The sequence below is a fragment of the Phragmites australis genome, chromosome 9, assembly GCF_958298935.1.
Source record: "Phragmites australis chromosome 9, lpPhrAust1.1, whole genome shotgun sequence".
Classification (NCBI taxonomy): Eukaryota; Viridiplantae; Streptophyta; class Magnoliopsida; order Poales; family Poaceae; genus Phragmites; species Phragmites australis.
Window position 1 is genome coordinate 23,487,706 of NC_084929.1, and position 71,659 is coordinate 23,559,364.

General features: G+C 43.6%; 3 protein-coding genes and 2 pseudogenes across 5 annotated transcripts; 1 reads left to right on the top strand and 4 right to left on the bottom strand.

Annotated features, from left to right (window-relative positions):
• Positions 1-1,579: 1,579 nt before the first annotated feature.
• LOC133928837 (kinesin-like protein KIN-14J) lies at positions 1,580-6,095 on the top strand. The gene is made up of 13 exons (XM_062375334.1): positions 1,580-1,905; positions 1,987-2,121; positions 2,211-2,296; positions 2,547-2,640; positions 2,731-3,060; positions 3,214-3,493; positions 3,570-3,731; positions 3,927-4,142; positions 4,244-4,281; positions 4,433-4,596; positions 4,672-4,785; positions 4,881-4,922; positions 5,010-6,095. Exons 1-13 carry the CDS (start codon positions 1,839-1,841, stop codon positions 5,814-5,816), a joined length of 2,535 nt encoding a protein of 844 aa, XP_062231318.1. The 5' UTR covers positions 1,580-1,838; the 3' UTR covers positions 5,817-6,095.
• Positions 6,096-6,315: 220 nt separating this feature from the next.
• LOC133928838 (cyclin-P3-1-like) lies at positions 6,316-17,717 on the bottom strand (annotated as a pseudogene).
• A 1,082-nt stretch (positions 17,718-18,799) lies between these two features.
• On the bottom strand, positions 18,800-30,898 carry LOC133928839 (ARM REPEAT PROTEIN INTERACTING WITH ABF2-like). Of its 3 annotated transcripts, none has more exons than XM_062375337.1 (19): positions 30,508-30,898; positions 30,255-30,415; positions 29,660-29,832; positions 29,452-29,572; positions 29,256-29,330; positions 28,471-28,565; positions 27,885-27,960; positions 25,448-25,555; positions 24,452-24,580; positions 24,185-24,253; positions 24,052-24,111; positions 23,837-23,960; positions 23,603-23,742; positions 20,282-20,345; positions 20,120-20,199; positions 19,899-19,963; positions 19,633-19,750; positions 19,433-19,557; positions 18,800-19,333 (listed from the first exon to the last, which is right to left on the bottom strand). In XM_062375337.1, exons 1-19 carry the CDS (start codon positions 30,818-30,820, stop codon positions 19,243-19,245), a joined length of 2,187 nt encoding a protein of 728 aa, XP_062231321.1. In that variant the 5' UTR covers positions 30,821-30,898; the 3' UTR covers positions 18,800-19,242. The 3 variants fall into 3 exon arrangements, 2 of the variants coding, with proteins under 2 accessions (XP_062231321.1, XP_062231320.1); XM_062375336.1 differs by having other exon boundaries at positions 30,249-30,415; positions 30,508-30,897; XR_009911532.1 differs by lacking the exons at positions 18,800-19,333; positions 19,433-19,557 and having other exon boundaries at positions 19,698-19,750; positions 20,069-20,199; positions 30,249-30,415.
• Positions 30,899-33,495: 2,597 nt separating this feature from the next.
• On the bottom strand, positions 33,496-36,756 carry LOC133928077 (MADS-box transcription factor 4-like). The gene is made up of 5 exons (XM_062374358.1): positions 36,492-36,756; positions 34,138-34,237; positions 33,987-34,020; positions 33,800-33,844; positions 33,496-33,633 (listed from the first exon to the last, which is right to left on the bottom strand). Exons 1-5 carry the CDS (start codon positions 36,754-36,756, stop codon positions 33,496-33,498), a joined length of 582 nt encoding a protein of 193 aa, XP_062230342.1.
• Positions 36,757-68,387: 31,631 nt separating this feature from the next.
• The window catches only part of LOC133928840 (sugar transport protein MST4-like), a 5,085-nt pseudogene continuing 1,813 nt past the window's right edge, over positions 68,388-71,659 (bottom strand).

A 71,659-nucleotide genomic window follows, 5' to 3' on the forward strand; every position in this document is an offset into this window, starting at 1 on the left:
TGGGCTCCGACAACCACGGCGCTTCGGCCGGGAAGGGCCTTCACCACGAAGACATCGTTGGTGCCGCCGTGCTCGTCTTCGACGCCCCCGGCAGCGCCATTGCTTTTGCTTAGTACCAGGCAGCCATATCGTCATCCTCACGTGTGGGGCAGCCTGCAGACGTTATTGTCATTTCTTATCCTGCTGTAATTACTGAATCGAACATACTAATCACAGCTTGTTTTTCTCTTGGAGATCAATAATATGCTCTAAAATTATGTTTCTTTTAATATGATTTTAACAACCACTCAAATTCTGATCATATCGGATTGCTCTGAGAATATGTGTGTGTGCTCTCGCTAATCTGGTACGTGATCATAGATACAACAAGTGAGACTCGTAAAGCGTGAATGGAAAAACTCATGGTTGTTCACGTTCAAGTTTATCGACGCCCGCAGTCATGCCGTCGTGGTGCAGGGCCTCTCCTGCCAGAGCACCATCGAGGTCAAAGATGGCCCCCGGTGAAGGCTCTTTCTGGCCGGCGTGGCAGTCGGAGACCTCGCCGGACATGGCGTCGTGGAGTGCCATCGTGATCAACAAGGTGCCGGCGTTGTCGTCTTTCCGACGGCCATTTCCATCGGAGTGCCGTCGTGGTCGAAAGGCCAAACCGGCCTCTGGCCATGGTGTCGTAGAGCCCTAGTTGAAGTAGCAGAGCGAAAACAAGAATCCTAGTTGTTAAATTCTGATTTACTCATATGCTTGTTAGTTTCGTAAGTATGGGAATCGGGAGTGGAAGGATTGGTTAATGGAATCCCTGGGTTAATGAGGTGATTAATGGATGAATGCATCAATATTAGTATTGCCACGTGTCACTATTGGAGGGGGTCCATCTTGATGAGGCAGAGACCTGGTCTCACAGGATTTTCTTCCGTGTGCAAGCGCCTGCACTCGCCCGCGCTATGCTCCAGCGTGGCAACAAAATCACGTAACCTCCTCCAGGCGCCTGGCCACGTGGCCACGTACATGCGTTGTGTATGGCCTAATGTTGAACGGAGGAAGCTACTAGTAACTGTTCCCTACCAACCGCAACTCAGTTCATAGGCTGAAACAGTTTCAAACAAACAAAACAAAAAAAATCAAGCCCACCCCAAACTGTTCCTTCCGAGAATTCAAACCAAGCCAATCCATGAGATCAGTCCATTCACACCTAAACAAGAAGAGACTAAAACAAAACCCAAACTATTGCAACCGTTTCATCCTCAGGTTTAGTCCTAGGCGTTTTCTTGATTTGCCTAATTTAAATTGTAAATAGAAGAATTTTCGTTAGGATATAACATAGTCTAATTCAAATGTCAGTTACAGAGAATTGAACGTTAGCTCAGTTGGGTGAGCTATATAGTTAGGAGCTGCCCGGCCGAGGTTAAGTCTCGATTCTCACGTCTTCTCATAAGCTAAGAGTATTTTATTCTCCGTGCTCTATAAATATCAATTACCAACCTAGTTCTTAGTCCTTCGAAATAACAGCAACCAAATCAGGCCACCCCACTCAAAAAAATCCAGGTCGCAGATCGTCAATCCGTTCACCGCAACGTGACATCATTGGCCGCACGCAAACGGGAAAAAAGGGGGCAAAAATAAATAGGCGCGGCCTCTCCTCTCCAACGGTCGTCTACCCGAGAGGCAGACCCCGCAGCGCATCCACCCCCACGGGTCCAATTCAAAAATCGAATCCTCCGCTCCTCCCCCGTCTCATTTCCGAACCCCATTCTCTTCCGCTCGCTCGTCTCCCAAGCCGGCGATTCCCCAAGCTGGGACCCAGCGAGCGAATCCCCGCCTCCCCCGATCCTCAGATCGAGGCTATGGAGGCGGATCCGGCCGCAGCGGGGACCTCCTCGACGCCGCCCTCGCCACCGCGGCAGCCGCAAGGTACGCTTTCTTGATTGTGTGGCGAGCAGTAAGGTTTCTTGGTGGGTGCGGGTGTCTCACGGCCTGGTGTTTGCTTGTCAGGCGAGGGCGAGCGCGGCGCCGTGGAATCCGCGGATCCCGCGACCCCAGGTCGATGCGCGGCGAGGGGAGACCCGAACCCCGCGCCGCCGCCGTCGCCCGCGTCGGCCGCACCGCCGCCACCTCAGGTGCCTCAAGGTTTGGTTTCTTGGTCTTGTAGCGAGTAGCGAGTAGCAGCTGCCTAGTAGGGTTTGTTGGCGTCCGTCTTACGGTGGGGAAATTGCTAGGTGAGGAAGCGGCTGCGAGCAGCGAGGGGGAGCAGGATAATGAGGTGGGGGCAGGAGTAGGGGAGGCTCTCCGAAGCTTCATGGAGGTGAGGAGGATCTTTGGATGCTTATTTGTGGTGACCTAGAATTCTCAAGATTTCTGCTCATGCCTATTCTTGATGCGAAACTGAAATTTGACCACTCGGGGAAATCGAATTAGAAAATCATTACAGGCATGAAACCAAGTGGTAAAATGTCAACTTTCCCCTTCTTGATAGCTAAGTATAGTTGAATTTGGTTCAGGGGCAAAGGTTTCGAGGTTCTTTGCTTCTGATTTCAATGTGTCTTTTCTTACAGGAGTTCGGTGATCAAGGAGAGTACTGCCTTATCCTGTCGCCGCAGCTGAAGGAGATTGCCACTCCTGACCGCCCTGCTGCCCTCCGCTTCCTCGGTACACAAACAAGCATACACATGCCTCGCTTAAGGATTTGAAGCTTTTGTGCTCCTACAATTATGGTGTTTGGTCTTTGTTTGTGTGTAGGGGAAAAGTATAACAGCCTCATGGAGCGGTACAAGAAGCAGTCGGCCAATTGTGCTGAGGAGTGTGCGCCTAGATACGGTGGCCTGAAGAAGAAGTACATGGACGAGTGCGCAGAGCGGCGGCGGCTGTACAACGAGCTTATTGAGCTGAGGGGGAACATTAGGGTGTTCTGTCGGTGCCGGCCTCTGAGCGCCGACGAGGTCAGCCGTGGGTGCTTGTCCGTGGTTGAGATTGACCAGTTACAGGAGACTGAGCTGCAGTTTGTCCCCTCCGAGAAAGAAAGGAAGGCCTTCAAATTTGATCATGTTTTTGGCCCAGAGGATGATCAAGGTATATATGTGAATGATTACTGATTACTGAAACTGTAGCTAGTGGTAGTTGTTTAGCATGCAATCATGTCAATCAAGTGCTTTTGGCAAGCTGCATAAATACGTGTTTAAGGACAATGCATTTGACTGTTTGTATTCCATTGTTTCTCTTCAGAGGCTGTGTTTTCAGAGACGGTGCCTGTTGTGAGGTCTGTAATGGATGGCTTCAACGTATGCATCTTTGCGTATGGACAAACAGGAACTGGGAAAACGTTCACTATGGAAGGGGTTCCAGAAAATCGGGGTGTAAATTACAGGGCTTTGGAAGAATTGTTCAGGATGTCAGAGGAGAGAAATGCGTCTGTTGAGTACACATTTTCAGTGAGCATCTTGGAAGTCTACAACGAAAAGATCCGAGATCTGCTTGATGAGAGCAATGAGCAATCATTGAAAAGGTGCATTTCCTTTCTCATTTATGCTGAGTTGATAGTAGATTTGTTGCTAAAGCATAACATCTTGTTGCATCCCAAGGTTGGACATCAAGCAAAGTGCTGACGGAACCCAAGAGGTGCCTGGTTTGGTTGAGGCTCCAATTTACACCATAGATGGCGTGTGGGAGAAACTGCAATTTGGCGCTAGAAATAGGTCTGTTGGATCAACCAATGCCAATGAACTGAGTAGCCGTTCCCACAGGTGAGTGCCGCAGTGTTTCACCACATATATAGTACTCATTCTAATTCATATAGATCATAATCTAGGATATGCTCCCGTTTTTCATTTTTTCATGATCGATCGTTAGCAACTAGATTCAATTTTGTCTACTTGGCATAGTAATGACATTACTACAGCACTGAGATAATGGTACCTAAACTTGTGTTCTATTTGCAGCTTGGTTAGGGTCACTGTTAGGAGCGAGCATTTGGTGACCGGCCAGAGGAGCAGAAGCCACATGTGGTTGGTTGACCTTGCTGGAAGTGAGAGAGTAGCTAAAACTGGAGTGGATGGAGATAGGCTGAAGGAGTCACAGTTCATCAACAAATCACTCTCTGCCTTGGGTGATGTTATATCTGCCCTTGCCTCAAAAAATTCCCATATCCCATACAGGTCAGTCCTATTCACGTACTGAAGCATCTGCCCTTGCTAAGCTATTTAAAGAAGCATAGATTTGGTCTCACTACCTCCATTTCTTTTGTGCTATCAAATAGGAACTCCAAGTTGACTCATCTGCTCCAAAGCTCATTGGGTAAGTTTGTTTCCTGATATTACTTATGTGGCAACTGAACTGGTTTATAGCTAAATGATGGATTTTCATTCCTTATATTGATTTTCATTCATGTACTAGAATGTCCAAACACAAAAACGAAGATACAAGTTTATTCGTTCAACTTTTACAGGTGGAGATTGCAAGACTATTATGTTCGTGCAGATAAGCCCAAGCTCTACAGATTCAGGAGAAACTCTCTGTTCACTTAATTTTGCTAGTAGAGTTCGGGCTGTAGAACATGGCCCTGCTCGTAAGCAAGTGGATCCAGCTGAAAGTTTGAAGCTCAAGCAGATGGTAATTTAGTTATTTCATCACTGAAAAGTTATGACACGATATAAGCAGCTATATTAACTGAAGAGTTAATTGCAGACTGAGAAACTTCGGCATGAGGAAAAGGAAAATGCACGATTGAGTCAAAGCTTGCAGTTGATGCAGCTCAAATATGCTTCTCGTGAGAATGTCTTCAGGTCACTAAATGAAAAGGTATTGCCCCGAGTTTCATTGTATTGACTTGGATTCTATTGGATACCTTTAGTTATAGAACTAAATGTTAATACAAAAAATATTGTGTGCAACAGGTTAGGGATGCTGAACAAGCATGCAAAGCTTCTCAACAGCGGGTAAGTAGGAGAGTCAGTTCTTTTTAATTCCTGGAAGACTGGTCCTGCGTGTATTCTAATCTGTGCTCATGACATTTTTTTGTACAGATTAGAGAACTGGAACATGAATTAGGTATTGAGAAGAACGCTGCTAGGGATTCTGCTAGATCATCGAGGCCGCCGCTTGTTCCTATGAGGCTGAGGCAACCTCCTCAGGGAAGGAATAGCAACTACTTGCCACCTTCAGGTCCTTCTAGATCGAGGTTCAGTAAAGCACCCACAATTCAGAATAAAGAGAACGTTCCTGTGATGGCGAGCAAAGCACATCCTGGGGCCGATAAAGATAAGGCTGTCGGTAAAGCACGGCGTGTATCCCTGACACCAGTGATCCGACAAATCCCTATCCAACCCAAAAGGCGATCCTCGATGGCGATACTGCCATCTCTGAGCGAGCAGCTGTCTGTGCTTAATGAAAAGAGAGCAGTGTCTCGACTGTCTCATGTGCACATGCCAAGAAGATCAGTTGCTGCGTTTGGTTCAGTTCCAGGAACACCGCTAGCACTAGTTGACGCAACCCCAGATGGCAGAGGAGGAAAGCTCAGGAGGATCGAGTTCGGCAGCAGTAGCAAGTTCACGAGCCCTCCGATGCTGGCCATGTGGAAGTCAAGGAACAATATGGCAACACCACAGCAGAAGCAGAAGCTGGGAGTGGCATCAGGGTCTGGAAACCCAAGCAAGCTATGCTTCAGTATCCAGAAACGAGTGACTCTTGGCTCACCTGTTCGATCGAAAGCTGGTGTCCTCTCTGGTGCTGGGATCTTCAACCCGGCTCTGCGCGAGAAGACGGTAGTGGGGAGAACAGGCAATGCGCTGCGGGTGCTCAACACCAAGAGGAGACAGTCTGGTTTCATCTAACTTGAACTCTGGAAATGAGAGTATAAGATACAGTGGATGTTTGGATGTTCAAACACTGCTACAGAGCTGGACTGCTGATAATGGTGATAATGCTCATGCCTGGGAGTGAGCGTGTTCATAAGGAAACCGTGCTAGGATTGAAACTTCTGTTCTTCTTTTCATCTTCTTTCTGAGGATTCTGCTTAGTTATTAGTTGATAAGAAAACCGTGTTAACATTGTTCATTGAAATCATTGGTTGTATGCATTCGTTACTCGGATTCGTGCTTGCTCGAATTTTTGATTTTTGTCTGTTCGTCTCACGAAATATTACCAATTTGTCTCACGAAATATTACCAATTTAATTCATGTGAGGACATCATTCATGGGATGGCATACCCTGAGATCGCAGGTTAGCAATCAGGCCTGACGATTTCCAATTAAACTACAAGATTGGATTGCATCAGTGAACTGAATGTGCCCAGACTCAAGAATTGTCATTTTGAAACTCATTGGGGAAAAAATTCGATAGCGTAGTTCACTAGAATTAGTGTTGTAGAAAAGTAAATAACAACCGTACTGACCAATAGACTCAGAATAATTTGAAGTAACCTGAACGCACAAATGCCCAGACTCCATAAATGTCATTTTCAAACACATTGGCCAAAGCTAGAAACAGTGTAGTTCACAAGAATTACAGTGTTGTAAAAAAGTAAATAACAACCCAACTAACAAATTGCCTCAGAACAATTTGAAGTAATCTGAGCGCTCAAATGTCAACTAAAAGAATATCAGTACTTAGACCCCCACCCTTTTCAAAACTGCCGGCCCTGAATCAGATACTTCAGCTACATCCTTGGAGAGCCTGAGTGCTGAATCTTTCAGCACTAGCTCGTACTTGCAAGTCTCATCAACACTGCTGTTACAACCCAAGTGTCTAGTCCTGTTGGAGGCTTGGACATGAATCGGTCTCTCTAGAACAAGAGCTAGCGTTTCCTTTTCCAACTGCAAGCAGTAGCTATGGAACGATCTAAATTCACTTTGAGCCTGAAGTCCAGACTGAATAAAAAATCTAGTTCAAGTCTTCATCTCTCTTGTGCTAATGCCTCCAATCTTTCGTAGTATGCATTGTTCAAAAACCTGCAAAAAAATATATTACAAAAGGTTATTGGAAAACATGTACATATTGTTAGGAATAGCCTTTTGTATTCTATAGAAGTCATATGCTAGTATGTATATATATACATATGAGCAATATGCAAAGAGACCCTTATAGCATGAGGATATTACACAGGTACAATAAATCACAATATATCTCTTTGTCGGTGGAAGGATGCATAGGCTCCATTGGAAGAACTAGGGAAGGTGGACAAAGAATGTCGCCGGCCAGAGAAAACACCCTAAAGACAAAGCCCACGCATGCGAATGTGCATGCTGCAAGAAATCCCAGTAGTTGATACCATAAAAAATCACCAAGCACTGAGGAACTGAAATGGTTGTAGCGAAAATGACCCTATTAGGCTATGATTGTGATTTTAATGATTAGTGACAATATAATTAATGAGACTAACATGTCTATCAAGTGTATGTTTTAGTAGATCTCATGAATACAATATATAAAGAAGTCACCGTAGCTAGGACAAAGTTTGGTTGAATTGGAGAAGTTCCAGGATCAATATATTCATCAGATGGTCCGGTGCTGAAAGAATTGTATGCACTAGAGCTTTATATCCAGAGGTAGTTATACCTCACCAAATGGATCGGTGTCAAATAGGCAGAAGCAACGGAGCATTGTTGATAAAGAGGAGAATGCAGATGGCTTCACTGGATTGTCTGTTGATCATCGGAGGATCACGCCGGACTAATTTTTGCAGAGAATAATCCAAGCACGGAAGAACGAAGATCAACTCACCGGAAGGTCTGGTGCCTTTGTTGTACACACCGGATACCTCACACCGGAGTATTTCCTGCAGAAACATTTCCAAGAGTTGAAGATCGAAGAATACATCACTGAATGATCCGGTAATAGATGTTGTGTACATCAGAGGCTTACACCAGAGCAATTTACACAGAAAGGCTACATAGGCTAGGATGGCTCAAATGTACTCAACGGATAGTCCGGTGATGGAGATACACCGGAGTGTCCGGTATTCACAGAGGCTTTGAATAGAAGTCCAATGGTTAGTTTCTGAAGATGTACTCACCGGATGATCCGGTGTTAGTACTACTGTTTTCATCAGATCATATGGTGTTAACAGCTTTTCTGAGCCTTTGAATTAACGCCTAGTGCGCGAGTTTGAGGCTATAAATACCACTCCACTCAGTCTTTAATGTGTGGCATACTGCTGAAGTTTAGAGGAAGCTCATACACACTTGAAAAGACATTCAAGTCAACAAAATGCTTAAAATGATCATCTAAGGCAATTAAGCACAAGATTAGAGAGTACTTAGTGCTTATAGGCCTAGAGTGAGTTGTAGCTAGATGTTGTAGCTTAAAGAAGGGATCAAGGAGTGATCTTAGTTTGTACCAAGCAGTATGCCGACGTCTTGGAGTCTTAGTGACTCGTCGGCAATTTGAGCCGGAGTTGTTCAAGCTTGTTGACCCTTCGACTTGGTGTGGAGCAGCGATAAGACGTGTATGGGAATGCGAAGACCTTTGACTTGGTGGCTCAAGCTCCAAAGTGATCACGGTGGCAAGCGACCGGGAGAGAGGCTAGTGGTGAGGCCTTGTCTTGGTGGCTTAACGGCTCATCTGGCTTGAGGCCTTGCTGAAAGTGCCTAGAGGGGGGTGAATAGGCTTTTCTGAAAATTAAAACTGAAACAGTGGATTAAATCGGCCGGATACTCCGGTGAAGGTCGGATACTCCGGTCTGGTCCGGAGTCTCCGGTCTATACAGGAAATCTAGAACAACTACGAATTAAAGTAAGTAGCTAGAATCTATAGTTGAAGCTAGGTCTACTGGATATCACAGAGCTAAAATATCAATTACCACTAGCTAGATGATCACTAGGGCAATTTGTATGAAGAATCACAAATTCACACGATTAAGCAAATTGCACAAATAAGAACACGAGAGGTTATCCCGGAGTTCGGCCACCTCACAAAGAAGTGCCTACGTCTCCGTTGAGGAGCTCACAAAGAGCCAGGTCTTTTCCAACCCTATCCTCTTCTAGCGACCACAAAGATCAAGCTAGAATTTCCTTACTCAATTCGAAGATGATTACAAACTTCCCGTGGCACTCCACAAAGTTTGGGTGCTCTACGGGCGACGCCTTGCCATCTAGAAGCACGAAGCTTCAAGAGTAATGATCACAACGAATGCTCGAGGAAGAACTCAATGCTCAAGTGGCTTAAACCCTCTCCAAACACAAACTCACTAAATTTTGCAAACTTTGCACTAGAGGTGGTTGGAGGGTCTTTGAATGCTCTTAAAGTGCTCAATGAGTCTAGAGTTCACAAGCAACAGCAAGCTTTAAATGCCATGGGGTGTGGGAGTATTTATAGCCCTCTCTAAAAAACTAGCCGTTACTGTTCTGTCAGACCTGACTGGAGTATCCGGTGAACACCGGAGTATCCGGCCCCAAATCCAAAAACAGCGTCAGAACGGTCACAGAATGTTTCAGAACTAGCCGTTACAATTCTGTTAAGTTACCGGAGTCTCCGGTCCTGACAGGGCTTTCAAAAAGACTAAGTCCGGAGACTAGCCGGACCCTCCAGCCTCTCCAGGTACCGGAGTATCCGATCAACACCGGAGACTCTGGTCTTTTTATCAAAAAGATTAAATGCTAACCGAGACACCCCTGCCGGAATCTCTCTCGGAAACTCCGGTTAAAACTTATCCTCCTACCGGAGTATCCGGTGAACACCGGAGACTCCGGTCTTTTTCAATTAAAATAAAGACTTAACCGAGACTCTCTGGCGAAGTTTCCCTCGGAGACTCCAGTCTTTTTCCAATAATAAATCGGAACCGAGACTCTCTGCCGGAGTCTACCTCGGAGACTCCGAACTAAACATTGAGTACCGAAGTATCCGGTGAACACCAGAGTATCCGGACTCAGTGAACTTTTGCAGAACTAACTCGGTGTCCGTGGGTGAGTGTGTCTCTCAACTTGTTGGTTCTAAAGTATATTTTGAGCATTGAGACACTAACCAAGCAATTAAATGCAACTCTCTTAATAGAGCGACTATCCTAGACTCAATTTCAAAAATAAAAGAATTTAAATCCTATTGAGTACTCTTAGTTGCTTCTCCTTTCGTTTCGACGGGCGTCAAACGTCATATATCTTCTCAACAAATACTTAAACCTGTTCATAACTTAGATAAATATATTAGTTCCTTAATCGTTTTGTCATCAATAAGCCAAAATCCACTTAGGGGGTCTAGATGCACTTTCACTTGCCTTGGTGGCTTAAGAGTTATGGTTGGGTGCCAACCAAGAGTATATTTTTGATGGAGCTCCAACGTGAACTAGGGGTAGTATTCATACCATCGATACCATAGGATAAAAATCCCTTGTGCCGAGTTTGCTCTCTTTGCCTTATTTACGCTTTTGTATTTAAATTCTTGCAATTTACCTTCCTAGATAGGTTTCAATCTCTTTTGAATGGTAGAGTAGACACACTAGATAAATCTAGAGCACATTTAGATAGAAATTGAGATAGGTTTATCTTATAAATATTTTAGAGACAATTTGGTTAGGTTTCTAAGTGTCCTAATTCACCCCGCTTAGGACGTCACCGATTCCTACAACGGTGTCTGACTACATCCTGAAGAAGTGGTGATGGCAAAAGCACAAAGGAGTAGCGACGAGCGATAGCAAGAGCCCAAAAGAGTAGTGACAAGAGCGCAAAGAAAAACGGCATATGCTATTTTTTTTTTTTTTACTCTAGAGTCACGGCTCGAGAGATGGGTCAAGTCCCAACTCTAACCAAACAGATCCCAATTGAGGTGACTCCGTGCAGCCAGCGGCCAGATTCCGATTGGATCCAAGGAAGACAGCGGCGGTGCTTGGCGCAACGCACTAGAGGCAGAGCCTGGTGAAGAGACGGACGAATCCAACGGGCAGGGGTACAGCTTAGTGGGGAGGCGGGCTGCGTGGCGTGATGTCGCCTGAATCCGGCGGGAGGGGGCTGGATCCGGCAAAATAGGGGCGCGACATGGACAATTATGACTGGGACGAAGGCGGATCCGGCCGGAGATGAAACCAGCAACGACAAGACGACCGTGTAGAAGGAAGAAGGAGAAATCGGTAGGGAGAGAAATCGACGGGCGGGTGGGCTAAGATTGGGACGAGTTGCTGCATCCCTAAAGAAATCCTAGCTCTAATAACATGTTAGGAATAATAACTTGTATTCCATAGAGGTCATAGGCCAGTATATATACATGTCCATGTGAGCAATATGCAAAGAGCCCATTATAGCATGGAGATATTACACAGGCAAAATAAATCACAATATATCTCTAACACATATGTTTGTCTTCCTTTTGGGATTAACAAAAACATCATTAATAAAAGTTGTAGTTGCTGTGGTGCTTATTAACTCTTAAGGAACTGTTTTTATAATAGAATGTTGTTATTTTCCTATGACTAGAGTGGGATTCATTAACTGGTTTGATGTTCATCGGCCATAAAACCGATTAAGAGTCATCCATCTTTATGCCTTTTATCTTTCTCCTTCCCTCACTAATGAGGAACCCTAATTAACTCTCAGACCCCACCACATCCAAGGTAATGCCCCATAATAACATTTTAGTGGATGATATAGCTGAAACTATCCTGTTATTTTCTGTAGCAACGCTAGGTTAACTGGTACTTTACTAAAAAGTACCTAGGACTAACAACCCTTCCGAAGTACAAGGTTGTTCAATGCAATGTAAAATGGTTCTACGCAGTACAAGATCCAGGTATCATATTCTAGACATAACCTAGTTCACATATATCCTGAGTCCTGACTTGTCAACATCTCACTGACCAAACAAAACAAGGTGTATAGAAGACCTAATAGCAATCAAAGGATCAAATCAAAATATACTTCAATGCAAACTAGATATGTGAATAGTGTAACTGAATTAGCAGCTGCAGTGGGTTCTTAGTACTTACGAGTCATCTGTGAATTTGGCAGCAACCACAACACTTGTAATTAGCAAGCGATGAACACTAAATGACATCATGTAAATGTTTGTTTGCTGTAGATATGTCTCCATGTAGATAAGTCCCGCAAGATGGGCTGCACTGTGCATACTTGAAAATGCATTCTGCGTCGAGCTTTATACCAAGTTCTGGCACCCTCTGACCATGGAAGATAGTGGATGAGTCTTTTATCTTATTGGAACCTAGTAACTCTTCATTCCTCTAAACTGCCTTGTCAAGATACACTGAAAGAAGAAACAGAACCTTTGGAAATGCAGCATCTTCTTCCTTTGACTGTGGTACTGTCAAACCCAATGACAAGTAGCTCTCCAGTTCATCACTAGCATCAGTTGTAGATGACCCCATTGCCATAGGCAGACATTAGTACTGTAAACATAAAGCAATTTGCACTCAACAAACATTCGGTCCAGCAGATACTATGAAAGGGGAAACACAAGTACAGAACTCAGATACCAAGACATAAATTATATCTACAAATTAGGGGAAACTCAACAAACGCTAGTTTGTTCTCGTTTATACGAGATCTCCTTGGAATGCAATTCTCAACACCAGTCATTCTCCTAAGAACGACCGAAAAACTATACAGCCAACTAACAGCACGAGGTTTTACTTCACATTAAATGAGCACTGCCAAGTATCAACTATATTTGGCAAAGGAAAATATCACGTAACATAATTTAAGCATAGCACGCATGGGCATGGTTCTGTAACGCGGTGAATTGAACAAGGTTTTTTATTCCCTCATTTGGAACTAGACAAAAGAACAGAGAAACGGGTTCCAAAAATACCACAACAAAATAAACATCGAATAAACCCTATTCATGTTTGGGCAATACCGATTACTTTTGCCATCCTAAGTGTTAAACGAGATAGAGTATCTGAACGTTTTCAGTTATCTGTTGCGACACTGTATCAGTGTCATGCAACTCGTTTATCTCCCTCTATCTCTAATTCTGTTGTAATCTAAACCCCTTGTACAAGCAACATATGAGTATATAAAGAGATGAGAACCCTGCGATGGTTCCTTGCGAAAAATACTCATCTAGTTTTTTATGGTATCAGGGCCATAGCAAGATTCACTGCCATGACTACCGAATCTGCATCCACGAACAACACCGCTCCAGCCATTCCATCCAATTCGTTTTCATCCATCCCAGTTTCCACACCATCCTTTAGCCAATTCACCACCGTCAAGCTTAACCAAGACAACTTCCTGCTCCGAAGGGCGTAGATTGTTGCCTATCTGCAGAGCCAGCAGCTGCTCGGTTATGCCGATGGCACGGTGACGAAGCCCGCTTGGCTTGTCGCTGTCAGCACTCAAGATGGGGCAGCACAAGTGCCAAATCCGGAGTACGCCAAGTGGTTCCGGCATTATCAGTTGGTCCTCAGCGCCATCCTTTCGTCTTTAACGGAGGAAATCCTTAGCCAAGTGGTTTCCAAGACCACGGCCTCTGAGGTTTAGGCAGCGTTGGAGAGCAAGTTTGCCTCACGCTCCCGGTCACGGGTCATTCAGATCCGGTTCCAACTCCCCAACCTGAAGAAGGGCATGACAACATCGGAGTATTTTCACAAGATGAAGAAACTCACCATGGCCTCGATTGGTCGCCCAATGTAGGAAGATGAAGTCCTCTCCTGCATTCTCACATGACTTGGAGAAGATTATGACTCCTTCATCATGTCCATGACGACACGTGCAGAGCCCGTATCTCTAACGGATATGTACGACCACCTTATTAGTTATGAGATGAGGAAGGAGCAGTCCAACACCGAGAACCAGATCATGTCCTCTACCAACAACGCGACCCGAAACAATGGTGGTCGCGGTGGTGGGCGTGGCAGAGGGCGTGGTCGTGGCAATGGCAGTGACAATAACCATAGCAGTGGTGTGCCACGCTAGAACCATGGAGGAAGCAAAGCCAACTTCAACTCAGGGAAGCCCACGTGTCAGGCATGTGGGAAATATGGTCATGATGCATTGAGGTGCTACTACCGCTTTGATCACTCTTATCAGGCTGAAGATCACAAGGTCACTGTTGCTGCTCAAGCTGGGCCCTATGTTGTCGACAACAACTGGTATGCTGATTCGGGTGCCACGGATCACATAACCAGCGATTTGGACAAGCTTACTGTTTGTAAGCGCTACACCGGCAATGACCAAGTACAAGTTGCAAACGGAACAGGTTTGCCGATTTCCCATATTGGCCATGCTAGAGTGTCTTCCGAAACTTAGCAAGCACTTAGTGTCTGTTCATAAGTTTTCTTATCCGACAATAATGCTTACTTTGAATTTCATCCAAATCATTTTTGCATAAAGGATCGAGTCACAAAGGAAACTCTGCTTCACGGACAGTAAGCTTGTCCACTCTCATCGGCACAACTAGCGCTCGCTCATGCATCTCTAATCTCCACCAAAATTTCTCAAGAACTCTGGCATCAGCGTCTTGGTCACACTGCCACTCCAATCGTTCAAGCTACTCTTCAGTCGAATAATCTTCAGTCAGCGTCCAATAATGTAGACTCTGTGTGCAATGCTTGTCAACAAGGAAAGATACACAAGTTTCCTTATAGTGTGTCTAGTCGTGTTACTCCATTTCCTCTTGAACTTATACATTCAGATGTACAGGGTCGGCTATCTCTTCTATAAATGGCTATCAATATTACGTCAGTTTTCTTGATGACTTTTCCAAGTACACATGGATATATCTCCTTAAACATAAATATGATGTTGAGGCTGCATTCTATCAGTTTCAAAATCATGTTGAACGCTTGGTAGGACATAAGATCTGTGCCATTCAAACGGACTGGGGAGGAGAGTATCACCGATTACACAAATATTTCACTAGAACTGGTATTGCTCATTGCATATTAATAGAACGGTGTAGTAAAAAGAAAGCATAGACACATAGTAGAAACTGATCTTGCTCTTATGTCTTAAGCCCATCTTCCAGTTCAGTTCTGGGATGAGGCCTTCTTGACGGCTACTTTTCTCATAAACCGGTTGCCAAGCTGCACCATTGAAAATGCTACACCTATTGCTAAGCTCTTGAACATCACACCAGATTATTCGATGATGCACACATTTGGTTGTGCATGTTGGCCCAACTTGGGACCATACAATACTCAAAAATTATCTTTTCGTTATCAACGGTGTGTGTTCATTGGTTATAGCAGTCATCACAAAGGGTACAAATACCTTCAGCCTTCATCGTGCATATGTGTCGTGTTTGATGAGTGGTCTTTCCCTTTGCATCTGATGCTATTCCTGCTCCAAACAGTGCCTCAAATCCAAACGCTATCACTTTGCCAAATCTCTCTATTCAGTCCTTGTTGCGTACTTCCACTCAACCACCTGCACCTAGTTCAGCATTGGGTAATCACAATACTTTGTCTCTTGATGCAACTAACATTGATAGTGCAGATGATAGTAATGCAGAAACATCAGCTGAGAGTGCTCAAATGAGGGAGGAACTATCCATACCACCTGAACAAGCAGCACCAGCTCGGCGCACTAGAGCTCAAGATGGCATCCATAAGCCTAAGGTTTATACTGATGGCACAGTGCGTTAGTTTTGGAGCTGCTGTTGCTGCAGGCCAAGCTGAACCGGAATCTGTTGAACAAGCACTTGATCATCCAAGGTGGAGAGAGGCTATGGACAGTGAGTTTGAGGCATTGGGCAGAAACAAGACATGGATCTTAGTGCCACCACAGCGTGGCAGAAATATCATAGATTGCAAATGGGTTTTTAAGATCAAATAGAAGACAGATGGCACTATTGATCATTACAAGGTGCGCTTGGTTGCAAAGGGGTTCAAACAACACTATAGAATTGATTATGGTGACACGTTTAGCCCGGTTGTCAAACCAGCCACAGTGAGATTGGTCTTGTCTCTCGTGGATGGAGCCTTAAGCAAATAATGTGCAGAATGCTTTTCTACATGGGAAGCTACAAGAAGAAGTATACATGCGTCAGCCACCTGGATATGAAGATCCAAAACAGCTAAATTTTGTGTGAAAGCTTGAGAAGGCGTTATATGGGCTCAAACAAGCTCCTAGAGCTTGGTTCTTCATATTGAGTGAGAAGTTACAGGAGTTGGGCTTTCATCCATCAAGAACAGATGCGTCACTGTTCACCTGCAACAAATCTGGTGTGGTCATATATATGCTAGTTTATGTTGATGACATTATTATTGCGAGCGTCAGAACAAGCAACTGAAGCTCTCATTCAGAAACTTAAGCAAGCCTTTGTAATCAAGAACCTTGTCAATCTCAGTTATTTCTTGGGCATAGAAGCTACTCATACAAAATCTGGTATGACTCTTACTCAAAAGAAATATACATCAGAGTTGTTATTGAAGACAAATATGCATAAGTCAAAACCAGCCTCAACACCTATGTGCACAACCGAGAAGTTGTCAAAGGATGTTGGTCAGCCCTCTCTGAAGCAGAAAATTTTGCATACAGAAGCATAGTAGGAGCATTGCAGTACTTAACTCTAAGAAGACCTGATATTTCCTATTGTGTTAACAAGGTTTGTCAGTTTCTACAGGCTCCTACCGATGGTCATTGGTCGGCGATAAAGTGTATCTTGCGTTATGTCAAAGGCACCGCAGATATGGGACTGGTCATCAAGAAGTCAAGTTCGAGTTTGTTGAGTGCCTTCACGAATGCGGACTGGGCACGTAACCCAGATGATAGGCGTTCAACCAATGGCTTCGCAGTTTACTTCGGACCAATCTTGTAGCCTGGAGCTCTAGGAAACAAGCTACAGTTTCCAGATCAAGCACTGAAGCGGAGTACAAGGGACTAGCTAATGCCACCAGAGAGTTGATTTGGGTTCAGTCCTTGCTCAAGGAACTTGAAGTTTATCAGTCAAAGCACCTGTTTTGTGGTGTGATAATTTAGGTGCTACATACTTGACAGCGAATCCCATTTTTTCATGCGGGGACAAAACATATAGAGGTGGATTTTCACTTCGTCAGGGAATGAGTAGCGTCCAAGGCACTTGATGTCAGGTTTATATCTTCGGCTGATCAAGTTGCAGATGTTTTCACCAAACCCTTGTTGAAGGTTGCGCTGGATCAAGTTGTGTGCAATCTCAACTTAGCTTCCACCAACTGTGATTGAGGGAGGCTGTTAAACCAGATAAGAGTATCTGAACGTTTTTAGTTATATGTTGCGATACTGTATCACGTCATGCAACTTGTTTATCTCCCTCTATCTCTAATTTTGTTGTAATCTAAACCCCTTGTACGGGCAACATATGAGTATATAAAGAGATGAGAACCCTGCCATGGTTCCTTGCGGCAAATACTCATCTAGTTTTTCAGTGAGGAATGTTTTGCCTCCTTTATAAATCTAATCATTCATGGAAAAAATATAGAAAAAGGATAAGGATTTGGGGAGTAACTCCACAATGCAGCTGTGCAGCCCAAATGGCCAAATCTACACAACTCCCCGCAGATCACGAGGACAAGTGAATCCCGCTTCATTTTACGCACCTAAATTTGGTCCAAATCGACGGCAACTGCAAGAACAGAGCTTACAGTTCTTAACCTAAATGCAGCTTGCTGGAAGTTAGGGGAACAAAATCAGAGCCAGTGCCAGAACAGTATCTTAATCCAAATGCCGCACCATTTGAGCAAGTTCTGTAACTAGGGATCTAAGCTTGAAGAGAGAGAGAGAGAGAGATTCCTACATCTTGCTCCAGCTCTGACAGCTCTGGTTCGGGAGGGGGGCTCCAGGCTTGAGCTCACTCGCTAGTCTCCTCTCCCTGCAGATCCGGATTCTCTAACATCAACGTCGTAATGATTTCGTCGCTGACATGTGGATCTGACCTCACGCATCAGCGACAACGTGCGATATGCGCATGGGTCCAACCCCACACGTTAGCGACGGCGCGCGCGTAAAGATATCCTCGTCCCTACCCTTGAGGAGCAGGTGAACAGCTTACTCTTCGGATGTGGCTCAAACAAAGACGCAGAACGCTAGAGACCCTAGAGAGAGATAGACACTCACTGCTCCCTAAAGAAGAGCGGATATGATATGTGACATGCCATTATCACATGACAACAATAATGTGGCCTCAGCTTGTCTCTTAAGACTAACGCATGCCATAATCATTACTTATTAGATAATGATAATAATTAAATAGGCCAATGAGAACTTGGAGAAAAAAAGGAAATCAAGTGGCGGTCCATGTGACGAGTCACGCACACCTTCAGGCTCCAGCGCGGTCACTTTCGTTCGCTTCTTCCTCCTTAATCCGGAGCCGCAAAATGTTGGTGTCAGTGCGACGAACCGGGGATCAGGAGAGACAAGGCCAAGGCAAGCTTATCTAGGCGACGACCAGCACGAGAAGCTGGAATCGGAAGCGGGTGCGTTCGCTGATTTGCACCGAGCTTCGTAGTACTAGTTGCCCATGAGGACAGAAGATTGGTTGCCGGAGACCGGCAGCCGGGGCTCGCATCGACAACGCCTTCGATCCGGACACGCTTAATGTGATACTACTATGTCTACTTAAATAATTTATAAACAAATCTTAAAAAACTGACATGTCAGTGAATAAATACCCCTACCCCGTAAATCAAGCCATCCCGACATGCTTTTGAACCAACCTGTCCCGGCCTACTCCCATCTTTGTCCTTGTCCTTGCCTACTACCCATCTTTGATCCTCCCCGGCTCCATACATTCATCATTCATCCATCCATCCATCGAGCCATGCCTTGCTGGAGCTTGGAACAAGATGCTAACCCGGCTAGAACATCCGCACATCTATGCTCCACACGCATTCTTACCCTCAATCGTGTCAGATAACATCTAACAGGCAGAATGTGACAAATGAAAAAAAAACGGTTTAACAACACAAGAACTGCATTATCTAAAAAACAACACAAAGAACAGCAACGATCACTATTACACCGTTGCTCATGCTTTTACTTTCCACAGACGGGCACACTCTCAACTGTAAACTGGAAACGACCATAAACTCGGAAACAAAGCCGAGTCCGACAAATTTGGTCAGGACTCGGGACCGTTCAATCGAACCTATCCCAGCGTAAGCTGGTTAACAGATGACTAACCACCAGTTCCCCTTAGCCATACTCTTACCATAACCCATAACCTCCGTTAAGTGGAAAGGGAATAAACGATGTTACATGGTTCATGTTACTTAAGGACCCAGCCACCGTGTACCTGCAATAGATACCATCGATCTAACGTCCAACGCCAGAAACTTTAGCTGTACAATATTCTCCAGCAGGATCCTGATGGTGATGGCATCAACGAATGTGGACTCATCATGTCTGCGTGTTCTTCTGGCTTGGACTTAGCGCATTGGTGAGAAAATTGCGGAGCTCCGGAATAACACGCTGAATCAGCTGAGCGAAGCTGCATGACGAAATGGCATGATAAGATTTACATTATTTGAAATGCATTAGATGATGCGTATGCTGGTCCCAGATCAAGGTTATTAGTGAGAGAACATACCCTGGTCTGGTGCAGATCTTGTCAAACTGCTCCAGAATAAACAAGATGCATGTATGTCTCAGTGACACGGCATGAAAGGCTTCGGACAAGTCATACATGTCAGAGATGTTATCTAGATTCACATCCTGCAAGACAGGATATATTCAACTTAGATCTAATCAGTGGACTAAACACAGAACTGGAGTAGCTTTCCTAATCACCTTTGCAATAGTATATTCACAGAGGCGTTTGAGCCCTTCTAAGAGATACTGATCGGCGGCTCTAAGAAGATCCTGAGCAATTTCATTGGCTACCTGCACTGAACCTGTATAGATAAATCTGCATAAACCGAATAGGATTATTTCAGACTTTAATCGAACAGGCACTGACCCATAAAAGAAAACAAAAAATTGCAGATTCATCGACAGAAAAACATATCCATATTCCCTCAAAATAAAACATGAAGGGAGTTCCATGACTCACTAACCTCATCATGAGTTCAAAAACGTCCCATCTGATATTGGGAATTTCAATGTCTCTTGCATCCTTTTCCTGGTTAAGAAAACAACTTTTGAATTAGACATATATCGAAATTGAAAGTTTCAAGACAACAGACTATTTACAGTAGCAATAGTTCAGCTAGGAAAAGATACCCACAGCTTCCAACTAGCAAAAGTACATCATGATATGCCAAGCCTCAAAACTCACCCTATACCCACCATCAAACATTGCACGAAATGCATCTGACGAAGCAAGCAAAGCAATTCGGTGTGCATAAAAGCGCTTTCCTGAACAAAAAAGGAATAAGATTATGAGGGGCGCCATAAAAAATAGGATTATTTGACATCAGGGTCCTGAAATAGTACCAACCTTCCACCAAGAAGGTAACATCTGAAAGTGTTGAACTGTTCACATATTGCTCGCCAAGATAAACCTGCAATGGAATATATGTTCAGTAACAGCAGTCCACGCCTCAGGGTTACCAGAAGTCCAGAACTATGGACAGAACAATCCCTCATCGTCATGGTGTTTTTTATCCAGTATTGCAAAAACAGTGAGTATTTGGAAATCTTGTTTAAAAATGCCAAGGACAGGACAAGCTACATTCTAACCACAATTTCGAACAGACTGCCAAGGAGTAAAAAACAGTCGACATAATTATTTGTCACTAGCAGGTTGTACAAGCTATCCTATGTCCCTGGCCAGGAATGGACTACAAGAGAAACTCTTTTGGGCCCTTATATACCTTTCCCACATTGATCATCCAAATTAAAATCTATGTGCACCCAAGAAACACCGTGTCAATGTGATGCTATTTTAAATCACACAACATTCAGCTCATAAAGGGTGTGTTTAGTTGCCTGTATCTGGGACAACCTGTCTCTACCCGTACGTATATTCCCACGGAGAAGGTCGTTTGGTTGCCTGCATGCACTGTTCCTCTCTATATCCGTGGATGCAATTATACGGTTAGAGCGTGGTCCGGTGGATATGCCCGAATCGAGCGTCTCTCTAGAGCCTGGTCTAGTGGATGCATTGCATCTGCTACAGTGCTGCAACGGCCCCACTTGTTAGTCTCAGGTGTAGGGTCATTGCATGCGCTCATGCAGGTAACCAAACATCACATGATCATTGCATCCACAGATACAGACAACCAAACACTCTTCTTTTCAAAATCACTGCATCTGCTTAGCCGGCTTCTACTCATTCAGGATGTACGCTGCAACTCTACGAAAACTCATGTGAGCAATTAAACACACCCAAAGTCACTGCTACTCAATTAGTGTATATTCCCTCTGTTCTTTTTTGTTTGTTGTTTTAGCCTTGTGCATAGCTATTAAGAAAAGGTAGCATATCTTCCTATTACCCTACTAAAGTGGTCTCTTTTACCACCTCATTAAATTACATTGTCTGCTCAACCACCCATGCTAACCAATCAACAAAGCAATCAAGCATTGGAAAATGAAGCAAGCACTAAGGGCTTGTTTGTTTTTTATTATGATTACGGATTCTAGCTTTTAAAATCAGAATTGAAAACAAACAAACCGATTCTACAATCCATAATTCACAATCTAGGACCAGATTATGATATAATCCATAATCCAGGAAAATGTTGCTTCTATCAGATTATGGCATATACTTACTCACCATTGCCATTACAAACATAATGCTTCGCTTCTTTCTTTCTCCCTTTGCTCCTTTGCTTCTTTCTCCATCGAAGCATGGAACGCGAGTTTGACAACTTCTAAACGCAAGTCCGACGAGTTCACCCTGTGGCAGGTCGCAGCCTCAGGCACACAGCGCGCAGTGATCTCGTGCCAGATGGTCAACGCCCTTGTGGGCGTGTCGGCCACCGGTCTTGACATCAAGGTTTAGCACGCCATGCGACTCACATCCCTGCACAACGTGATGTGGTCGGTGTTCGGCCGCCATTACGATCTAGAGCTAGATCCCGGCAAGGAAAGCAAAGGAATATACACTAAGGAGCTTGGTTGACGAAGGCTACGACCTGCTGGGCCAGCTCAAATGGTCTGACCACCTCCCCTGGCTTCGTCGGCGGCAACGTGTGCTGCTGCGGCGAGGTGGGAGCGAATGGATGGTGTTGACGGCGCACTTCTCCCCGAAGCAGAGAGACTCTGGGAGGGAGAGAGCGAGTCTTAGGGGAGAAGGGAGAGGGGAGAGATTCTAATAATTTGATATTGTTTGTTTTAGATTGTACAATCTAGATTCTAGATTGTGAAAAATCAAAATCTAGATTGTTAGAATCAGAATAAAAAACAAACATACCCTAAATGGAATAGTAGAATGTAGCTATGTTTCACATCAAAATCCTATAACGACAAGTTGACAAACAAACAACAATAACAACTTTTGTCCAAGCAAGTTGGGATAGGCTAAAGATGAAACCCACAAGATCCAACTAAAAAGATAATGAGAAAACAATAATGATAATAAATGTACTAGTAATAGTAAAAAAGTAAAAGTAATAATAGTACAAGGAGACTTATGCATAAGTTATGGTTCTGATATGTAGATTGCTAACTTCTACACGCTTCTATCAGTGGATAGTTCTTTGAGGATATTTCATTCCTAAGTCTTTCTTTACAGACTCCTTCCATGTTAGGTTTGATCGACCCCTGTCTCTCTTCACATTATCAGCATACATCAGTATCCTGCTATGCACAGGTGACTCTAGACGCCTCCGTTTGATATGTCCAAACCATCTCAACCGATGTTGGACAAGCTTGTCTTCCATTGGCGTTACCCATACCATATTTCATATATCATTATTTCGGATCCGATCCTTTCTTGTATGGCCACAAATCCATTACAACATACGCATCGCTGTTACACTTAACTGTTGGACATGACACCTTTGAGGTATCCAACATTCGGCGCCATACAACATCACGGGTCAAATCACCATATCACGGGTCAAATCACCATCCTATAGAGCATACTTTTCAGCTTTTGTGCCACCCTCTTGTTACAGAGGAAGTCATAAGCTTGGCGCCATTTCATCCATCCAGCTTTGATTCTAGAGTAAATTTCACAAAACAACTATTTGCACATAACTATCACAAAACTACAATTTCTGAAACGAGTTTCACAAAACTACAAATATTTTGTGCCTCTAGTATTTATGCCTCTAGTAACACAAAACTACAACTATTTTGCGCAAAATAGTTTTAGCTTTCTGAATCGCAAAAAATGTAGTTTTGTAAAAAAAAATGTAGTTTTGTGTTATTAAGAGCATAAGTACTTGTGGTTTTATGAAACTCGTTCTAAAAATTGTAGCTTTGTGATAGTTAAATGTAAATAGTTGTAGTTTTATGAAATTTACTATTGATTCTATGACTAACATCTTCATCGATATCACCATCCCTCTATAGCATCGATCCCAAATATCGAAATGTATCCTTCTTCGAACCACCTTTCCACCGAGACTAACATCTTCTCATTCATGCCTAGTAGCACCAAAATCGCACTTCATATACTTGGTTTTGCTCCAAGTCTAAAACCTTTCGATTCTAAAATATATCTCCACAACTCAAAAAAAAAGAACGGAGAGAGTACAAGACAAGTTGGCAAACAAAAAAAACAATTTTCACAAGCTAAAACGACAAACATAAAAGAATGGAGGGAGTACCAGACAAAGTAAAATTGAATTAAAATCACACTTTCCCCTACCTGTGGTGTTGGGGATGGAGGGGCAGCATCCATGGGAGAAAGTGCTGCAGCTTTGTTGGCCAATTTGTATAGTGCTGCTGAACCATCTTGTTGATGTTTTGAGCTCATGGAAATTAGAAGATCAAGAAGCAGGTCGAGACCTGGATTAACCCAGAATTTAATCCATGAAGAACAACACACAGTGGAATGAAAATAGAAACGTACAGTTTTTGGTGGATGCAAAATTGTTTATACCATTATTATCAATAAAAATTGTTCTTTGATCTTCAGGGGCACAAAGGTGAGCCAGAGCAAGAGCAACACGTCTCTGCACAGATTTCTCTCCTACTCGCATCAAATAAAGCAAGTGTTTCAACACCTGTCAACCATCACAAGGGAACCAGCTGCATAAATACTACAGTCAAGCACATTGCAAATAAATAAATATAAACCTCTAGAGCAAAGCTTACTCGTCCATTTATCTTCTCTTCTAACCTCTTCAATGTTTTGGCTACACAGTCCTTTGTTGCCTGAAAATAACAATGACTTCATCAAACTCAGTCACAACGAAGTGACAATTTTGTGCTACGATGGTCACCGTACCTGGACAATGAATTCCCCATCTTGCAACTTTTGGACACCTCCTACTTTAATAAAGTCAGAGACATAGTCCTATAAGAAGAAAGAATAGTAATTTACTTCAGAGACAATGAAGTAAAATAAGAAACCTAAGAGAAACAATGAAATAAAAACATGTATTAATCCCCCTTTCAAGGGGACATTAAATCAGGAATTATTAAACAACAGTGCAAACCAAGCTTTTCAGAAATACGGTCACCCTTCTTTTGAAAAAAAAAAATCATGAATTACCTCATTGTCTGCAACTCCGTAAAGGGCAAATGCAGCATTATGTTGCAGAGAGCCATTTTTTGAGTCAAGAAGCTTTAACAAAGGCACCAAACCACCATTATATGAAATACCTGCTTGGTTATGTGTGTCCTGAAACAAATGTTTAGATCAGATTACAAGTTACAACTAAGCTAAAAAATAAACGAACAACTCCACTACCCCATAAGGAATGGTGTATGGGGATCATCTCTTATATTATATGAAACTAGTCAAACAATCTTGCAAGGAAACTGTACTATGAGGTTTGGTTGGTGCCAATGTCATCGTATTTGCATGCTGACTTCAACATGCATGTAAACAGTGCACATATTATCACTCTGCTAGAATCTGCCACTGGCAAATTGGGTCTTCCCCAGTGTTCCCCAAGGCGCTAGGCAGGTGGCATACCAGCGCCTAGCACCTAATCGAAGGTGAGCCTGGGCAGGATAATTCGCCTTAGCACCTAGGCAGATGCCTAGGGGAACAGTGGTCTTCCCCTCCAAACCACATTTAGGACTTGTGAAGGTTCAAGAGTTTTGCTAAGATAGGCAGGGCTAGTGGTCACAGCATAGGGTGGAGCAAAGACCAATAGACAGCATTCTGCACAACCAACATTTGAAAGGCTCAGTTCTCAAAACTTTGCCTATATGGAGAAGAGCTGCATAACTTCAGTTATTCATGGTGCACTATACCTAAACCTTGGTCAAACTCATGTTGATTCTTTCAAGAATGAACACTCACTGTAAATTTTGTCCTAAACATATTATGATCTTTGCATCCCCACACATGGTTGCCATCAACACAGAGAAGTACCGAAGGAACAAATTTGACGAAGTGATATATCATGTGATTTTTATAAAAGAGCAACAAAATTTTGTGCATTGTTTTTCTTTCACTGCTACGCAGATTCTCTATAATAGATAACAGTAAAATAGCTGTCAAACATAAAAATCATGTCAGATTAGAAGAAAATTAAACCTGGGCAAGCCTCCCAAGTGCAAAAGCGGACATCTCTCGGAGTTGGACATCAGCCGACTGTAGCATTTCAATTAGTGGTCGGATTGCACCCCTTTGCACAATATGGACCTGTAAAACAAACATGTCTAGAAAGTTCAGAAAAGAATAGCTGAAAAAACAATCCTACACTTCTTTTTTTCTTGCCATTCCTTGAGTTTTATAATTCAAGCTTTCCTTAAATGACAAGTGGTCCCAATAGGTGCCCTCCCTCCCACCCAGGGCCAGGGGTGGAGCTTCATTGAGGCCAAAGGTGCCCCCCCCCCCCCCTTGCAGAAAATTTCTATAGAAAACACTAATTTTTATCACATTTACATTAACAAGAAAACTAAATTGACTAAATATTTGGGTGTGTATCTTAGATTGGCCCCCTCAACTTTTCCTTTCAAGCTCCGCCACTGCTCCCACCTCCCCTAGAAAACCTGAGATAGAATAGAAAGAAAGGATACAGTGGTGTGTAGGGTCTTTCAAATCAATCAGGAGCAAATCAATCCAGGGGAGCTTTGCTCTGTGTCTTCTTTAGTGCCTGTCATTTGCGACAGACAAGGCAAGGCACTCGGTTAAGCCTGGAAATCCTCTTTACTTTCCATGAGGCTAAAGAGCGAAACCTTTCGCCAACAAGGAAAGAATAACAAAAAAAAAACACCTCTGCAACAGCAGCAAAATTAACTTCTACAAACATCTTAATTTATTCCCAAAGATATCCTTATAAGGCAGGGCTGAGGGTTTGGAGTAGGCCAGGAGTGGTGGCACAATGATGCATGTGGCGGCGGAGCTAGGTTGGGCATAGCACCAGACCCTAAGGGCACGGTGTTGGCGAGCATACAGGCAGAGCTGAGGGCTTGGCACACGCAGAGACCGGCAACAACAGCTCAATGTATTGGGGTAATATATCATTTCTGAGTAAATTTCGCAAAACTACAAATACTTTGACAAAATTATTGCAAAACTACATATTTAAGCAATACTTTCACAAAACTACAGAGTTTGTGTCAATTTTATCGCAAAACTACAGATTTAAGCAATAGTTTCACAAAACTACAGAGTTAGTACCGATTTTATCGTAAAACTACAGATTTAAGCAATAGTTTCACAAAACTATAGAGTTAGTACCGATTTTATCGCAAAACTACAGATACTTTGATAAAATCATCGCAAAACTACAGATATTTTGGTAAAATTATCGCAAAACTACAACTTTAAGCAACAATTTCACAAAACTACAAATTCTAGAGGAGCAGTTCCTAGCCCCGTTACCATGACGACCGAACCCCGCTTGCAGTCTCACAACAGTTGCCAAGTCTACAATAGAATATATAGATCTATGATAAAATCGGCACTAATTTGTAGTTTTGTAAAACTGTTGCTTAAATTTGTAATTTTGTGATTTGCGATAATTTTGCCAAAGTATCTGTAGTTCCATGAGCTCCTGGACAATCTGTTTCATGAGTTGTTAGCTGCTGTGAGACTGCAAGCAGTAATGGGGTTGGGAACAACTCCTCTAGAATTTGTAGTTTTGCGATAAAATCGGCGGTAAATCTGTAGTTTTATGAAATTGTTGCTTAAATCTTTAGTTTGTGATAATTTTACCAAAGTATCTGTAGTTATACGATGAAATCAGCACTAAATCTGTAGTTTTGTGAAACTATTGCTTAAATCTGTAGTTTTGCGATAATTTTGTCAAAGTATCTATAGTTTTGCAACAAAATTGGCACTAAATCTATAGTTTTGTGAAACTATTGCTTAAATCTGTAGTTTTGTGATAATTTAGTCAAAGCATTTGTAGTTCTGCGAAATTTATTCATCATTTTTTGTATCCATTGCGATGCACAAGTATTAAATTAGTATCTGATAAATAATATTGCAGAGGCTGCCAGGCCTATTTCAACTCATGATTGCGGCAAGTGGTGCCGGACCAAGGACAGGTCGGTTGCAGAGGCTGCCAGGCCTATTTCAACTCATGATTGCGGCAACCATATCAGCCCGAGAATAAGAGAGGCGCAGACAGAAAAGAGCAACGGGGAAAGAGAGAGATGGTGTGTGATCTTGCTCTGGCCAGTGGCAGGATAAATCCTACAACTCATCATGTTGAAAGACGGTCCCAGCTGTCAGATAACATCACAACCGGTGGGATTGACCAGAAATGGGTTCTACTGAAAATTTAATTTCCATCACAAACTGCAGTTCACAGAAAATAACTTAAATATGTAAACTGCCCATAGTTTTGACAAACTACCAGTAATTTTGCACTGAAATTTGTATTCCACCTCAATTTGCAGCTCACACATCACAAAAAAGAAAACACAGATATGTAAACTGCTAATAGTCCTGAGTAACTACCAGTAGTTTTGCAAATTTTACTTAAGACTTGTAAACAATGAGTGTAGCATTTGTCACACACCTTGCAATCAGAGTCGGCCGAAGCAAATTGCCCTAGCAACAAAGCAGCCTCTCTTTGGCTTTCTGTACAACAAGAACTGAAAAAAAAATGCTTCATACATCAGTCAGATAGTCTTGAGATGACTTTGGAGTGCATATATTCAGAGCTATAGCAAGCTCTAGTATACCCTTCTAAGACTGAAAGGACAATGGGAAAAAAAATTCTCATTTGAATAAGGTGGGTTGGAATACAAATGATATGGATCTGGAATAGAAGACTAGGAATAGCCAAGCTTAAATTCAAAAGTCAACAAAAATCATAAGATAATAATTAACATATTTTCTGTTGGCTTAAATTAGTAGAGTTAATCAGTATTCGGAAAGAAGAAAAAAAACATGTCCACTGGTGTCCTCACAGTAATCGAGCATTTGTATGGCATGTTCAACAGAATGTGCGGTATATATAAAATAATAATTCAAAAGTTCCCAAGCACAACAAAAAATATATATATATTTTTAGTTGTTAGTAGTATTGGAGCAGAATCCAACAAATATATACAATTATAAATGCTTTATGCATGCCATAAAACTGCATATGATGACCATACCTTAATAACCCAATCACAGGTTGCAGGGCCCCTGCATTAAGAACCTCCTTCTTGATATTTGGTGACGAATGAACCAAATTTCCAATGACACCAACCTAACATGTCAATGGAGAGTATTTCTTTGAGTGCATCGCAATAAAGATTAAAGAGATCGTGAAAAGACTAGTTCTAAGAGTAGGGTGATATTCCATGTGAGATTGTCAGCCATACATGTTGGATCACTAAAAAGCTTAATACAGATAGGTAACCTTGCACTACACAGAAGTATGTTTACAGATGAATGAGCATAAACAGCATGTTTGAAATATATAAGCAAGTCTCAGACCAGTTTCCATGCAATTTGTTTGTTTTACATAAGCTCCAAAGATTAAGTTATTCTATTACTTAGTAAGCATGCTCCAAGTAGCTGTGCAGATTGGTTCTTCTAAATATTTCAGGAAAGAAGTAGCAACTATGTATAGCCTCACCCTCTAGTTATATCTCACTGCTCGCCAAAAATTAAATGCGCAAAACTGAAGAAAGCACAAGACAAAAGCATATGACCATTTCTCTGTAAAAACCTTAACCTCATAATAAATAGATAGATGACACCCCCGCCTATGTTGTCTCAACATAGCCGGTCCCAAGCCCGGGTAAAGGAGGAGGGTTGTGATAGGCTTTGCGAGCCAATGTAAAAACCCAGCCACTTTTATGGAGATGAAACCCAATGACATGTCAGCAGCATAAAAAGGACTCTGTCAGAGAAGTGGAGTTGATAATAAAAAACAGAGTACTAGGAGCCTTACCGCCTCATAGTGAATTGCAGCATCCTCTGATCGGAGCATTAAGATCAATGTTGGCAAAGCATTGCATTGAACAATCTGCATTACAGGGATAATTCACCATGTAGAAGCAAGAAAAGTGTATATGTGTGAAAGCATATGCAAGTTTAGATGTCAAAATCTAACACGAATGTTGGCTTCATTTATTTTGATATCTCACCTGACTTTTGTTTTCATCATTTTTAAAAGCTAGAGTCCTCAGAGCCCCTGCAGCTGCTCTCTGCACCTTAAGATCCTGCGATTCTAGCAATTCAACAAGAGGTGGGATTCCACCTTCCATTCTGCAGTAAAAAAAAAACCATCAGCGAGAAGTGAGAACTTCCCAAGGAAAATAAGCATCAAATGATCAATGAGGCATAGAAAAAAACCTGACGCTAGTTTTGATGTTGCTATTTTCATGAGCAAGATTGGTAATTGCATCAGCTGCTCTCTTGATAACACTGTTAACCACCCTCGAATTCGTAGTATTTTTCTGCCTTTTCAATAGATTCACCAGCGGAGGTAGCGCACCAGCATCAACTATAAGTTGTTGATGTTCAGGCTGTAACAGCAAGACACCAAATAAACAACTACATTTCTCGAAGTAACTTGACCAAAAATGAAACAATGAAGCATCAATGCTCAAAGCACAACTATTCAAGGGCACCTAAAGGGTACTAGGGAAGATTAGAAGAAATTATATTGATTAAAAAACACTTGAATTTCCTAAGTTTTCCTAATAAAAAGGCATGGGATGTTACAATTTTATAAGAAATGCAGACATATGAAGGATGTGGATTATGGGGTTCGGGATTACTGTATAACGGGATATTTGAAGCTCAAGTGCCACAGGAAACTTGAACTTCAACTCATAGTCCTATATAGAACATAAGTACATTCAACAATAATCCCAAGCAATTGCAGTGATATGGAAGCAGAAGATCGACTGCAACTAAAACAGGAAATCAATTAAGGAACCTTTACAGCTAGGAGGCCCAGAGCGAAGGCGGCGCCCTTCTCGACCTCATGCTCTAACGGACGCGGCAGCTGCTGCTCCTGAGCCGCCGCCACAGCCGCAGGCTCTTCCAGGTGGTGCACCAACGCCGGCACGGCCCCGCCTTCTACGATCACGTTGACAACCTCCTCTGCGCAGGAAACAACCACCAGATCCGTCTCAGTAAGGGCGCCGGCGCACGGATCGGTGCGGGCAGCGGGCGATTGGGTGAGGGGAGGTTACCGTTTTTGGCGAGCTCGGCGAGGACGTGGGTGGCGCGCTTGGCGGCGGCGCGGTCGGCGTGGCGCCAGGAGGAGCAGCGGAGGAGAACGTCGACCTGCGTGCGGACCTCACGGGCGAGCGCCGCGTGGGAGTGGCGGTAGCAGATCTCGGCACCCGCGGAGCCGTCGTCCTCGTCGTTGTCGTCGTCGACGCCCGCGCTGCCCAGCAAAGACGCGGCAGCCGCAGCGGCGACGGCCGCCGCCGCTTCGTCCTCCAACTTTCGCTTCTGCCCCTTGCGGCGCGGGCGCTGCGGCTGCTGCTGTTCCGCCTCCATTCGAGGGGACGCCGGCGGCGGGGAGAGCGTGTCGGAGGTTGAGGAGGAGGAAAAGGCGGAAGCAAGAGAGTATGCGCCCGGTGCGATAGGGATTTATTTCGTGTTCGGTAAAAAATAAAAACACTTGAGCCGTGAAAACGGTACGCTTTTCTCACCGTTGTATTTTACTTTGATTGTGTACATATATTGATGTTTGGATTAAACGGGAGGCATCGTTACAAATATAGTATGATTTTTTAGAACTTTAGAATTTTTAACATAGAGCAGTACTACTAGAATTTCATTTTTCTTTGCGAGATACTAAAATTTTCTTTGATAAAACGAAATACCACTGCAGTCGAGCAATTTTCACCAAGAGTCCCAATGTTAAGAATTTACTCTCCGTCTAATTTCATTGTGGGCCTTTCTTATTCCTAGCGATCGACTGAGAAAAGGAAGTGACACGAATAACCCAATAATCACCATATATCACTGGATGATTACCTAACCTTCATTTGTTCGAGTAACACAATAATATTTCATCCATGCATCCTCACATCGAGCTATAAAGATATCCTGATCCAAGTGGTCGCAAGACCTCTCACCACATTTTGTGGCTTGTGAAAACAAAGTTGAGATACAACAAATATGAAGAATACCCTTGAAAACAAAGATACAACAAATGTGAAGAATAGCCTCATTATGTCCTACAGTGTCACATTTGACAAGTAATATGCAGCATGTGTCACAATGATACCGTACTTTTACACATGTTGCAATTTTTTCCGTCGCACTAATGTCATGCTAAGAATTTATTAAGATATGTATGGACGATTATGAATAGTAAAATGGACAACAGGGCTCCTGGTTCTTTTTATCTCATAAGAGTTTCTCATATCCTAAAATATCCGTTAGATTAAAAAAGTGAAAAGTTAGTAGAGTTTATTATGAATTACTCACTTTGATTCCAAATATAAATTCATTAGACTTGAATACAAGAATTAAAGTGAGGGATATTATAACACTATTACCTATCAACTATTGCTAGAGTTAAGTTGAATGATAAGTTTACTATATTGATTATGGATCATTTAGGTAATGATGGATATGAAAGAATGAGATAAAAATGTGTATTAGAGTTACGATGCACTTATATTTGGGATTGAAAGTAGTAATTAATCATATATTTTCTACACTACATGACTACCAAATTTCATTTTTTTTTTTTGCACAGTGACTCACACTTTTGCGATTCATAGTGGACGACTAAGAGCTTAGCATGAGTTGGTTGCGTCCCTCCCCTCCCACCCTCTCCCCGTTACCATCTAATCTAATAAAAATCGCAAAAAAGCATGTGCCCACCAAAAAAACCACATTGTGCAAAACCACCCGAACCGGTGGGCAAGGGCAGCCCCCCCTCCAACCAACCATTCCTCTCACTCCTCCCCACCTCCTCCGCCACCTAGATGCCACTGCCTCCACCTCCCCACATCCAAGCTGCTGCAAACGCCTCCACTTCCTTCGCGCCAAGCCCCTCATCCTCTACCACTGCCTCCTTCCCGCACTCACATCAGTGCCCGATCCACGGGCCAAGTGTGCCCTTCGTGCCTTCGGCCTCGGCTCCATGCCGCCACCTCGTGTCCTCCCCGTCCTCACTGCCACTAACACCACCCCGATCTGTCGACCTTGAGTAATGTCTTCGGCCCCACGCCACCCACTCCTGCCTACACCACCGATGTAGTGAGGGAGCCGGAGCCTGTGCCCCTCGAGGTGGTCGCTGTCGAGGAGGATGAAGAGGAGAGGAGGGGTGAGGAGGTGTGGGGTAGCATGGTGGTGAGAAAGGTGCTGCTGTGAGGATGCTGAAGAGGGACATGGACATACCGGAGCTGCTTGATCGGCCTCTGCCATACGGGCACAACCTCATGTTTAGCGAAGCCAGGAGCAACTTCAGTTCTTCACCAGCGGTAAGTGGCCTGTTCATGGACAATGGGGACATACTCAGTGATAAATTGGGCAAAATTTTGTTGATGGATTCATATAATAGAAAAAAAAAACTTGCTACGAACTAGAGGGATGTAGTACTTCTATGGGTGCTGAGTAAAAAAAAACTTAACCTAAGGGAAGAGATATCCTGAAAGTATTGCATTAAGGTCGAGAAAAAACCCAAAAGTCAGCTACAACCCACACGCTATCGCTAGTGACCGCGCCACGACCACAAGAAACACATAAGAAGGGCCTTTTTTTTTTTCGAAAAGCAGGATTCGAATCTTAGTTGATAGCCTCACACCTGGAGGTCTTACCACCGTGCTATTCATACGTTCTCATGGGTGCTGAGTTAGGTTTCCATGTTTCTTGATTGACATTCATTTGTACAATGTATTCAATTGATGAAAGAAACAGATTTCTCAATAAACATTGTTACTTATGGTTTTTAATGAGCATCACCATGACAGAGTGTTCACAATCTATCAACAAGAACAGATAGATATTAAACAAGCATGGTTAATTATTCATTTCAGTTCTAACGCGACGCGCACGGCCACAGCGAAACTATTGATACTGATAGACAGCATGTTCATCCAGATTTGACATGAAAAGAAAGATACACAACTAGCAACAGTGCATGAGGCAATTGCAAGCTAGAAGCTGCAGGTGAGTAGCTTCAGTTCAGAACCACACTAAGTTCAGCATCCTAGCTACTCGTTTTCTTGCAGGTTGGGATGGCTGGGCTGCACCCGGAAGGTGAACGGCATCTGCGAAGTGAACTCCCTGTCGTGATGGTACCCGATCTCCAGCTCCCTCATGCCGCCGCTCAGCTCCACATCCTGTTGGTGCTGGGAACGGAAGGGAAAACTTCAGTAAGTTCTCAGCTTTCAGGTTTTCTTCAGTTAGCTCAGAACATCGAATTTGTTCAGAATTTTGGGTGGAAATTCCAAGGGAAAGTAGAAAACAAGGAACGGTAAAGAAAATGTTCAACTGCAATTCAGAAGGGAGAATAACCATCCTAAAAGCCAGAAGCTTGTGCTCGTCCTCCAGCATCTTCCCCTGCAAGCAATCACGAAAGGCAATAGATGATCAGAAGCTGTAAAAAATGTTCTCGCCCAAGAAAATGGTCCATGATTTCCTTCAAAAAATAGTCCATGATCTACAGGGTAACAAAGCACAAGAAACAAGTTAGAGCTCGTACATTCCTCCTGTGCATCCTCCAGTGGTCCATCTGCAGCAATAATGAAATGGAACCAACATCAGAAACAAAAACCAGGTCCAGAAAAATTGCAGCACTTGCAAACTGCAAGCAAATATGAAGCTCTGGAACCAATGAATGAATGGTTTCCTTCTTGTCGCGCAGGTTGGTCTGCCCGTTCTGGAGCGCCTCCTCAATCGCGATCAGCTCCCTGGGCTGCAGGGAGTTCAGCAGCCTTTCAGACGCCTGCAGTCCTGCACCATCACAAGGCACAGGCTACCACAATCAAAACATGATACACGAACAGTGAAGTGCATATGCAGCAAGAAATAGAAAGGAAATTACATCGAAATCTCATTCGGTTGGTGGTTCTTGTTTTGCAGGCCAAATATAAATTAGTTTCATTTATGTGCTCGATTGCCACTGACCGAGTTAGCTGTAATATGTAGCTCAGAACGAAATAAAACTTCAGGATCCGTCTAATTGCAATGTATCAATGTGCTATAATATTTATTGAGAACCTTTACAATACACCATGATACTAGATAGTAGAGAGTATCATTGTTGTGATCCAATCATCTATTTTAATAGGTATTATTGTAATTATCTTGATACACTTAGGGGTAAATACGTCATTAACTGACCAAACTTCGGACCTTCACTACTCATTATCGACCGACCGACGGAGGGTGGAAACCCTAATAAATGAAATGAACAGAATAAGTGAAAGCTTATGCGAAGAATAAACTAATATTTTGACATTCCCTAATTAAACATATAATTTACAAGTTTATCATAATTTTTTTTCCAATCCTACCCTTATGATACCTATAATACTCTTTAATAATACCCATGATACTGATGGGCGATAGAGTATCATTGGATCAATCTAAACCACCGGATGAAGAAAATGGACGGTATGCACTCATTTAGGTGTACTGTAAAAGTCCTTTATTTATTTCATTACCTCCAAATTGCAGTCGGACTTGCCTTTCATGCTGCTCTAAGAGGAAAAATACAACTAATAGAATGCGAATTAGATCTCTTCATATTCATTAGCCATTGCTTTATGTAATGACATAAAGTGGTACTGTTGTCAAATTTCACCTGATACTATGTTTCATGCAGCCATGGCTGGCAATAGCATTTCTTGAGAATCTATATTATTATGCACCGTGAAGTTTGTTCATATTTTACTCTTCCATTAAGCTTTCTCTGGACGATCAGCTGCTAAGGAAGGACAAGGTGTAGGTGTTGCTGTGGTAGCAAGGTATTGCTGTACAGTAACATTTTTAATTGGAAAGCACCATTGCCACTCAAACATTGTAGTAATGATTTAGCAGCTTTACTTTTTAGCGTTCTCACCATGTTTAGTAATAGAATGCTGCAAACACGTTTGATTGGCTAGCTAAAAAAATATCCTGGCTGGTTGCGCTACAAATTCGGTGTTTTGAGTAAGGTCAGATTAGTGTTCTTTGCTTGCAGCAATGGCTGAGTAGGTTCAACTTAATGTTATTATTGGTAACGTGGTTATATAAAGCTGGTTATATAAAGTGGTAACATGTTTCAACTTAATGTTTATTACAGGACATCCTTGTTTTGAAAAAAGCTTTATCAAGTGAAACAACCATCTTGTCAGAGGTGGAACTATTGTGTAAATTTATCGAATATATTGAAAAAGGTACACTATTAGAATGAGCTCTTTTGTTGCCCGTGCGTTATTAGTCATGGTTATGTCTTATTTTTTCTGGTTATTTTCTTATTTTAATTTAATTAATTTTTGTCATGCAGAGATTTTAAGAGAAAGGAGACAACTCAGAAAATAGAAGGGGAGACACAACAATTTCATATTTTGTTTGTAATTATATTTATGGTAAAATAATTGAGAATATCATTATATGTTGTATGTTATCTTTGACTAAGATATATTTGAACATCGCATTCTTTTTTTTTTGAGTGATATGCTATCCTAATATTAGGATATATGTTCAAAACATTTGCATTGTATTAGTAGTATTGTGTACGGGAGTCATCAATGGAACCTCGCTGCTCATTTGTATGCAAAAACAAGCTAGCTTTACTTTCCTAGCTAGGTTGTGTGTGGTTAAACCAGTTGCCACACTTTTATCTCTACTTGCATACAATGAGATTGTGCTCATGCTGGTTAACGAAGGAGCAAAATTTTATTTTCCATTGCAAATGTTTCTAATCCAGAATGTACCTCGGCCAATCCAGTATATATCATTCATGTTGCAAACCTTACTCTTATTTACCATCGCCGTCAACACCGTTAGATTTTTTTTGTTAAAATATTTTTCATGCTGCCCAAACTACCCTCGTCTTCTACCTCCAGTTCATGCCCCTTCATTAGCTGAGATCGGCGGTGGGCAGGGCCCTCATTTTCCTCTCTCTATATCCAACACCGCACGACCACCTCTCCGCTCTCCTCTGGACTCCGCAAATCCAATCCACCGGAGAGGAGGAATCCCACCACCAAAAGCAACGCACCCTTTGCAGCAGAGCGCCGAGGCGTCGTCCTGGAGATGTCGGCGTCGGTCACGAACGGGAGCTCCGGCATCTTTGATACTATGTGCGGCAAGCAGCGCAGCTTCTTCTCTCCTGCACCCGCGGTGGCGGTGGCGGCCGCGCAGCTCTGCACGGCGATGTCACGCTTCTGCGGGGTCGGGTGAACCCTCATGGCGAGCGGCGAAGTCACCCGACCGCCGCCATCCCTTGCACGCCCAACCAGCTTGCTGGCGAGGCACAACGGCATCAGACCATGCTAAGAGTGGCTGGATTTCAGGATCCCCCCATTGGTGCCTTAGATTGCACGCAAGAAGGAAGCGCAACAATGGAACATGAACATATAACGGAAAGAAAAAAGAGGAGCAAGACAAAGGCAAAAAAATCTTTCCACATAACCACCAGGGCTTGACCTGTCATGGCAAATAATGATAAGGTTTATATACGGGATTAGTCCTACGTGAGTATAGATTTTCGATCTCGTTTAGATGTGTTATAGGCAGGAGTGAAAACAGATTAGCTATGGACGCAGATCTACAAACAACAAAAGAGAGAGCATGTGGAGCACGAAGATTCCAAAAACGCATACCATATTTTTTTTATTTCATTCTGAACAAATATAAATAACTTCGAATATTAATACGGATAGTCTCAAATACAAATACGGATCAAAAGGAATATGGTTATGGATATTTCTTGGAACAAGAAAATCTCTTAAATTGTTCATCGACAAAAATATCCAAATAGAAAATACTTAAATTTAAAAATTCAACAATACTTAGATATTTAAAAGTACAAATGTAAGTGCCCAAGCAGAGAGCGAGCACATGCATGGAGTTGTTTGCTGCCGATGCCACGGTTGGCATTGTGAATTTCAGACTTACACTGTACACATTTAAACAAAGTGTATTCCTGCACAATTAACCTCGCTAGACATTTTAATATGTCTATATTAATTATGGAAGTTTCAAAAGTCCGATTTTATGTATGTTCGTAATGACATGTTTTCATGAATGAAATGAGTATATACTAACTAGTTTGAAAATGGCATGACAATGGCCCATGCAAGGGAGTAATATTTGTTAATTTGACAGAGTACAATATATATAATTGTTTTGCTAGTTTGATTTGATCCAAACAGAGAAGGAATACATATGTAGAAATATATGCTGGTTTGGTTTGATCCAAACAGAGAAGGTATTCATATATGGAAATATGCATAACCAAATATACAACATCATATAAGATCTTTTGGAACTAATTGGTTATCCGCATAGGAGGATCCTAGCCAAATAGATACGTATAATCTCAGAAAGAAGTATGTTTGTATGCACTATTCTAAACTAACTTGATAGATGTAAATATACATCTGCAGCCTGGCCCGAAAGAGGGGCTCGAATCGAGTTCCGTCCACCGCCTGGCACGACTGCTCATGCAGACAAATCTACTTATCAGTGTCACAAAATCACCTTCGTACGAGCAATCAATTATAATCTCATTTCTTGTATCCACTTATATGACCTCAGATTCGGTCAACCACACAAAAACTCAGCTCAGTCTATCCAATCAGATATAACCAACCAAACACTTATCTTTTCAATAAATATAACTCTACTCAGTATACTTCTCCTCAGCCTGAATATACAATCCATGTAAGCAAGATCCCATTGAAACTCTATTTCCCAACCTAACCTAGAAAGAAATAACTTTGCTCCCTTATCTCTCCCACGCCCAGCATGTCATATTCGTCTTCTTGCTTCGCTTCCATCTTCGTTTCTTTCTCCTGCCGCCGGCCAAATCCAGTGCCACAAGGCATCTTCTCCTCAAGCAGCTCAAACCGGCAGCTATCCGCCCCCTCTATCAGATCCACTAGCTTGGTTAGTCACAGCTTCCTCCGTGCGCTAGATCGAGGAGGTGCTCTCTGTCACGGTCCTCATCCACTGGACTACGGCATGGGCCTTGGGCCAATTGGATCGAGCCTATGGCCCAAGCTAACCGAACAGGAGAGCTACGGAAGGGAGAAAGCATCAGAACGACGAAGGGGGATGGACGAATAGAACACGGCAATGGCTGCCTCTTCCTTCCCCGTGCTATCTCCTCCCCAAATCTGATTCTTCTAATCCCAATCCCTGTTTCTTCCCATACTAGATTGCTACTCCTAGTCTATGCTTCCCATCGTCTGAATTGTATCCCAAAATGCTTGTAGCCGGTGTTTGAAGTAGAATATACTGCTACGTTTGTAGTGCTTTTGGTGGAATCCGATCGGATTTGTGACAAAGTGGCATCAGAGCCTTCAATCCATGGAGCTTGTGGTGTGGAGATGACAAGGGTGATTGCGGGTGGCGGAAGGAACAACCAGAACCACAGTGGTGGTGTTCATGGAGGAGGCACACGCCAGGTGTTCGGTGAAATGCCGGGCTAGGTGGAGAGCTCTGTGGGCACTGGACTTCGTGTCTTCATGAGGCACGTGTTCTACCCGGTGATCACGGAGGTGCTGCACAAAGTCTATAACATCTACGTGGCAACGACTGTGCAGGTGCTCGCAACGACGAATGCTTGGCATGTCGAGGTCCTCGTCTGGTTCCGGACGGGCCATGACGCTAAACAAGCTTGGCATGCCACCCACGAGCGCAGCATCTACGACGGTTGCTACTTGTTGGACATCCAGCACGTGAAACCCCTTCCCTGCGCTGGCGTTGATGCAACGACCACGAAGTGCTCGACACTAGGACCGAGTCACGACGATAGCATGACGATAGCAGCAGCTACCCTGACAGCAGCAACGCTCGTGCCACCGACCGTCTCGGCGACGCCCACGACTACCCGAGCCACGATGACACATATGCAGGTTGCTGCGCCTCTGGCTCAGGATGCCGATGATGATATGGGCGAAGCTTCGGAGGAGCCGAAGGAGATGGTTTAGGAGTTGTGTGGGAAGGTGCTCGCCATGTTGAACCGAATGCTCGAGGGCAGTCGCAACACCATCCCCGATGCCACCTTCCCCATCGCGGGTGTGGACCTCATTGTGGCTGCGGCGTCTCCCTACTCCAGGCCACTATCTGCTCCATGCAGACAGCATCCACCATAGCAACGGCTACTCCACCCGCAGAGGACGACTCCACCGCTGACTCCCCCACCACGTGTTCGACACCGAGTCTCCGCCATGACACTGTTGCGCTGACCATGGCTACGGATGTCTCCTGCACCACGCCTATCGTTGCTGACGCCCTCACCATCACAGATCATGCTATGGTCTCCCTGACGTCCATGGACATCTCTGCTGCTCCCATGGTGCTTGACGTTGACCATGACTCCACCAAGCTTTTGGTGCTTGTCGTGAGGCTGGCACCTGCCCTGGCAACCTTCACGGAGCCTGGGTTTGGCCCGGATGCAACTCCTGCTACAAGCATCGCATCTATAGACCTCACCAAGCAGGTGTTTGCGATAATTTGGTCTAGCTTGCAGGGTACGCTTTGGAAACCACCAGTGAAATGTTTGGAGCGGAAACCAAGGCCACCTCCTCCCAAAGACAAGGGTGTGGTTACTGGGACTGAACTGCGTCTGACACCTTGGCCATCGTTTGGATGCAGTCATGGACATGGTAGGGTGCTCAGGTTAGTCGGCAAAGAGGCTAGTTACGAACATGGCAGTCGGCCTTTGTTGTAACTGGGATAGATTGCTTACCATCAATTGATTGTGATGAGTTGAGTTGTTTCTGCTATGAGCTGATTACCAATAGAGTACCCTGCAAGCAATTGCAATACATGCAGTCCGAATTCCCTTGGTTGTCACCTGCTCATCTAGCTAGTAATGCTTGCTACAAGTTACAGCTTATTCCAGTGAACGCAATGAAGGAAAATCTAAATATAGCAGAGGGTGCATCGCCACTATATATGATTGAGAAAGTGTTGTTCCAGCAGAGAAGGGGTGAATGCAAGCTAGACCAAATATTGATGCTAATATCATTAGAGTCAGAGGAAAAGGCAGTGGGATATGATGTAATTCACTGTTCAACTTGTGGAGTTTGTGAGCTACTTTCTTGCACAGTGCTCTTAGGTTTGGAGTCCTGGTTGATCTTCAGAGGTTGGCAACTCTTTCTAAGTGATGTTAAATGGGTTCTACAAACAGACACCACTGATGGGTGGTTTGATTCTCCAACTTATCTTTTGCACCGGCTCACCATCATATTTTCAATGAGGGATTCAATACTTGTGCACAAGCTAGCTATTGTCTTTTTTGCTAGCAGTGTACGCAGTGAGAAGATTGCAATGCTCCCGCATACAAATTTGTGGTTATCTTGTCTAAGAAATGCGGGCTCATCTATGTACAACAACTGTATGTTTTGGAACATTATTACTGCAGGGGAAATTCTTGTTATAGATGAATTGCTGAAAATAGTGAAACAGGGGAGAGGCATAAGGGGTGATGGGATTCCTAGCATGCAACATCTCATTTCTGAGCTGGAAGTGCACAGACCATGGGATCCGGGTGATCTGGTTAAGCACTCAACTCACTTGTTCTTGATGTATGACTGGGATATTTTTATCGTCAAGGCAAATGCAAGATTGCGATTCCAGATGGTTGACTCCGCATATTGATATTGCTCAGCTGTTCAACTGAGGTACCATGGTGTTACCAGAGGTATATCAATTTCTTGTGTGTATGTCATGCTCACTTGCATATTAGGGAAGGAAGGACCTGCAATGGTGACCAGCAGGATTCACATAAAATTGATTAATGCAAGCATCTACTTCTGGTGTCATTATGAGATGCTTTGCAAATGGGGAAAGTTGGTGAGTAACAGTTTACCCATGAAGGGTCGATCTTACTTTTGCATTACTGGACGTGCCGAGCTTATCAAGGTTGTTTGGCTGGCTCATGAAGATACGTTGGGCAGAAATACACAACTTTTACTGATAGCTTTGGGGTTTTCTGACTGTGAGGATACTCCAGTTCGACGGATAAATCCTAAGCTAAGCCAAGAGCACTGGAACTGTGGCAGTGATTCTCTCATAATGTTAATGGAGCAAGGCTTGGTTCAATGGTGGGTTTCTTCAACTGATCTACTTGGAGTGATTTATTCTCAAGGCTGCAACCGTGAGCTGCTTTTGACACATTGTTGGAGAATCGTACGCCATTGGCGATGGCAGGCTTAAAGTATGCATCAAAGATTTACATGTGCCTTGGGATCCAGGTGGTCTGAGTTTTTAGGGGCGGGGCCCAAGTTTGGATATCCAAATAAAAATTAGGTCTATTATTAATCGGTTGCAAAACATTATTCTGAATTCATACCTGAATCCAAAAATTTATCTAAATTTGAATATGATCCGACAATATCCGAGAAATTATCCAAACCGAGGCTATCCGAATCCAAAAAAAATCTGAAATTTTTCAATAGTATCCGATCCGATTTTCACCCCTAGTTCTAGGACACCCAATGGGCGTGTGTACACGTGCGTGTGGTGTGACTGCGTGTGTGTCCGATTTGTACTCGAAAAAATACACAATATTGACTAATTTGCAATGGCAAATATCGGATTATAGACATTTGCAGTGGCAAATAAAAAAAGTCCCATTAATGAATTAAAGCTCCAGGTCTAAAAAATAATAATAGGAAGAAAGAACTTCCACAAGGTTCTCCGTAGACCTCACATAGGTGTGTATAGGCGGGTATGTATATGCATCTACCTTGTACTTAAAAGATAGGATTAACTGGTTTTTTATGACAAATTTCGGATTATATACATTTACCGTGACAAATAAAAAAAGTCCCATTAATGAATCAAATCTCTAGGTTAAAATAGTAATAATAAAAAAGAACACCCACAAGGTTCTCAAGGACTCATCTGCCGAAGCAGTACTTGTCTCACATTGTCCCATGAATGACACGTAGGGTTCTAGTACGTGTCCGGTACTCTGGATTTTCGGTGTTGATAGGCTGGGACGATGTGTGGTCTGAGTAATGTATACAGTACGTACTTGCTAGCAGTAACTATATATATCAAGCGCCATTTACTTCTCTATAACCTTCCTAATTCCTACGCAGATCTACCAAGCTACGCTTGCTCAAAGGATGGATGTACGCCGCTATTTATGGAACATTTCCTGTACAACTTTCATACTTTGAGTACGTGCCATTGCGTAGCACCCACCAAACACGGGTTTAGTCGGAGCATGATGCATGTCTCGCCTTTAATTAGCTCTTGCAAACACTCTGTTAAGGATGTGCCAAGTATTCACGAAGCTCGTTGCATGGCCGGCCGGTCGCCTCCCTCGTCTCCGACGTAATTGTCACGGTCTCTATGGGCCGTGAGAACAAGCAAGGTGCTATTGGGCCGTAGGCGTCACGGGCTGGTTGTCCTTTCTATCGCGTATGTCGAGCTAGTGTCTCTGTAGCTCTCCCGACAAATGTCATGTTATAAGCCGTGAACTGAGCTCTGTATGGTTATCGATGAACTGAACAGAGAACCCAAGACTGGAATGGTCCTCGTGGTAGCTACCTTCCTCACAGCTCTTTTCTCCCTGACTTGCTTCCCTTCCCCTTAGATATGATGAGGTTCATTACAATTTGGCAGCAGAGCCTCATCCACCACCTGATCGAAACCTTTCTCCACCGGCGCTTTGATTTGGTGACCTCTAAGCAGCTGAATGAGAACTCGTACACCAAACCTCACTATGTATCTCAACAAAAACAACAGATCATGATGGCGGAGAACCAATTCACCAAATTCCTCAAGCTATATACTAAAGATCGACAGAAGAGCGAGGCGGATCAGCTTGAACAACGACAGATGCTGGAGAAACTGCAGAGATCCATGGAGGCTTGCAAACCACTAGAAGATCGCTCCGAGGAGCTTCACCGAGCCGTAGGAGATCTGTAGCAACATGTAAAACAGATCCAGTGGCAACCACATCTCTCAACCACGATGTCATCGCACACAAGCTAGGAAGATGCAGTCGTCACCGGAGATCCCTTATCGACTGCTCTGCCAAAGCTGTGTACACCAACTCTCCGCCATGGGCCTGATGGCCATCATGTGGATGATGAACACCGGGGAATGGCACACGGGTTAGTGTTGATCCTGTTGTTCACCCCGGTCACAAGTAACCGATCTGATCATTTCACCACCCCATACTTGTCAGCACCACTTCATTCTTCCTCACGCTTTAGCTACTCCACTAACTCCAGTAACCCCATGTTCAAACTGGATTTCCCATGCTTTGACGGTGAGGCCTCACAATTTTAGAGGCTGTGATGTGAGGATTACTTCGGTGTGTACGCCATCCCACCGTACTTGTGGGTGAAGCTGTCCATATATCACTTCTCCGGCCAAGCAGTTCTCTGGTTACAAGCTCAGAAGGGGTTTTCATCATGGTCTAATCTTTGCTCGAGGCTGGTGGATCGCTTTTGCTGCGACCAGTACCAAGATCTCATACGCCAACTATTTGCTCTGAAGCAAATAGGCTCTGTATCAAAGTACATGGACAAGTTTGAACCATTGATGTACCATATTTTAGCTCACAATTTCTCGTATGATCCGGTTTTCTTCACAACATGGTTCATTGATAGATTGAGGGATGACATCAGTGCCATGATCGTCTTACACTGCCCTAAGGACCTCGAAACCACTTATTCTCTGGCCTCTATCCAGGAAGGTGTTCATCATGTTTTAGACTGGAGCGGGCAGAACTCAGTAACAACGCAAGAACTAGCAGCATACTCTCTGGCATTTCACACACTATTGTAGCTCCGGCACGATCAGTGGTGGAAAACACGGCAGCATACCGCCGTGGTGTAGAAAGCGCTAGAGCACCAAAACATTGTGTCTGATGACTTCTTGTCGACGTTGAAGGCTTACAGACGAGCTCAAGGTCTATGCTACAAGCGTGAAGAATGATGGGGAAATGGTTATCGTTGTGCCCCAACTGGGCAACTGTATGTGGTTGAAGAGCTTCTAGATTTGCTGTATGGTCAGGAACTATCACTTGCAGACATACCAAATGAGGACTCTGAAGAAGACACTCCTATGTCTATTTCAAAAACTGCAATATGTCGACGATTGGTGAACCACTGATCTTACGAACTTATAGAAATAGTAAGGGATGCTTCGAGTAGACGAATCACACAACACACACGATTTTATACATGTTTAGGCCTTCCTTAGGATAATATCCCTACGTCTTATTGGTCTTGTATTAATCTTTAGGACTGTTTACAAGGGGATGCTTGGCTAGTCTAGATGGATCTAAACCTAGTCGGAGACCTTCCTTGTGAGTAGTCGGGAAAAGATGCTAATACAGATCTAAGTTGCAGAAGGCTCGAGGGTTTAGCACTCTTGCAGGCTTGAATGACGTCAATGGCGTTGTGGTGACTTCTATTGGCTTGCTCCTTTGCAGGATCTCCTGGCTCCGTATATATAGGGGGTTAATCGTATGGTTTCTAAAGTATTTCCTTATCATTCTTGGAGAGAAACTTCCTTATTTACGAGATATTATGGGCATCTGCGAACAGTTTTCATACGTCTAGGAATTCCCTTCACAGGGATAGAGATGTGCCCTCAGAATGTGAGAAACCCTAGGGTATCTGGATATAGTAGTTTTATACTACCTATTGTCACAATGGTTGGAGTTGAAGGCCCTAGAACTATCAGACTTTGGGGGATGATAGAGATTCAAGAAATTCTAATCCTGGTTGATTCAGGAAGCTCTCACAGCTTCATCAGTGCAAACACTGCTGCCACTTTGAAAAGACAACCTACTAGTATAATTCCTTCTACTGTTTGAGCAACTGATGGTGGCTTGTTACATTGTGACCACCAATTTCCCCCTTGTGACTGGTGGGTTTAGGGCTATACTTTTTAGACTGGTATGAGAATCCTTCACCTGAGGTGTTATGATATTGTGCTAGGTATAGATTGATTGGAGTTACATAGTTCAATGGTGCATAAATGGGACAAGAAAAGGATATCCTTCCATTACAAAGGTCAGGTCATATCTTTGCAAGGAGTGTCACCTAAACTAGATGCCTTTACACTGATCTCTCCTACTGAACTGAAAAGAATGATACATAGGAACGCAACACAACATATTGTTCACCTTTGTGCTCAATATGGCCAAGTCACCAATGAAATTCCACAACCAATTCAACAGCTTATTCAAGACTACTCAGTGATATTTGAAGAACCAAAAACACTACCACCTCATAGATCATGGGATCACCATATTCCATTCATGTCTGGCACATTACCAGTATATATCAGACTTATAGGCACACCCTAGATCAGAAAAATGAGATTGAAAAATAAGTCAAAGATATGCTCCAATCTGGATTGATCAAACCCAATGTCAACCCCTTTTCCTCACCTGTGCTACTTGTCAAGAAGAAAGATGGGGCTTGGTACTTTTATGTGGATTACAAACATTTGAATGCAATCATAGTGAATAACATGTATCCCCTACCAATCATAGATGAATTTCTAGATGAATTGGCAGGAGTAGCTTGGTTTACTAAATTGGATTTTAGGTTTGGATATCACCAATTCAGGTTGAAGGAGGAGGGTGAACCAAAGACTGCTTTTCAAACTCATCATGGCCACTTTGAGTTTAGGTTAATGCCCTATGGATTGTGTAATGCTCCATCCACCTTTCAATGTGCCATGAATTAGATATTGGGAACATTGTTGAGAATTTGTGTTCTAGTGTTTATTGATGACATATTGATTTACAACTCCACACTAGTTGAACATGAAGAACATGTGACAAAGGTCTTTGACATCCTCAAGAGTCACTACCTCAAGGTTAAATTCTCCAAATGTGTCTTTGCAAAAACTCAAGTCTCATATCTGAGTCATCAAATCTTAGCTGCTGGGGTATCACCTACGAATAAGATAACTGAAGTTCAATCATGGCCTACACCCTTGAATACCAAAGAGCTTATATGCTTTCTGGGCTTAGCTGGGTACTACAAGAAGTTTGTCAAGGATTATGGAACAATTAGCAAACCCTTGATAGATCTATTGAAGAAACATGCTTGTTTTGTGTGGACACCATTGACTGAACAAGCTTTCCAGCAAATTAAGCTGAAATTGACATATGCCCCAATCTTAGCTTTGCCTAATTTTGTTAAACAATTTGTCATTGAAACTTATGCTAGTGACAAGGGAATATGAGCAGTTCTAATGCAGGAGGACACCCAATAGCATTTCTGAGAAAATCCTTATGCCCAAGGAATCAAGGTCTTGTAGCATATGAGAAGGAATGCCTTGCCATACTTCTAGCAATAGACCATTGGAGGCCATATCTTCAGCACTCTGAATTTCTGATAAGAATATATCACAAGAGTCTCATCCATTTAGCTAAAAACAGAGTTCATACTCCGATCCAACAAAGAGCTTTGACCAAATTGATGGGACTCAATTTTTAGATTCAATACAAACAAGCTATTTCAACAAGATACCAGATGCTCTCTCAAGGAAACCTGTAACTCCAAGTACTGATCTCATGGCCATATCAATTTGCAAACCATCATGGCTGGAAACCATTGTACAAGGCTATCACAAAGATGAATTCTCCATAAACATGGTCACTTCTTTATCTATTCTTAGTAATACTCATCCTGATTTCACTTTAACAGATAAGGTGCTTAGATTTAAGGGCAGAATATGGGTTGGGGAAAATACTCAAATTCAACAGCACATAATTCATGCTTTACATGCTAGTGTCTTAGGTGGCCATTCTGGATTTTTTGCAACATATTAATCCTGTATCCTGCAATGCATTGTTTGCCAACAGGCCAAAACTGAACATGTAGCTTTGTCAGACCTGCTGCAACCTCTGAATATCCCAGATCAAGCTTGGTTAGTAGTTAGTTTAGACTTTATTGAAGGTCTTCCAAAATCAGCCCAATTTGACACCATTTTGGTAGTGGTAGACAAGTTCTCCAAATATGCACATTTCCTTCCACTAGCACACCCTTTCACTTCTCTGTCTGTTGCCAAGATATATATGAACCAAGTCTTCAAGCTCCATGGCTTGCCTCTAGCCTTAATATCTTACAGAGATAGAATATATACAAGCACCTTGTGGCAAGAATTATTCAAATTGACTCATACTCAGTTAAGAATGAGTTCATCTTACCACCCTCAAACCGATGTGCAAACAGAGCATGTGGATCAATGTGTTGAGGCATATCTTAGATGCTCAGTCCATTTTTGCCTCAAGAATTGGTCCCATTGGCTATCTCCTGCAGAGTATTGATATAACACAAATTATCATACTGCACTGGGTACTACACCTTTTGAAGTTATATATGGTCATCAACCATGTGATTGTTATCCAATTGTCGGATTGCTCTATGTTGGACTTGACAACATGGCTAAAAGAAAGGGAATTAATGTAGTATCTGCTTAAACATCAATTGACTAGAGCTCAACACCGAATGAAACAGCAAGCTAACAAGCATAAATTAGAGCACAATTTTGAGGTGGGAGAGAAAGTATATCTGAAGTTGCAACCATGCATACAAACTTTAGTGGCCAATTGTTCAAATCAGAAGTTGGCTTTTCATTATTATGGGCCATACCAAATTCTGCCCAAGGTGAGATCTATGGCATACAAACTCCAATTGCCACCCAACAGCTAGATACACCTGGTGGTGCATGTCTCTCATCTCAAAAGAGCGATCAGTCCTTCTACTATTGTCAACAACACTCTTCCTCCTTCTATTTCTATTTTGCAGGCAACAAGATCACCAGAGAATTTCCTGGACCACAAGATGATCAAGCGAGGCAACTCCTGGTCACCTGGGAGGACCAAGGGGAACTATAGCAGTTGTTTCCTTCTTCACCGGCTTGGGGTCAAGACGATCTTCTAGGTGGGAGGTGTCACGGTCTCTACAAGCGTGGGCCGCGAGAACAAGCAAGGCGTTGTTGGGCCGTATGTGTCACGGGCTGGTTGTACTTTCTATTGCATATGTCGGCCTGATGGCCTTGTAGCGCTCCCAGAAAATGGTGTGTTATAAGCCGCGAACTGAACTCTGTATGGTTATCGATGAATTGAATAGAGAATCTGAGTCCAGAATGGTCCTCGGGTAGCTACCTTTCTCACGACTCCTTCCTCCCCGATTTGCTTCTCTTCCCCCTCAGATCCAATTAGGTTTGTTACATTTATCCTCTCATCCACCTCTTCCACTTGGAGTGTCAAACTTTGCCACGATCCTCATACATGTTGTTCAATGCCAAACTCATCTGAAATCCCAACATATCGCAGCAAGCGCTCATGTTCTGGCTCAAATTTCAACCCAATGGAGGCGGATACCAATCCAGGTCGTCCCGTGCATAGTGTACTTGCTACGAACCTATATAAAATTCCCACCTGGCCACTTGTGTTTTTCCCTGCAAACAAATGAAGCTCACAAGATCCGGAGATAGTAGCCGCATGCCGCACCACTGCAGTTAGGCCGCCGCATGTGAGTTCTCGGCCCCTTCAGTGCCTTGCCTGCCCCGCATTTTCCATCGGTTGACTTGCAACTTGCCCTGGTTTATTCACCCATCGTGTCACAAAGTCTGCATTGTAAATGCCATTGCATGACGTAATATGGTCGCATCTAATGTCAGAAGATGATCCTCTCAGTTTTACCTAGAAGTTTTGGCATTGGGCACGCATACCTTTGTTGTGCGGTCCATTTCGACGACAACGGAAGAACCGTCCGAAAACGCGATCATTGTCAGCGGCCATCGTTGCTGTTGGGATCGTGATCACAACACAATGAACAATACTCGTAACAGTGAGTGTAGTAATTGTTCCCTTCTTGTCCTTACATCTGTCAAGTGGGGAGCATTTATAGTCATACCTCAATCACCCCAATCATTATTACACTTGTGCCCCTTATCCACAGGAATATTCCTTTTAACACTACGGAATATCCAAGATATTCCTAGGGCATTATTGTCATTGTACACTTATGGTGCCTTACACTACCTAACCCCGACACGTGTCCTAATGGGGCCTACATCGGGTCATCCTTCGGGGCTACCGGCGAGTTCCCTTTGGTCATCTTCTGGCTGGATTTTGGATAACCCATAGGTTCCTTCTTGAATAGGCCTTCGTTCTCTTATGAAAGGTCCTTGCATCACCTCCCTTCGTCCTCAGAGCTTTGTTTTACCCTTAATCCTCCGGGCTTCGTCGTACCTGCAGGAAACATGCCCTTAGGGAGATTGTAGCATTTACTTTAGAACATGTATGTGATTTTGGTGATTAATGATAATATAGTCAATAGGACTAACATGTGTGTCAAGTATATGCTTAGTAGGTCTCATAGATGCAATACATGAAGAAGCCACCGAAGCTAGGACAAAGTTTGGTTGAATTGGAGAAGCCCCAGAGAAAATGACCTCACCGGATGGTCCGGCGCTGTACAAGTTTGTACACACCGAAGCTTTATATCCAGATGTAGTTGACCTCACCGGATAGTCCGGTGTTAAGAAAGTTCAACACACCAGACAATGAACAGTGCAAAGAGAAAGCAGAAGACCCCACCGGATGGTCCAGTGCTTAGGAAGTGTGCTCACTGGAGCATTTCTGACAGTGGGTGAGGATCACCTCACCGGATGGTCCGGTGCTCAATGTGTAGTACATACCAGAGCATTTCCAAAGGAAGGAAGAGAAGAAGCCATACGCCGGATGTTCCTATGTGAAGAAGTGTGAACACCGGAGGCCTACACCAGAGTATTTCCTGCAGAGGTATTTCCAGAGTTGAAGAGTGAAGATCAAGGCACCGGATGGTCCGATGATCAATGTTGTGTGCACCGGAGGCTTACGCTGGAGCATTTTATGCAGAGAGAGTTCAAGTGGCTCGGTTGGCTCAAGACAACTCACCGGATAGTCCGGTGATGTATGTTGTGTACACCGGAGTATTTTACACAGAGAAGCATGAAGTGGCTCGATCAGGCTCAAGACAACACGCTGGATGGTCCAGTGATGGAGTTGAAGGTACACCATAATGTTCGGTAGAGGCTTTGAGTGGAGTTTCAACGGCTAGTTTCTGAGGTTGTACTCACCAGATGATCCGGTGTTAGTACTACTGTTGTCACCGGATCATCCGGTGTTAACAGCTTTTCTGAGCCGTTGGGAAAACGGCTAATTGGCGGGTTTGAGGCTATAAATACCCCTCCACTCGATCATTTGAGGTTGCTGGAGTCTAGAGGAAACTCATACACACTTGAGAAGACATCCAGGCCACCAGTGTGCTTAAAGTGTTCATCAAAGGCGATTAAGCACACCATTAAAGAGTTATTAGTGCTTAGTGGCCTATAAAGAAGTGTTGCTAGGTGCTGCAACCTAGAGAGTGGATCAAGGAGTGATCCAACCGTATACCGAGAGGTACACCGGCACCTTGGAGTCTTGGTGACTCGTCAGTAACTTGTTGACCTTTCGACTTGGTGTGTAGCGGCGGCAAGAAGATTATACAGGGACGCGGAGGCCCTTGTCTTTGTGACTAAAGCTTCGAAGTGAAGACAACGTACAAGTGATCAAAAGAGAGCTCAAGAGCCGTGACCGGAAGAGACTTGGAGACCGGGAACATATCCTTTGTGGAGCTCCAACATGGATTAGGGGTGGTATTCATGCCATCGATACCACGGGATAAAAATCCTTGTGCTGAGTTTGCTCTCTCTACCTTATTTACATTTTCGTATTTACATACTTGTAATTTACCTTCCCAGATAGGTTACAAGCTCTTTTGATCAGTAGAGTAGACACACTAGATAGACCTAGAGCACATTTAGATAGAATTTGATATAGGTTCATCTTGTGTAGTTTTTGGAGCTATTAGTTTTTAAGTGTCCTAATTCACCCCCTCTTAGGACGTCACCGATCCCTATAGTACCCCCTCGTCCTTTGGTCCTCGCGTGCAGGCTATGCCCCTTGGGTTTCGCTACCACTTCCATCCTTCGGTATTCCTTTCTTCACGTGCTCCCTTTGGGATCATCACTTGTACCCTCGGACCTCCAGTCCTTTGTTGTACATTAATGGGCCTAACCCCTGCAGTGCATAAGGGAAAATATCTCTGTCTTGACATTAGCCTTGCTACTTTGCCTTTGGGGTTGACTATTACGGTCGAAGTCAACAAGGGGGGGGGGCAACGTGGTACCATTCCCTCAGCGGGGGCCCCTTCGTGGCTTTGGTATTGACTTTGGAGGGCCGAAGCCGAGAATCTTTCGACAGTAGGGTGGTACCCTTCTCTCAGTCCCCTGTTCGGGCGGCCGAAGTCAACCTCCAAAAACGGCAAAGTTAACTTGTATTTCAGAAGACAAAGATGTATATAATAAACCAGAATATGCCCATCTGTCATCATGTGGTAAGAACAAAATACATCATTCGCATGATAGTACTATCTATTCGGTTATCAATGGATAGTGCCAAAATATGCCCTTCGCTTTACCTATACATGATATCTACTCGCGACATGTATACTAAACTATCACCCCCTCTTGCTAGGTGTCCTACTTGAGGCTTGGAACGAACCAAGTGCCCAGTTCCCACTGAGATGCTATGGCAACACCCTTGACAATCTTGGGGCGTTCGCTGCAATGTCCCATCTCCACATGTAGTACTCAACCCCACCGTGGTGGTCGTGCCAGCTGAGGAAGTGGATACAGTCTTGCGAAGGCCTACGAAGTCTTTATCTCCTGGGATCACATACCATGTGTCATCCCAACTCTGCAGAATGATCTTGCCATGGAGCTCCAAGGCTTGGTGCCAGCCCACACATGTTGCGAAGTTCCAATACCCATCGTAAAGTATGTAATGGACCGCAAAGCTGTATGGTGCTTGTGGAGGCGGGACCCATCGGGTGTTCTCGGGAGGTGGAACCCATAGCTTGTCGTGGCGAAGGAGGAGGAGCACATGGCCCCTAGCTTGAATGATGTGCGCGGCTTCTCCTTCTTCGGGCCATACCTTCGCTTAAAATTCCTTTACTGGTTCGAAGACCTAGCCATCTGTGATGCCAATGCACCACCATGATGCTTCCATGAAGTGCTCTCCCGTCTTATGGAAGCGGTTCTGGTATGTGTGGATGACGATGATGGTGCTTGGCTCAGTCTCTGCCCTCGGGTGAACAAAGAAACCCTTTAGGTACTTGCTCCAAGCCCACTCCTGGAGTCATGGTAGCATGAAGGTTTCCCCCGTCAACGGGTTTGTGACCACCGTGGAGTCGTTGCAGCGGTTGAATCCTTTGAGGTAACTTCCCTCAAAGGTTGTGACCCTCGATCTTCATCCCGCAAACGCTGGGACATGCATTGTAACACCCTAAATTTTCATTTTTCGCAATAGTTTAAAATTTTGCTAGAATTAAATAGGAGTTATAATTTTTGTTCAAATAGAAAGAAATTAATTTCTAAATTTAAATGACCATAGGTTATACTTGTATTTGATGCATTCATGATGCAATAGTTGCACTAGGATTTTATGCTGCAATAGCTCCCCTTCCTCCTCCTCTCTCTGTCGATTCCGCCCCAAAATCCAGCCGGGGATTCAAAATTCGATCGCCTCCCCGAGCCGTTTCTCGCGAATCAATGCCGCGCCCGCGATCCTCGCCTCTCCATTACGTGTCTCATGAAACCGCCCAGATCCCCCTCCCTTCTTTCCTTCTCTTTTTCTCCGAATAATGGCATGCGGCCACAAGTTTGGAAATGGCTCCGGCCGTGCCGCACTTCCTCCCCGAGCTCCCTTCTCCCTATTTAAGCCCATCCAGAGCACCGTGCACCCGTTCTTCACCTCATCCGACTGCTATTGCCCTCTCTCCCTTGCTTTTGTGCTGTCACCATGCTTCTTCGTCCTCGCCTCTGGTGAGAGCTCTGCCATCGTGTTCTTCTTGGCAACCAAGCTATCTTTGACCCCGTTTCTCCCCTCTGTTGCATCGCATGGTCGCCGGAGGGTCATCCCGCTGCTCCTCGACATCGCCCGAGCCCCGGAGCACTGTCTTCGCCGAGCGGCGTCGACCTCTGCATCCGTTCTCTATTGCCTGCCGTCCCCAAGTGCTTCCCAGCCATCGATACCCCTTGGTAAAGACCCCCGTGCTTTCGTCTTCCTTTTGCCATAGATCCTGTCGAGTTTCGTGGCCGGACGCACTTGTTCGTATGTCTCCAGCGTGCTTCCGGCGAGGTCCGTGGTGGCCCTGCCGTCCCAAGCCGTCGGTGATGGATAGAAGACCGTGAAGCTCTAGTAGCCGTCCGATCTTGATCGTGTGGCTCAGATCGCATACCCATTCACCCACGTGTGTAATCGGTCCACCGTGGACCATGGATCGGCCCTCAAGGCGTGGTCCATGGGTCCATGGACCTTTTCCTTAATTTTTCAATAGAAAAATAATTGCTTTATTGCTTTATGACATCATCTTGCACAATAATCAAGATTTTCAGTATAAAAATTAATAGGTTTATTCTTTGAAATTAAGTAAAATTTGCAGTAAAGCCCCTAGAACTTCAAATGCTCACAACTTTTTGCTCGTAGCTCTGATTTGGGCGATTTTCGCTCTCAAATTCTCGTAGCAGCATGTAGAATCTTTTTATAGGGGTTTTGCCTAGTTTTATTACTATTTGATGTACTTTTCTTAGTAGTTTCCCTTGTTTACTTTTTTGGTGTGCCGATTAGGAGGTGAGCAGTCGTGAACCTGCAAGACCAAGTTTTTGAAGACTTCGAGCAACCCTCAGCTGAAGGAAAGTGTCCTTGAACATCTTGCTCCTATTTTAGGATTTATATGTAGTTGTTTATCCTTTGTTGCATGCTTGTCTAAAATGAAAGCCTATGATTAGCGTTTACTAGATTTTGTATGATTATCCTTGTCGCCGTTTATGAGTCATGGGAATTGAAGGGTAGACATGCTAGTTGCTGTCATGGTTGGGGTGAATGTTAAACTTGACTAATGATTATACAACAAGAATCGGGTATGGTAATTTTGTTGCAACATGGTATAGGGATCCTAGCAGAATGGATGTGTGATGATGGTGCGGGAATGCATGTGTGCGGGAAATACACAGCTGGTTTGTGGTTGTTCTTGTGTGGGATCCTATGGACCGGTTCTTGAACATGTAACCAAGTTAAACCGCACAACTACAAGACTTATATGGGTACGGTTTGGCCAATTAATTAGCCACCCCTCCGGTTCTGTGGGCATCAATAGTCGATTGAGTGGCACAAGAGGGGACTTCTACAACGATGGAATCGTCTGTTAGCGGTGAAACCTCAGTTGGTGCTTACGGATCGCTGGGAGCTTTGTAATGGTCTTGTAGTGATCTCTCGGCGCACACCTCGGAAGTGTGTAAGGTACCGACTGGTACCAACAAAAGAGTTGATCACAACTCATGGGGAAAGCTGTGTAAACTCTGCAGAGTATCAATCTGATCGACCAGCCGTGCTCACGGTGAAGAGCAGGTTTGGACCTCTTCTTGATTAGCTTGGATCAGGGTTTTGGGTATGAATGGTCGGGTAGCTGGGTAATGGAATTACCTGTTGAGTTTTGATAGTCGGATGGAATCCGATGAATTGTTCTTCTTGTTTAAGTTGTGTCTTCACACTTAGTAAATAGGATGCCTGATTTTTAGAGTTATAGGTCAAGGTTGTTTAGTGCAGTAAACTAGTGTCTAACCTTCTCTTGACTTAAGCCCCATATCATGTTTTTTCATACACTTGCAGAGTATATTATGTACTAACACCCGTTGCTCTCTCTCTTGCATTCTACACTGTTCACAAGCCGTCAATGAAGCTGCACCCTTCGATGGAGAAGACTTCGACCTGGAGCTCCTTTTCTAGGCTGGTGTGCCACCGGTTGATGCATGTGGAAGATGGAAGACCCTCTGGCGAGGGAGTTTATCTTTTCCACTGTGTTTTTCTTCTTGACCCTCAGGTCATTTTGTAATAAGTTATGTCATTATTGTAATAATGGCACCATTTTGATTCACTAATGATGTGATAATGTAACGCATGTATGAAAACTTGATCCTGACATACATGTATTGTACCTAGTTTTGTTCCTTTAAAACCGGTGTTACAGAAGTGGTATCAGAGCTGTGCTGACCGTAGGACGCAGGCTAGATAGAATGGTGGTGACGTAAGGTGCTATTTTAGTACCTAGTTTGGAAAAAAAACTTATCCCCATGCTTTTTTGCTCTTTCTATTTCTTCCTCTCTACTTATGTATTCTAGTCTGTTGAACAAAATCGGATTTCTATCCCTCCCCCTTTCAAACTCTTTAGCCTTGTTTACCAATCTCAGTTAACCAGAACATGGAGGATGTTCTTGAAGATCTCGCTTGGCGCTTCTACCTCGGATGAAGATTACAAGGTTGAAGTTGAAGACTCTTCATCAAAGAGGATGTATCATCCACTTTGATATCAAAGACATAGGACCTTCGTGCTTTCATCAGTTTTAGTTTTCCATGTCATAGGAGGATTCCACTTGTTTCCAGAAACGTTAGGATAAACCACATTGGCAGTGTGCCTTGGTGTGGTGTGCCTTGTGTGATTTGGATCTTCTGTTTGAGTGCTGGTGTGCGTTATACGATGCCTAGCATCTAGTAACAGCCACATCTAATATATCTACTATCTTTTGTAGTTAATAGCATAGTGGGTTCTCTCTTTTTCTTCAATCTTGTCTTTCGTCTTCAACTTTTATCAGATGGTGAACTCGAAGGAAGGACAACTTGGTAAAGGTAGCAACAACGATAACAACAACCAGCCACTGTCGGAACACCACCCGTCTCAATTCAACATGGAGCAACTTTTGGATATATAGATCCTTCAAACCATGGCTCAATCCTTGAAAAGTCTGCAACAATTTAACCGAGCTTCAGATGTGGAACACAAGCGATATAGGATGGAAGATAACAAGAAGATGGAGATGCCCTTCCCATATCAGCAATCAGGAAGCGATTCTCGTCTTCAGACTACAACACCCCAGCAACGTCAGATTCAACCCTAATACTTTAATGATCAAGGACGGAACTCCAAGGACCAACAGGACATCCGGACACAAGGCAGACCCCAAGATCTCAACATCAGTGATTGGGTTATTACCTACAATGAATTTCAACCTAACAGAGCCAAACTTTTCAAGAAAAGAAAAAATCAAGTTAGATCAGTGCAACAAGGCAATCTTATCAATCAAGCTCCAAAGAAACCGAAGATGAGGAAGATGTCATTCCAAGGACTGGGAAGCAATGCATGTCCCCATGCGTCAACTCAAGCTCCTTAGCAAGGGCCTATACTCCATCCCAACAATCAGTACATGCCTCAAGCACCTGTTCAACACTCCGATTATCAGACACCCCATTCTACTCCGCTTGCCACTCCTCAATCCAAGAATGGACTAACTACTTCCGCCTCCGGCAAAGGATGTTACCATTACGGAGAAGAACACTTTGTGAGATATTTTCCTAAGAAGTACCCCAATTGGACCTGGATCCACCCCGAGCCCCAGATGGAGATCTCAATTCAGCATTTAGAACGTTGTGACTTTTCAAGCTGCAACTCAAGATAGTCAAGATCGACGGGGTCCTATCAAACCCAAAGAAGTTTTGGGTGCAAAAGACAAGCTTAGACAGCAGGGCAACAACAAGAAGAGGAAAAGAGCCTTGGCAGACTGACAGGCAAACAACAGTTCTTGGCTATGTTTCATGCCAGAACAAGCACTTGATTTTGTCAATCAGGAAGTCCCACAGGTCGAGAGCAAATCCCGGAGTACCCCTACAAGGAAGGTGTGTTTTTGTTGTGGAGAAGAAAGACATTATGCTAACCGATGTCCCCTAAGGATTCTTGTACCTAACGCGAAGAAAGTGTGTTTACACTGTGGAGATGAAGGGCACTTTGTCAATGAATGCTGTAAAAGGTATCATTCTCCTCCCAACGAGAAAGTATATTTTCACTGTGGAGGACCCCTACATCAGTTCTACAGGTGTCCAATAATGTATCCTACTTTGCATCAACCTGACCTCAATATTCGGAAGAAGTTCTCAACCTAGCCACAGGAAGTCTCAAACTCCTACTTAAGAAAGACTAGCTCAACCAAACCGTGATGAGTATCAGCTCAACAACATCAGGACCGAAGAAGCTTAGTAGGCATAAGAACATCACTTGTGATGTATTCCTTGATCAACTCTGTAATAAAGTTTCTAGAATGGATTATATTTTCCTTCATAGAATCAAATTCTATTGTAAGTTACACCTTATCAATTTCAATGATAAAGTTTTCGGAAAGAAACAAGAGTAAGATGTGTATACTTTAGTTCAAACCTTTTTAAGGGTGGTAGACTTTCTAGCCAATCTACTGGCTCTGGAATCTAAAATACCGAGATCTTGTTCTTGGAAAAGGCTAGTCAATAAGAGTAATAGAGTAATACGATGTGCCAAAGAAAGGACAGTACTCAGAGGCTACACTCTGATCCCAGAAGTGACTATCAAGAATAAGTACCCTCTTCCCAGGATCAATGACTTATTTAATCAGCTTAGAGGTGCATGTGTGATTTCCAATATCGATCTTCGCTCAGGATATCAGTTGAAGATTTGAGCATCAGATATCCCTAAAATAGCTTTCATCACTCGTTATGGACTATATGAGTATACGGTCATGTCTTTCGGATTGACCAACGCCCTTGCCTACTTCATGTATTTGATGAACATGGTATTCATGGAGTACCTGGATAAGTTTGTAGTAGTTTTTATCGATGATATCCTGGTTTTCTCCAAAAATGAGGAAGAGCACGAGGAACACCTAAGGATGGTATTGCTGAAACTAAGAGAGAACCGGTTGTATACCAAGTTAAGCAAGTGTGAGTTCTAGTTGAAAGAAGTTCCCTTCCTAGGACACATAATATTAGCATGATATGTATCTGTGGACCCATCCAAAGTGAGAGATGTTCTGAACTGGAAACCACCGTAGAATGTTTCAGAGATCCGCAGTTTCTTGGGTCTAGCAGGATTTTACCGTCGGTTCAGAGAAGGTTTCTCCAAGATAGTGAAGCCAGTAACAAAACTACTAGAGAAAAAAAAACAGAGTTCAAGTGGACAGCCGCTTGAGAAGCTAGTTTCAATGAGTTGAAGAAAAGATTAACCTCAGCTCCGGTACTGATCATGCCTGACACCTAGAAGCCATTCTCTGATCATCATCTAGGGATTGCTGCCTCCTTTCAAAGGTGATTAAAAAGGTTAGACCCATGGAAGGGTAAAACCTAACTCATAGGGGCAAATTAACTTTGACAAACTCTTGCTTGACCAGTTTGCCCATGTATACCATGGGTTTTTACCTCCTGCCTAAAGGGATCTACAAGAAGATAGACACCATTAGATCCAAGTTCTTTTGGAGGGGGCCTGACAATATGAACAAATACCATATGGCCAGGTGGGAAGCTGTATGCAGGCCTAAGGACTATGGGAGTCTAGGCATTTTGAATATTATTGTCATGAATGAGTGCTTGCTGCTGAAATGGGTTTGAAAATTTTTCTTTGGATCTGAGGACATCTGGTTCAAACTTCTCAAAGCCAAATATATGTTAGAGGGTAATTTCTTCACCTCTAGACAGAGAGGCTCATCCCAGTTTTGGCAGGGCTTACACAAGGTCAAACATCTCATCCACTTTGGGGCTGAGTATAAAGTTAATAATGGTACCAAGGTTTGCTTCTGGAAAGATGTGTGGCTAGGTGAAACTCCTCTAAAAACCTAATTCCCTAACCTCTTTGACCTGTGTGCTGACCCAGAGCTCCTTGTATCTGACTGTTGGGTAAACAATGAGTGGGATCTGCAGTTTAGAAGGAGCCTGACTGCTAATGATTTGCTTTAGTGGGAGGAACTGATGCACAAGCTGCAGTGCATCCAGCTGATTGATAACAGGGATGAGGTGATCTGGTCATTGGATGAATCAAGGAGATTTTCCACCAAGTCCATGTATAGGTTCCTTACCTTTGAAGGTATTTCCAGCAAGGAGGCTTTGAAAATTTGGGCTTGTAAAATTCCCTTAGGATTAAGGTATTTCTTTGGCAGATGCTGCACAACAAGCTCCATGTGACCTCCTCCCTAAAGAATAGGGGTTGGAAAGGGAGCTCGAAATATTGTCTGTGCAATAAGCCTAAGACCGTCAATCACATCTTTTTTGGATGTGCGTTGGCTCAATTTTTCTGGAGCGCTTTGAGAGATATCTTTGGTTGGAATGGATTCCCCACTTCAATAGCTGACTTATGGGCAAGCTGGCTTCCAAAGTTTTTTAAAATCTCTCAAAATCTAGGGCTTTTCCTCTTTGCAGGTATTGCTTGGGCCTTGTGGAGGACAAGGAATAACTTGGTCATCGAGAAGAAGTTTCCTAACAAGCCTCCAGAAGTCCTGACTCTCGCTATGTCGTTCGAGCAGAAATGAAGCCTCCTTCTCAAACAAGATGACAAACCCAAGGTGGACTGTGCTTCCTCTCTGGTCCGCAAATGGCTGCAAAATCTTGCACTGGCAGACGACCTCGCTTCTGACGTGTATGTCCTGTAACTGGTTGCTGTCTGATCTGTGTAATAAGTTATCCTGGGCTGTCGCCCCATATTTTGCTGTGCTTGAACTCGTGTTTGTGCTGATAGCCCAAGCCGTCCTGTGTACCTACTGTCCCCCCTCTCTCTTTCGTTGTTTATACGTTCGTTGATGTTTTGTACTCTGTTGTTGGTTTTCAATATAAACCGAGTTAATCTCTGTTAAAAAAACAAGAACCTGGAATTAACGCTAAAGTTGAAGTCTTCCATGTAAGATGTATATACATATATTTTTTTGAATTAACGCTAAGACGGTTATACATAACTTTAAGATGTATTTGCATGAAGTCGAAGTTGAGTGCTCTTAGATTGACCTGTCAAACCAAAAGTAGCATGGGGTGGGCAGAATATTTGCATATAAGTAATTTTCTTTGTTATTTCACCTGAGCCTGACAGCATACTATATACATAACTTTAATGCTGCTTTAGTTAGAAAAAAATTGACGCGCAACTATTCCTCAATGGCTCTCAAGAAATTAACACTATGCAGATGAATTTTGATCCGTTCCGTTATGGAAGCTATTTGATTTGGTTCCCCTTTTGTTTTGGCTGGCACATGTAATGCATTCCACTTGTCTTTCCCATTAAACGGAGCATATTGGGTAGAAGAACTAACCTTTTTTTGAGAGAGAAAAACACACACACACACAAGCAGTTTACTGATGGGTCCGCACAAAATTTTAAGCTGGACAAAAAATCGTCTCAATTTAAATGTTTAAAAGATCTACTAACATTAGTTTAAGCACAACACTAACCATCCCAGCGGTAACGTCACCAGCATAATATGGGTTTCCTTGATTAGAAAATTTCAAATTCAAGTACGATTAAAAGAAAATGGGGCCGGACCTACTGGACTTACAACAGCGATCAAGGATAAAAAAAATTCAAAATACTCCCTCCAGTCAGATATACTTGTCTTTGAGACACGTCATGGTTTTTGATGCGTATATTTTACCATTATTTTTAATTAAAATATATTTATAAAATCTAATAATTTTATAAGGTTATGAAAGTATTTTTAAGACAAACCTACAAATATAATTATTATGTTTTGATACTAAATATTTTAAAAGTTATTGATGATCAAAATTTTAAAATTTTGATTGAATCTTACGTCATGCATTTACGACTAGAGGGACCTATGGATTTAAATGGACTTAGCTATTTTTTTGGTGAAATTACACAGGTCTAATCATTGTTATGCCATCACTCATTTTTTTTGGCTTGATCCGCCCCTGGGGAGTACTACTTTTCCCCCTGGTCTGAACACATGATCAGAATGGAATTCGCAGTCCGAATGAACAACGGGCAGGGAAGCTTCACGGTTGATCGATCTGACGTACGTCACACGAAAGTGCATGAAACTCCGTGCACTGTATTCACGATGGCTCTGAATTAACCACTCGGAATCCGACAACCCGATCGGAGCAGCAGCGCAATCGCGTCCCGACGGCCGACTCGGATACGGAGCCACTCGACGGGGGCATAAATATCGGGGCATCTTCGTCTCCGATTCGTCGATCCATTCATCATCAGTTCACCGGTTCTTGTTCTCCGTCTCCGCGGCGAGTCGGATCCACGGCAAGGGCGAACCATGCCCACGCTTGCTCCTCGCGCCACTCCCGTCTTCGGCGCCACAGCCGGTGAGCGCCGGTTCCTGAAGCGGCCGCGGGGCGTCGCTGCCGTCGCGCCCGTGGCTTGCGGTGAGATGGTACGAGAGACGTCGGCCCGACACGTCGGCGCCGAGGAGCATTTTGCGCCCACGCAGAAGCGCGCCCGCAGCGGCTCCGACGTCAAGATCAGGCAGGGTTTTTTTTTTAAGATAAAAAGGAGTTTTATTTCACTCAGATAATAAAAATATTCTGGTCTTTATATTTTTTCATGTATGTCATCAACATTTATTACAAACGTTTTTGCTATAATATAAATATCCATCTACTGTATAGCCATCATCCATCCTTCAACAAAAGAGAATTAACCTCAAAAGAAAGTTCACCACACATTCCCTACGAGCGAGATTTAATAAACAGTGGAAGCTTTTCATTATTGCTCAATTTTGTTGCTAAACCTCTAGCTATGTGTCGCGAATATTTTCATTATCGTTGTCTCTAATATCTGATATAGCGCATATATAGTATCTCGGTCCATCATTTTTTATATCAGTATTTAAAATCTTATCTAATATGTAGCCCCGAAGATGATCAGGTAAGGCTTTGGTGTCGGCGAGGAGTTCGTCGTCCCTGCGCCAGCGCCGCGGCTCCTCGTGGAGCGGATGGAGGCGGAGTTCGACGCCGTCCTCGGCCTCCTCAAGAAGGCGAAGCTTGTGTTCCGTGGCGCTAGCAGAAGCGGCGCGGTCCCACCGGCAAGAGCGCGCGGTTCTTGGCCGCCGAACCACGACCTGAGGCACTGCCGAATCGCCGATGGAGAATCCCAGCAAGACAACAAAGAAGAGGAAGATGTCCCCACCGGAGGTCGCATCGGAGGTGGTGAAGCAAAGCACAGAACCAAAGAAGCAGTTCCCGGTCAAGCAGCGTGCCGTGCCGACGAAGACGAAGCTCTCGACGACCGACCTGATCGACGAGGCTCGGGAGGCTCTGAAGAGGCGGCGGCGGGAGGAGATTGCACGTCTGAGGGAGAAGGCCCGCCAGGAGATTCTCGAGGTGGAGCGGGCGGCGCAGCCCGAGGAGCCGATACACCCGCGGGACTTGGAGGAGCTCGGCATCGCCGGGTTCGAGTACGTCGTGACTCGGACGAGGAAGCAAGCACGGCGCGGTCCCGGGTGAACGGCGGCGCCGTTCACGTCACGCGAGCTGGCACGATCTTCCTGGAAGCCGAGGACGATGGCCGCGAAGACACGGAATTGGTAGGATTGTAGGCAACATTCATCGATGCGATATGCATGATCTTGGTTTTGGATGTATCCTGATTCCTCCAACCTCACTGTTTGTATGTTGTCCTCAAGATATTGATTTTGTAACATGGGCTAACACTTAACAAGAAAGACATTGAGCGTGTATGCTGAATCTACTTTGAGATCGAGTGGTTTTACAAAGTCTGGCATTGGATTTGAAGTATTTGGCGAGAACGTGGAATCATTATCAAGTACTGGTCGGAGGAATTCACAAGTAAAATATAGCGACTCAATTTCTTTCAGAGAAAACACAGTGACTCGTGTATTTGCAGTCAGCATGATGGAAGATGGATCATACGAAATGCTGATTTGCATAGACGTACGTCATATCTGTTGGCTATTTGTACTGAAGCTCATTCGAGTACTGTATTGTCGATGAATCTTGGCTGAGATTCAAACATGATCATAGGGGCGAGATAATCTGCCAAAATGGAAGGAATGTGTTCCGCCGCGTGGAGCACGAATCTCCACGCGGAATCCAAACTTTGCATGATTTTCTTTGTTCGATTTCATCTGGTGAATCTCATATAAAAAAATTACATCTTAGCTTTGTTAGTTACGGTGGTTGGTTAGCATGCAGTTTGCAATGTTTCACCTTCACATGAGCTTCTGCTGCACGTACTGACTGGCCATCGACCCCCTGCTGCTCCTTATCTCTGTGTAGTAACCACGCATATGGTAACACGTGAAATTAATAATATTATAATGTGAGTTAAAAATTTGTAAGTGTGTTTAAAAATTATCAAAGACCACGCGTGCAACGTACGTTTTCCGATAGATCTCACGCAAAATATGACATTTTATTGATTTAAAAAATGAATTGTATCCAAACCAAAGAAAAGATTCATACTTAGAATTTTTTAGTCTATAGGTTCTTTAATATGCAAAGAGTTACATGTCTACATGATGCTCGGGCATTTTTGCCCTTAACATTCAATGTTTGAGCTATTTATCTTGGATCCGACGGCTCCCGTGCTTTCTTCCACTCGATTTTTCCATTTTCACTTCTGCCCAACGCACCTCCACCACCGTTGCCTAAAATTCCTTCCTGTCCCCAATTCAGAACAATAAAAGACAAAAACAAAGCATGAAAATTCTCTCCGAGGAGACACTCGTACACACTAATCAGGACAATACTGAGATGTCACTTCAGGTCTACCAGTAGATGTTGAAAATGCAAGCAAATATCTCAATCCCGGTACCAGGGCAAATAAATTAGCAATGCTCATGGTACTTGAAAATATTGGTTACATGTTTTTCCTAATAATAAAAGCTAAGATGTAAAGACAAAAGGTTAACAAACCACACATTTTATTCGACCAGGACTTCCCAAAAGACTCACTCAAAATGAGGTGCATACAGCATCTGCGGCCGGTTGCCAAGAAATACGGACTTATTGGGCTACATCTTTGCGGCATCAAAGCACCAGTACCGAACTTTATAAAAATCCATCCATTAATCATGGATTTTACTGAGAGAAAACAAGCTCGTAGTTGTTTACAGCTTTCATGCTAAAAATTGGACCACAAGACCTGAATTAAGTCAAGCTCTCCAAGCAAGTCCAGCAAGATAATTTGGTGACCCCAACTTCCAGTATATCACTGCTAACTAAAGTAAACTAAAAAGAGGTGAAGCTACAATGCCATACTTCAGAAAGGGTCTAAATCACACACCATGACTAAGATTAGTGTCCCTGCAACCCTAATAAAGTTCCAGAAATGGTGTAAACTCTCAATTCTCCTTGGCTAGTGGCATGCATATCTCATTGGTCTCCACAGCTCCAATCAATTGTGCAGGCATACAAAAAAACACTCATTTTAGCTAGTAGCAATGCACGTGTTGTCAAGATAAATTAAACAAAACTAATTACAACTACCCCTTTCACTAATTACTTACTTTTCTCATAGTTTAAGAAGTATTTCACTTGTGCCAAGACAGCGCGTTTGGCTGTTTGCCAAATGTTGCAAAGTCTTCCAAATCTTGCAAGCATGGCTTGTCACACATAAGCTTATCTACTACGATGTGTTAGCCTGCTGGAAATTTCCCATGAAAGCACCCAATTCTAAATTCTGTCCAGGATTCCATCTCCTGGAAACTCACACAAGATGGGGTGTACTCAGCAGCCTCGGCATTACATAGCTCAGTTCCTGGTATCAGTGGACACGTACGGAATTTCAACTGCTTATTTGGAAAGTTTGGGCACTCCAAAATGCAAATTCTTTGTCCGGCTTGCAATCCAGAATAGATTATGGACCACGGAAAGACTAGCCGCCAGAGGGTGGCCTCACAACCAACGATGCATTCTACGTAACTCAAGCCCCGAAATCAGCCACCATTTGTTCACTGACTGCAGATTTACCAGGCACGTCTACTCTATTTTGGCTTTATGGGTCTCACAGCTATCACTCCAGCTAACCTCACGGACTCTCTGATTCCACTCTTCAATGATGGACAAATCTGGCTTCTGCGCCTAACATGCCCAATGTTGGTGAAAAAAAAAGTCTTCCACGAACAAGTGCAGCGAGAGTCTTTTCTAGAGAGAAGACTCAAGTTTGGAGAAGAAGGAAAACCCATGTGTTCTCTACCAAAAGATTGGTCCCCTAGGTCTGATGGCCACAGCTTCTGGGAACTTTTAGATTATTCAGGGAGTCTGGAGCCTAAGGGTTCCAGATGAGTTCTTTATGACGTCCCCTTAGTGATGTTTGTGAGCTGGGATATTTTCCCAACACCCAAAAGAAGGGACTAAGGTTACCCATTATCCTCATAACATGGGAAGTACGGAAGGAGCGCAACTCCAAGATATTCAACAATGTATACCATTCTGCACTTTCCATTCCATGAAATATCAAAGACGAGTGTGTTTTGTGGAAGTTTATGGGAGTGTGACGCCTTGGGCACTTTCTTAGAAGAGAATAAGCTTTTGTTTTCGCGCCACAACCTTTTTCTTTTTCTTTGTTCCTCTCCTTACAAGTTCTCCTGCTCTTTTAATATAATATAAAAGGTACCTCTTTGTTGGCGTGAAAATTGGCTAACACGCGAGGTCACAAATAACCAGATTGCTTCACTTTCGTGGAAGCGTACGACTAGTTTTCAAGCAAACTAGCAAAGAGGATAATTCTTCGATTACGGTGAAGAAGCGGCTATTTTACAAGAAAGAACAGCAAAGGATAGCTACTCTAATTTCGCATGAGCACATGATTGATTTACGAGACAAATCAACAAAGTATAGCTACTTTAGATCTACTCTTAAGAAGAACAGAAAAGAAACAAAGAAAATAGATAGTTTTGTGTTTGACGATTGGTTAAGTTCTCAATCGGTCATAACCCTCTGGTATTTATAGGGCGACGGGACTTTGTCTATCGTGCCTTGAACCTTTTCCTTTCCGAAGCAAAGACCGATCGATCCTGACCCCGGCTTCGTTCGTAGCTCACCGCGACAAGCCCCAACCGAGGAGCTTTCCTGATTTATCTCCTTTTGGTCTCTTCATTTAATCACCGAGCCATAACAGCAGTAACGTGCATGCATGCACCATATCCCGTATCCTGTTTATTTGATCAACACTAAAATCTAGCTCCCCTGTGTCCTCGATCACCTGCACGGTGTTCGACCAGACGCCCGACCAGCTAAACCAGGCAGGTACCCGACCACGGCAGCGACCAGGTGCCCGACCACGGCAGCCCGACCACGGCTCTTGATCACAGCCAACGCGAGGCACCAGCACATGCAAGCATGCAGCCACCGAACAGGTAACCTGTTGGTGTTTCATCATTTTTATTCGTCCAGTGCACCACACCCCTCTTTCAAAATCTCTTGATTAACTTGCTAACCTGCCGGCCAAATGACACACCCAATGATGGCTTAATTAACTAAATTATAGTTAACTAGTTGACAAACCAATTAATCATTGGCCGAACTAACAAAGTACTCCTTCTGGTTGCAAATATAGGTCGTTTTAGCCTTCTCAATTATTCTCTAAATATAAGTCATTCTCGAACTTCTATGCACTTTTTTCTCTCTTGTTCCCGTCTTACCCTTGTTTAATAAATGTTACTACTCTCACGAATGAATGAGTTATCTTTTCCAATGCAGAATAAATGAAGGGCAACAAAGTCATTTAATCTACTTTCTTAATCCTTGTGCACAAATCTAAAACGACTTATATTTGCAATCGGAGGGAGTATCAGCTGAACTAAGCATTCTTAATTCTAACTATTCGGCCACACTTATCCTTTCTATTTCTATGATATAAGAATCCTAACCGAACAAAACTGATTCGGTCACAAATATTTTCTAAATATATACTCTACTCTCTCAACCGAAAATACCTTCTATTCGGCCATGTAGAAAATCTATCCCTTTATGGTCTTTAGCCTGCCATCAACATGTACTAATACCGGCAATTAAACAATAATTAGCTAATCATTAGCCTGCCATGCTGCCATATCCTCTTAATAAAATACTATTAACCAATGTTAGTGGCCGGAACCAAGCTAATTGCAATCGGCTAATTCCTTGTCAATGATTTAAAGCCGAAGTACTATAGTCTGCCATATTTTGCATGTTTCAAACCATGAAGTGTCAACTTTAACTATCAACACATTAAACCAGAACATTTATGTTAGGCTACTATTCATTTGGCAATCGAATTAAGCTAACCAACTATAATAATTCGGTCACTAAAATACTTGATAATCTAATTAGACTTTAGACTATGACATGTTAAATCTGGTTGTCAACACTCTCCTAACTTTTATGTTAAAAAAATAAGCTCCTGATAGTGCCCATTATGCATCCATAGTTCCATACCGCCCGTGTTGGTGTTCATCTACCATCTAGGTGATGCAATCTTCAAACTTCAGTTGAGCAGGTGTCAGTCAGCGTGACTCAATGTCACCGTGTCAACGCTTGAGCTTGCCTTTTTTTCAAGAAACACCACTATAACTTATAGACACACGCACACTTATATCATCACATGCACATACTTACACAGTGCATACTGAAGATTGAAGATGCGAAGCTCGGAGATTGATGAAGTTACCACAAACATCTCGCTATTGATAGGTACGTTGAAACACATAAGAAACAAACCTATGATTTGATCCGTAGTGGGCAGGAATACAACCATCTCTACTAACCATCCAAACCAAAGTTTGGTTCTTTATGCTTGAGCATGTTTGCATATGAGTTCTAGGTATTTTAGAAGTCCATCAGTGTTTGATATTTATACTATTTGTGATTGGTAAGTATGTGTGCAATATTGATCTAGATTTGCATCTCGCTACAGGCATTGCAGATACACAATAAATTGATTTGAGGGAAATTCGATATGATCAACAATATGTTTGAATAATGCAATTGCAAGGAAGACCAAGGCAGAATCCCTTGCTGATTATAGCGGCATATGCTAGAACAGGAGTAGAAACCAAATTACCTACTTAATTTGGTAAAGCAGTTGGAGAAAAGCAGTTTATCTGCAGACTGTGTGATTAGATTTCAGTACAGGGTTTTCTGATGTCACGCATGAGAATGAGATCGATAAAGCTGAACATATATCGACCCATTTCCCAATTAAAGATGCCTTGTATCAGCAGCAATACTATCAAGTTAAACGTCGCCATTAATTAGTTATTGGCGCGCGCTGCAGTTCAGGTTGACGATGAGGTGGTCGTCGTCGTCGTCCATGAAGTGCTTCCAGAACCAGTGCGGCTTCCACACCCTCTCGGTCATCTCTTCGATGGGCACGTTCTTGGTCTCCGGCAGGAAGAAGAGGACGAAGAGCGACATGACGACGGCCCAGGCGGAGAAGAAGGCGAAGATGGCGTACTTGAGGCGGCAGAGCATGGAGAGGAAGGCCTGCGCGATGACGCAGGTGAGGAGCAGGTTGGCGCAGACGGTGACGCTCTGCCCCGCGGTGCGCGTATCGAGCGGGAACGTCTCGCTGGGGATGAGCCAGCAGAGCGGGCCCCAGGACCAGGCGAAGGAGGAGACGAAGACGCAGACCATGGAGACGACCATGATGGCCCAGCTGTGGTCGAGGTTGTCGGAGCGGTCGGTGAGCTTGGTCCGGAACACCACCGCGAAGGTCACCTGCGACAAGAACATGTACACGCCGGCCTCGAGGAGCAGCATCCGCCGCCCCACCCGGTCCACCGCGTACACCGACACCAGCGTCGACAGCGCGTTCACCGCCCCAGTGATCACCGCCGAGTAGAGCGACGCGTCGCTCTTGAACCCCAGCGTGTTGAACAGCACCGGCGCGTAGAACATGATCGCGTTGATCCCCGTGAACTGCTGGAATATCTTCATTGCATACACGTAGATATACATGTTGAAACCGTGGATTCACGTGCATCGGATCGGTGCGTAGTTGTGATGAACGAGAACAAGCACCTGGAGGAGGACGGCGACGACGAGCTGGGGGCGATTGCGGCGGCGGAGGAGGTTGCGGAAGGGGTGCTTGACCTCGTGGGCGATGCGGCTGGCCTCCACGATCTCGTTGAATTCGGGCTCCACGTTGTCGGTGCCGCGGATCCTCTTGAGCACGGCCTTGCCTTCCTCCAGGCGGCCGCGCTCGATGAGGCTGTTGGGCGTCTCCACCACGAGGAACGCGCCGAGGGTGAGCAGCGCGCCCGGGATGCCGGCGAGGGACAGCGAAAGCCTCCAGCCCCACGGGCTGATCCTGCATGCGGCTCAGCTTCGGTTATCGCCTGTCCGGCAGGTACGTGCGTGTCAGTAATTATGGTGCGAATTGGAGAGGACGTACTTGTGGGTGCCGTAGTTGACGAGGTTGGCGAAGAGGAAGCCGATGGTGATGTTGAGCTGGAACAGGATGTTGAGCCCACCGCGGATCCTCGTAGGCGCGATCTCCGACAGGAACAGAGGAACGACCTGCACGGATCCAGTAGACGATCATTGCAACTTGGACAAATGGGTATTCTCAAGTTCCATAACTGATTTCTGATAGCTTCCAAGAAAACAAAAAAACATAGCCCCTACATGTCGTGGTTGAATTCCGCAGATAGTAATTACCTGATTGGCGAAGCCGACGCCACAGCCGAGCAAGATCCTGCCGACAATGAGCATGGCGAGGTTCTGGGCGGCACCATTAAAGATGGTACCGGCGATGAAGAAGACGCCTGCCATAAGCATGGTGACGCGGCGTCCGAGGCGGCGGGTGGTATAGGAAGCGAAGAAGGTGGCAGTAAGGCCGGCAAGGTAGAGGGACGACGTGAAGAGCTGCAGGCCTTAGTTGTCATACTTGCAGTAGTTGCTCTTCTTTCTACCATCGAGCTTCTGAAGCACCATCGGGAAGAACTCGCGCAGGAAGTCATCCATCGACGTCACGCCGCCTAATAAATCAATCATTAGTTTCTCCACAATTGAGATCTATTTTTTGTAGTTCGTCCCAATGACGCAAAAGTTCGTTGCTGAATTATTGATACGTGTAATACTCCCAAAATCAAAATAATTCTTACTGGGACTAAACTAACTACCATAATTAATTGTTATTTCTCATTACATATGTTGGAACTTTATTATTATCATCTCAGTATATGCTCCTTCAATCGTAAAAGAGTGTTATTTTAGATATGATGCGGTCACCAATATATTACTTTAAGTCTTTCACCATTAATTACTAATATAAAACATATGTAAATACAACAAAGTTGTAATACTATGAATCTACTTTTCAAGATAATTCTAGCCATACTATTTTCACAAGTTCAGTTGAAATATTAAAAAGGATATTGATAGTACACATTTAAATGTATCGACTGCTCGTAACTCAAAACAATATTTTTTTTTTACTAGAGGGAGTCTAGAGCATAATCATTTCACACTATTTTCCCAAAAGGATTATCTGTGGGTGCCTTGCGGACTACTTTTTTTTTTTTTACCCGAAGATATATTTTATTTCGGCACGGTCTTTTAAATTTGACGAACTTTGTGAAATGTTTTTTGACAAACTTTGTGAAATGTCCGTCCAAATTAAGCCTACTACTTGCACATGTATGTTGCAACCTTATTTACAAGACATATAGGGCACGTTTGGATTACGCTGGGATTAGCCTCGCCAAAGCTTGGCTGGCCAACTTTTTGGCGAATGATTTTTGCGCTAGCGTTTTGCCCCTGAATTGGCGAGAAAATGAACTAACGCGGGTGCGAGAGCATGGGCAACGTGCGGGCTTGCCAACGTGTTAGCGTCGAACCAAACAACGGTCTCGTGTGCGTGGGCGCGCCAACTTTTGGCAGCTGGGGCGCTGAACCAAATGAACTCATAATATTATGATGGCCCCGGCGTGACTGGGAACATTTCTTAGTGCCAGTGGAAACGTCCTATGAAAGTTCAGTTATTTTGTTTTCTTGTGGACGCATTGCTTGAGATATCTAATCCCACCGTTTGAATATTAAAAACATTTCTTTTTCAAGGGATGAATTTTCATAGCACTTCTTTTTTCAGAGGGATGAAGTTTCAAAACACAATTAGTATTGGAAATCATGATAACAACATATATAATTTTTTTAGCAAAATTTAAAGAACTACACTTATGCGGTCTATAGTATTATCGCAAAGCTACATCTTTAGATCTATTTAACAGAACAGAACTACACGTAACTACGCATTTTAGTTAACACCGTTAGCTTGGACTTTGAACGTCAACTGACATCCGTTCACATGCGACACTGTT

What these genes read in the sequence shown, in the direction of transcription:
- LOC133928837 (XM_062375334.1), top strand. Translation starts at nt 1,839, where the DNA reads ATGGAGGCGGATCCGGCCGCAGCGGGGACCTCCTCGACGCCGCCCTCG. An exon ending in CTCTCCGAAGCTTCATGGAG is followed by an intron (nt 2,297 to 2,546) that starts GTGAGGAGGATC and finishes CTTTTCTTACAG; the next exon opens with GAGTTCGGTGATCAAGGAGA. An exon ending in GCAAAGCTTCTCAACAGCGG is followed by an intron (nt 4,923 to 5,009) that starts GTAAGTAGGAGA and finishes TTTTTTGTACAG; the next exon opens with ATTAGAGAACTGGAACATGA.
- LOC133928839 (XM_062375336.1), bottom strand. Translation starts at nt 30,820, where the DNA reads ATGGAGGCGGAACAGCAGCAGCCGCAGCGCCCGCGCCGCAAGGGGCAG. An exon ending in ATGATGAAAACAAAAGTCAG is followed by an intron (nt 29,331 to 29,451) that starts GTGAGATATCAA and finishes CCTGTAATGCAG; the next exon opens with ATTGTTCAATGCAATGCTTT. An exon ending in CCTGTGATTGGGTTATTAAG is followed by an intron (nt 27,961 to 28,470) that starts GTATGGTCATCA and finishes TTTTTTTTTCAG; the next exon opens with TTCTTGTTGTACAGAAAGCC.
- LOC133928077 (XM_062374358.1), bottom strand. Translation starts at nt 36,756, where the DNA reads ATGCCGTTGTGCCTCGCCAGCAAGCTGGTTGGGCGTGCAAGGGATGGC. An exon ending in CAGACCAACCTGCGCGACAA is followed by an intron (nt 34,021 to 34,137) that starts GAAGGAAACCAT and finishes TTCATTATTGCT; the next exon opens with GCAGATGGACCACTGGAGGA. An exon ending in GGAGGATGCACAGGAGGAAT is followed by an intron (nt 33,845 to 33,986) that starts GTACGAGCTCTA and finishes GATTGCTTGCAG; the next exon opens with GGGAAGATGCTGGAGGACGA.